Source organism: Lutra lutra, chromosome 10, assembly GCF_902655055.1.
Source record: "Lutra lutra chromosome 10, mLutLut1.2, whole genome shotgun sequence".
Classification (NCBI taxonomy): Eukaryota; Metazoa; Chordata; class Mammalia; order Carnivora; family Mustelidae; genus Lutra; species Lutra lutra.
The window spans coordinates 26,078,928-26,151,016 of record NC_062287.1 but is presented as its reverse complement, the minus strand read 5'-3'; the positions used below and the strand labels follow the sequence as shown (position 1 = coordinate 26,151,016).

The window sequence follows — 72,089 nt, the reverse complement described above, 5'->3', positions numbered from 1 at the left end:
AAATTATGCAGCCTTAAAAAATGAAATCTTGCCATTTGCAATGACATGGATGGAACTAGAGGGTATTATTTTAAGTGAAATAAATCAATCAGAGAAAGACAATTATCATATAACCTCTCTGATATGAGTAATTTGAGAAACAAGACAGAGGATCATAGGGGAATGGAGAGGCAAATGACACAAGATGAAACCAGAGAGGGAGACGAACCATAAGAGACTCTTAATCTCAGGAAACAAACTGAGGGTTGCTGGGGGGGCGGGGTGGGAGGGATAAAGTGGCTGAGTGATGGACATTGGGGAGGGTATGTGCTATGGTGAGTGCTGTGAATTGTGTAAGACTGATGAATCACAGACCTGTACTCCTGAAACAAATAATACATTATATGTTAATTAAAAAATTAAATTAAATTAAAAAGAGAAAGAATGGTGCCTCCCTACACCAGTCTTTGCAAATGGCCTCAATACTAAATCACTAAATTGACTGAGTTATGAGCTGAGCACAAAAGCTAAAACCTAAAAGAGTTTTGGAAGATATAAAAACTAAAATCTGAAGAGATCATTGGGTGTGTTAACTTTTAATGGAATTGATTAGAAACTCAAAAATTGAAAGCTATTTAGTTTGTGGGACATTATATTAACACAAAAACAAAAGTCTTGCCTGTAGAAGTGTAAAACTGTTCAATCCTTAGAGCCACAATTGGACCCCAAACTTGGACTAATAGGAATTGGACTGCAAAGGTTTTGCAGTTCCAAAAAAGGCACATTTTCTGATACTGACTCTAGATATGTGTATAGAGACCCATGGGAAGTGGGGGGAAAACACCCAGAGGGCAAAACAAGGAAAAATGAACAATGAACTTACTTCCAGAAGGCAGAAGCAAGGGCAGCCAACTATGCTAAACCAGGAACCTGCTCTGCTCCCAGGACAGTAGTCTCATAATTCATGCCCACCAAGATTTGATGACCTTTAGTATTTTCCATTCTTTGCTTTCCAAGTGGGAGTTTTCATTCTAATTGTATTTTTCTTACTTGTATTAGTAAAGCTATAGGCTGAGCTGTTATAGAAAAAAATACCAAAATAGAAATTTATTTTTTTCCGAGCTAATAATCCAAATAAAGTGGACTCTAAGAAGCAACCTCAGGTCTTAAGCTGACCAGGTAGAACTGTTGTCCTTAATACATGATTGTAACCTCTTTTTCAGTGTCCAAGTTGTTATGAATTCCTTACTAGCTACACATCCAGAGTAAGCATGCTGTCTTTAAGGGCATATCACAGAAGGTACACACGTTACTTTTACATATATTTTATTGACCCAAATTCTGTCACTTGTCGGCACCAAACCCCAGGGGAATTTAGAAAATGTGGTCTCTAGCTCACCAGTTATGTCCACCCTGTAAAACTCTACTACTGAAGGAGGAAAAGGATAATGCCTTCCTTGAGACAATCAACCATCACATTAATTCATTATTTTATGTGTGTGTGATGTACTGGCATGAAGTTACTTCTCCCTTTATTTGTTCTTCAGTGAACTATAAGAAGCTAAGGCCTCATGGAGAAAAATAAGCATCATCCAGATAACCAGAATTTCGAACAAGATACATTAACTGAATGGGACTTTGGGTTATTAAAGAACAGTTTTACTCTGTGTGTGGGGAGAGAGAATACATGAAAACTTAGATGCCATAAGGTGAAAACTATGGTAGTTATCTCAAGTCTATGAGAGAAAATGTATAAGGATATTCATCATAGCATTATTCGGTGAAAGGATGTAGAAGTAAGTCTAAGTGTTAATCTCTGGGAGAATAAATACGTAAATGTGGTAGATGCATATAAAGTTCACTATTCAGCAGAGAGCAGCAGTAGACTAGATGCATACATGAGAATATTGATGCACCTTAAAGGCATAACACTAAGTTAAAAAAGTGATTTATACCTTAACACCATTTATATAAGTGTAAAATACACTTTAAAATCTAACAATACATATATTGCACAAAGTCTGACAAAAATATACAAACTAACCCTGTTAAAATGGCTACCTATGGTGAGGAAAAGAACAAATAGTAAGGATCGAAAAAGAAATGTGGAAAATTAAAATAAGAGAAGATCCTAAATATATATATATACCAAAATTATTTCCTGACATTAACTCTAAAGAAGGATTAAACCTCTGAATCTGAGTTCTGAAAAGAAAAAAAGAATGACTTATGAAAGAAGAGTAGGGAGCAAGTAGGAGTCCCACTACTGAAAAAGACCAAGTAGTGCAGCATAACATATATGGTCATTAATATTGTAATAACTCCCTCTGTCCTTCCAAAACAACTATAAACCAGAAAAAAATACACAAAACAATGCTAAGATGTTGAACGTTAGACAACAAAACAAAGGGATCCCTCAGCAACAAGAACAAACGAGGCTAATTCTACAATTGCCCTGCTAATGGCCTGAAGAGGGATTCTAGACCACACTGCAGATAAAAATAGGCAGCCTTCCTGAGTTGAAAAGATGGAACTGGAAGTCTGAAAGCTAAGATGGCTAGAGCCTACGGAACAGAGTACTGGAGACGAGAAAGTTGAACAAAGAGAGAATTCCATTATCTGCAAAGGATCCTACTGAAATCTTCAACTGAGTACTGATGAGCACATGTAAAGGAGGATACTACTAAAAGCCAGGGGGAGACATACCAGAGATTATTAGAGGAAACAGTATCCAGCACTGACAGAGGATGGGAATAGTACCAGACTAGAAAACCTAGTCTACATGAGGCAAAGTACACAGAAGGGCTTTACCTAAGCAGTAGGGCAAAATTAGTCCTAAGCAAAACATTGCTCTGATCCCACCTAGCAATGCTATAAGATTAACCCTCAAAAGAATCAATTGTTTCCAAATGACTTAACTGTGTTCTAGAACAACTTAAGGATATTTATAGGAATTAAAAATATTTAGCATACAGCAAGGTAAATTTTTTCACTTATGATATCCAATACTAATTTACACTAATTTGAAAAGGCATATACTCCCCTGTTTATTGCAGCATTATTTAAAATAGCCAAATATAGAAGCAGCCTAAGTGCCCATTGATAGATTTGATAGATGTAGGATGTGCATATATATATATACATACATATATTTATATACACACACATATATACATATATAAATATATATATGAATATTATTCAGCCATAAAAAAGAATGAGATCTTGACATTTGCAAAAACATGCATGGACCTAGAGAGTATTATGTTAACTGAAATAAGTCAGATGGAGAAAAAGAGACACCATATAATTTCACCTACACGTGGAATCTAAAAAACAAAACAAATAAACAAACAAACAAAAAACATAAATAGACACAAATACAGAGAACAAACTGTTGGTTGCCAGAAGGAAGAGAGTGGGAAGATGAGCAAAATAGGTGAAAGGGATAAAGAGGTACAAACTTCTAGTTATAAAATAAATAAGTCACAAGAATGAAAGGTGCAGCATAACATTTATAGTCAATAATATTGTAATAACTCTGTAGGATGACAGGTGGTAACGATACTTCTCATGGTGACCATTGCATGTTATACACATGAAGCTAATATAATATTTTATTATGTCAATTATAGTTAAATAAAAAATTAAAAATAAAAATTTATCAAACAAAATAGGAAAATATGCTAAATAATAAAAAATGAAATAAAAAATATTAATTGGATAAATTATAAAACTTATTTTACAAATTATAAATTTATAAAAAACTGAAAAAAAAATAACCCATACAAATCACATCAAAACCACAATGAGATACCACTTCACCCTAGTCAGAATGGCTAAAATTAACAAGTCAGGAAATAATAGATGTTGGCAAAGATACAAAGAAACGGAAACCTCTTACACTGTTGGTGGGAATGCGAGCTGGTACAGCCATTCTAGAAAACAGTATGGAGTTTCCTCAAAAACTTAAAAATACAGCTACCCTATGACCCAGCAATTACACTTCTAGGTATTTACCCAAAAGATACAAAGATAGTAATCCAAAGGGGCACCTGCACCCCAGTGTTTATAGCAGAAATGTCCACAATAGCCAAACTATGGAAAGAACCCAGATGACTATCAATAGATAATGGATAAAGAAGCTGTAATTCATACACACACACACACACACACACACAACGGAATATGACTCGGCCATTAAAAAAAAAAAGGAAATTTCGCCACTTGCAACAATGTTGATGGAATTAGAGAGTATTGTGCTAAGCCAAATAAGTCAATCAAAGACAATTATCATATGATTGGAATTTAAAAACCACAAAACAGGATCATAGGGGAAGAGAGGGAAAAATAAGATGAAATCAGAGAAGGAGACAAACCAGAAGAGACTCTTAACTATGAGAAACAAACTGGGGGTCGCTGGAGAAGGGGGTGAGAGAATGGGGTACTGAATGATGAACATTAAGGAGGGTACTTGATATAATGGGCACTGGGTGTTATATGCAACTGATGAATCACTAAACTCTACCTCTGAAACTAGTAACACATATATGTTAATTAATTGAATTTAAATAAAATTTAAGTCAAATTTAAAAAATAAAATAAAACTGATTTTGTGCCCCCCCCCACCAAAAAACCAACCCATAAATGATATGGATGATAGGATTAGTAGACAAGGACATTATCATAACTATATTCTATATGTTCCACAAACTAGAGAAAGAGTTAACATGTCAGAGATAGGGAAAACTTTTTAAAATTCCCAACCTTCAAGAGATGATAACTACAATGTCTGAGATAGAAAATATAATGGGTGGAATTAACAGTATATTAGACATTGCAAAAGAAAATATTAGTGAATTTGAAGAAATTATCCAGCATAAAACATGGAAAGGAAAAAGATTTTCAGAAGGCACATCATAATCAAATTACTTAAAGCCAGAATTTAAAGAGAAAATTTTAAAGCAGCAAGAGATAAAAGGCATATTTCATACAGAGCAACAAGATAAAGATGATAGCAAATTCCTTATCAGAAACAATGAAAGTCAAAAGAAAGTGAAGCAATATTTTTGAAGTACTGAGGGAAAGAAAAAAACCGTCAAACCTCCTTGAATTCCATACCTAGAAAATACATCTTGCAAAGGTGAAATAAAGACATTTTCAGGCATAAACAAGTTTGAAAGTTTTTATTACTAACAGAATGTCACCACGCGCATAGGGAAAGTCCTATGGGCAGAAAGAAAGTCATATCAAAAAGAAATGCATGTACACAAAGAAAGAAGAGCACCAGATTTGAAAACTACACAAGTAAATATAAAATTCATTGTTATTACTTATATGTCTTCAAAAAGCAGTTCATTCTTTAAAGCAAAAGCAAAAACACTAAAATATATGTTGGGATTTGCAAAATATGCTGAAATCAAATGTATGAAAATACTGCAATGTTCAGAAATTGAAAAATTCTATTATAATATTCTTAAATTATATATAAAGTGATATAATATTTTTAAAGATTTTATTTATTTATTTAAGAGGAAGAGAGAAAGCTTGAGTTGGGGGGAGGGGCAGAGGGAGAAGCAAACTTCTTATAGTGCAGGGACCCCAATGCAGAGCTCAATCCCAGGACCCTGAGATCATGACCTAAGCCAAAGGCAGAGGTTTAATCGACTGAGTCACCCAGGCACCCCAAGTGATATAATATTTTTAAATATTTTTAATTTTAAATCCAGTATAGTTAACATACTTTTATTTGATTCAAGTGTACAATATAGTGATTCCACAATTTTACACATTATAAAGTGGCATATTACCTGAGGATAGACTATACTGCCTTAAAGATGTGTATATAAACCTTAAATGAGAGGTTCCTGGGGGCTCAGTTGGTTAAACAGCCACCTCTTAGTTTCAGCTCATTATATACATACATAAATTTAAACGAAACCTTAAATGAAACACAAAAAATATTGCAAATGAGGCAACAAAGAAGAAAATATGGACTTTGCCTTATGGTATGCCAAGGCAGTTCTGGCATGTCAATTTCATTTAGTGTTGGCCAATTTTTGGTCCATGTTTCAGCTAACAAACCAAACAAACTATTAGGGCCCCTTTCAAGTCTTGGAGCTGTACTATTAAAATGAGAATCTCTGCAAGAGGACCATATCAATAAATTTGCTCTAATCCAATTTTATGTGCCTTCCATTATTCTTCCACACCCTTCATATCTATTCCCACACATATTCCCCAGATTTCTCTCTGTATAAATTGGAAACGCATTCAGTTATTTTAGAATGCATACATTTCCTTTTATCTCACCCTTAAGGGCCTGCTGAGACTTGAATCTTGCTGTAGATCTAGAAGCAATGAGGGGTCACATGGGGGTAGACCCTGAGAAAAATTAGTAGTATCTTGCAAGGCAACTACCTCAGGAAAGTGTATTACAGTTCCCTTAGACAAAGCAGGTTAATCTCTTCAAACAGGGGCAAGGGCAGCAAAGAAGTCTGCTGGCAGAGAAGACGCAGCAGAACTTAAGGGTTCACTATCTCCAGCTTCATCAGGGTCTGTCCACATGTCCCCATCCTAGTTTTCAGGATCCTATTCCTTCCTAGACAATGTCCTTAGTTTAACAGAATATACCCTATAAGGTTGAGAATTCAATTTGCTTTGTAATTCAGCTACTTGGAGGATGAGACTCTGAGTCTGGTTTTAAGAAAGTATCCAAAAGCTTAGGGAGATTATAATGTTATAGTGATTTTACCAGAAAGATCTACTAGGGCTCTATGGGAGGATCCAAGTGACATCCCTTTCACCACAACAATGAGAAATAAATAATGAGGTGAGCCCTAGCATTCTTATGTCGGGTAATTCTCTGTAGGCCAGGGACTACAATGGGATTTGTTGCCTCTGAATGAGGATACTTAAATGAAGGGATATAATTGGATCCCAAGGTAGCAGGGTGTTCAGCAGTGGCACTTAATCATCACAGACCAGGTGGGTGGACAGCATGTTCAAGGCAGTAATCAGAATAATCTGACACAGAGACTACACCTTTGGTTCTTTGATCATTGTCCCTAGAAGAGAAATAGATGCGCAATCTACTAAAGCAAGCAGAAGAATTTTAGGCCAAGTGAGCAGAAGTCTAACTTGAATCACCAAAACAGAAAATATTGCCCCTTCAATCAATTTTCAGACTTAATCAAGTTTTACCAGGGTGACTGTACATTGGAGAAAAGGAAAATAATTAGACTTTGGGGGATTATTGAAACATTGACTCTGAACTGTCACTGATTTTAGAAGACCCAAAATGTCACTGTGGCCCACAAGTCATAGTAGGAGCAATGCAGGTCAGATTATCAATAAGGTTCTAATTCAAGTCTATCCAACAGTGGGTACAGTGGATCACCAAATACAACCCATGGTTATTTTCACAGTTCCAGAATGCATAATTGGAGTAGACATACTGCACAACTGGCAGAATCCCCACAGTTTCCCTAATCTGTATAAGAAGGGCTAACTATGGTGGGAAAGACCAAGTGAAAGCCACTAAAACTGATTCTACCTGGGGAAAGAGTAAACCAAAAACAATACCACATTCCTACATGGATTTTGGAGACTGAGGCCATCATCAAAGAGTTGAAGGTTATCGGGGCAGTGGTAATTCCACATATTTCCATTCAAATCCCTAGTTGGTCTGTGCAGAGAACAGATGGATCTTGGAGATTGACAGTGGATTATCATAAATTTAATCAGGTAATGATTCCAATTACACCTGCTGTTCCAGATGTGATTTCATTGCTTGAACAAATTAACACATCCCTGATACCTAGTATGTAGCTATTGATCTGGAAAAATGTACCTTTTCTTGATACCTGTTAATAAAGCCCACCAGAAGCAATTTATGTTCAGCTGGAAATAAACCTTCACTGTCCTAATTTAGGAGTATATCGATGCTCCAGCCTTACGTGATAATTCAGTCCACAGAAACTTGATTGCCTTTCCTTTCCACAAAGTATCACTCTGCCCCATTACACTGATGACATTGATGTGCTAGTAAGCTAAAACTGGCCACTATTCTAGACTTACTGGTAAGAAATTTGCATGTCAGAGGTTGGGGAATAAATATAAAAAAAATTCAGATGCCTTCCACCTCAGTGAAATTTCTAGAAGTCCAGTATTGACATCTATGTCAAGATATTCCTATATCTTCTAGGTACCTAGATATATATTCCTATATCTTCTAGGTACCTAGTGACCCTCTAGATTTTAGAGGCAACATATTCCTCATTTGGGCATATTACTCTGGCCCATATACCAAGTGACCAAAACAGCTGTTGTGAGTAGGACCCAGAACAAGAAAAGTCTCCCTAACAAATCCAGGCTGACATGCAAACTACTCTGCTGGTTGAACTGTGTGATCCATCAGATCAACGGTGCCTGAAGGATCAGTGGCAGACGGGAATGCTGCTTAGAGCCTTTGGCAGACACAGGTATTTTCTTAATAGAAATAAAACGATATCTCCATACAAAGAATTGCACACAAAAATTCACACCAGCTTTACCTGATATCGTTATAAACATTAAAAAATCCAATGTCGGGCACCTGGGTGGCTCAGTGGGTTAAGCCTCTGACTTCGGCTCAGGTCATGATCTCAGGGTCCTGGGATCGAGCTCCGCATTAGGCTATCTACTAGGCAGGGAACCTGTTTCCCACTTTCTCTCTGCCTGCCTCTCTGCCTTCTTGTGATCTCTGTCTGTCAAATAAATGAATAAAATCTTTTTAAAAATTTAAAAAATAAATAAATAAAAAATAAAAAAAACCAATGTCCATTAACTGCTAAATGAATAAAAATATTATGACATATTCATTCAATGGAACATTACTCAGCTATAAGAAGAATGGATCAATGAACAATAGATCTGTGCTACAATATGAGTGAAACTCAAAACAGTTATGCTGAGTAACAGAAGCCAGACACAAAAATGTTTACGGTATATGATTTCATTTGTATGCAATTCGAGAAAATGCAAACTAATCTAAAGTGGAAAGAAAACAGATCAGTGGTTGCCTGGGGGGAAGGGGCGAGCAATGCTGAGTGGGCAGGAGGAACGTTTTGAAGATGACAGATATGTTAGTTATTACTGTGGTAGTGGTTTCACGGGCGTATATATATGTCAAAACTTAATCAATTTGTACACTTTAGGTATGTGAAATTCATTTAATGTCAACTATACCTTAATCAACTTAAAAATATTTACATATAAGAAAATAATTGCATGGGGAAAATGGTTTTCTCTTTCCCATTCAAAATGATACTGTAGGCTAAATGTCTCTTATAATTTGTTATGAGATTTGTTTTTTCCTTTTATTTTATTTTTATCTTCTTAAGAACTTTATACAATATTATATAAATTTGGAATGACCATATTACATTTGGACTTTATTTGGGAGAATTGGCTGGTAAAACTCTCCAGTGTTTTATTTTTTACAAACTTTAAAAATATTATTTAATTTCTTAATAGATTAGATTTATCCAGACATCCTTTTTCTTCTTGAAATTATATTTTAATTTACATTTTTCTAAATTTTTTTCCATTTTGTCTCAGAGTTTGCTGTCGTAATTTTTTTATCTTTAATATCTCCTATATCTGTAATTATGTCTCCTTTTTCTGACTTAATATCATTCTTGTGTTTCTCTCTTTTAGTCCCACTTTATTTCACTGTATTTTTTTTTCCTTCTATTGTAATCAACTTTCGAATTTCTTACCATCAACTTTTGGCTTTGTTGATCTACTTTTTATTAATAATACTGCCTGAATCTGTGTATATATGTCTTCATTCCAGTTCCAGAAAATTCTCAGCCAGTAACTCTTTAAATGATTCCTCTTCTCCAGTCTATCTATATATTATCATATGTCTTATCTCCTTGCTCTCTGTGAGGCAGTCTAAGTAATTTATTTAAACATATATTCCAGATCATTAATTTTCTCTTCAACTATGTATAATCAACTATCAAAGACATCTATTAAGATTTTTATGTCAGTAGTGTGATGGAGGAAAAACTTTTCCTCTACCCTCCTGGGTTCTGTGACTGATTTAAGAATTACGTTGTAATTGGGGCACCTAGCTCAGTCGGCTAAGTGGCAGACTCTTGATTTTGACTCAGGTCATGATATCAGGGTCCTGGAATGGGGCCCCACTTCAGGCTCCACACTCAATGGGGAGTCTGTTCAAGGATTCTCTCTCTCCCTCTCTGTCTGCTTTTACCCCTGCTCACATGCTCTTGCATGCTCTCTATCTCTTTGAAATAAATAAACCTTAAAAAAAGAATTACATTGACATATAAGAGATTAACAGGGAAAAACATTTTAATTATGTGTGTGTGCATGGGAGTTTCATAAAAACATGAGATTCAAGGAGGCAGCCAGGTGATTGGGACTTACATACCATCCTGAGCTAAGGAAGAAAGAGAGGGGTTTCAGGCTTCTGCAGGTGGGGAGGCAAAATATGGGAAGGAGAGGGGAGGAAATAGAGGATAAGTCAAGTTTGCCATATTACACAGTTAACTTTATAACTACTCTGGGAGTAGCTCTCTTCCTGGTACAGGTACATTTACTAATGGAAATTTCATTTTTAAAGTATAAATTTCCTTTATAAAAGGGAAAAATTAAACTTTATTTTAGGCTTTTTTTTATTTAGCTCAAAATAATCCATATGCTGAAGTGGAATATTTTAGGGTAGCATGTTCTGAACTCCACCAGCAGTTTTTTTCATTTATAGAAATTCTCTTTGGCTATTTTTTAAAATCAGTATGGCCATATTTGATCATCTGTCATTGTTAGTATTTATGTTTCATTTCTTAGAGTTCATACACAGATAAGCATCAGTTAATTTCCATTTCTACAGTCCTGGTGGTCTAAATCTGATCTGTTATTTCTTCTGATTCTCACCCAAGGTAGCTTGCCTTCCCTTATAGCTGATGACTTTGGAATTCATATTCAGTCTATATTAAATGTGAGGTAATTTGGGGGGCTTAAAATGAGAATATTTTCTCCCAGGAAGGATTTGTATCTATGTCTTCTAGGAGCTAGGGAAAGTCACTGGTCTGGAATGTCTTCAAACTCCCCTTAAGAACTGTGGTGGCTAAGACAGGAGTCGGGGCTCTGTTCCACCTCCTTCTGCTGGAACAAGGCCCATAACATGGATTACTGTCCTGCTAAGGACATCTGTCCTTAGGACCACCCTGCCCACTACTCCCATTCTGCCCTCATCTCAGAGTTTGTTTTCTGTTCTCTCCAGTTTAGGGAGAGGAACAAGATAGTGTACTGTGAACTCACCTACCTCTCCTCTCTTTTTTTTTTTTAATAAAGATTTTACTTATTTATTTGACAGAGATTACAAGTAGGCAGGGAGGCAGGCAGAGAGAGAGAGAGGAAGGAAAGCAGGCTCCCTACTGAGCAGGGAGCCCCATGCAGGGCTGGATCCTAGGACCCTGGGATCATGACCTGAGCTGAAGGTAGAGGCTTTAATTCACTGAGCCACCTGTAAAGGCCCATTTAGCCAGGGTGATTCCATCCAGTTAAACAGTGATTTTGTTTATGCAGTGAAACTTAAACTGACCCTGCCCCAGGGGGACTTACTTAAAGCAAGTCCGGGAAACCAGTCCCAGGTAAAAAAGCCCAAATACAAGGGTGGGTCAGGTCAGGTGGAGATAACAGCCCGAATGCAGGGATGAGTCGGGTCAGGTGGAGACATCCAATCAGTGGGGCGTGCATACTGTCTCCCTAGCTACCAAGGAGTGTGGGCCCCACCTTTTGGGTGCCTTTTGGGTGCCAATTCTGACCAAGGTGATAGGCTAGTTCAAATAGCTACTATAGGGTAAATTGTAATTCAATTGGCCACCCATGTGTGACCTAGCATGACTGTGCAGCTTTCTCTGTGTGTTACAATCTCATTGGCCACCTGTGTGTGACCAGGCCCAACCACATGGCCTTTGCTCTATAAAAGTTAGTCTATGAGGCTGGGAGGGGTCGCCCTCTCTGTAAGAGGTGGCCCTGAATGGTTGGTTTGATTCTCGATGCTTGGCGAGAAATAAAGCTTTGCTTGACCTTTGCTTTGTATTAGTCTCACTCCTTTAATCATGGACCCATTATTGAGGGACTTTTCACCGCCCAGGTGCCCCCTTACCTCTCCTCTTATGAGCCTATCAATTCACCAAAAAGTGTTTCCATTCAGGATCCAGTTGTTCTACTGTGGGAGGACCTATTAGAGCACTTAGTATCATGTGTTGTCAGGTGTGAAACTTAAGTCTATGTCTCTTTGACTTGTTCAATGTTATTTTTATTTTTTATGCCATGAAAGCTAATGCTGGCAGATCATAGGACTTCTCAGCCTCACTGGCATGAGCCAGTTCCTCACAATGAATCTACATATACCTGTGTGTGTGTGTGTGTGTGTGTGTGTGTGTGTGTGTGTGCGCGCGCGCGCTCATATATACTGGTTCTGTTCCTCTGTAGGATCCTAAGAGAAATTTAAAGCTGTGATTAAAGTTAAGTGAGGTTACATTGGTGGGCCTTAATCCTATATGCGTGGTGTCTTTAAAAGAGAGAGAGACACACCAGGGAGGCACAGACAAAAAGGAAAGACCATGTGAAGACACAACAAGATGTCAGTCATCTGCAAGCCAATGAGAGAAGCTTCAGGAGAAACCAACCCTGCCAACATCTTTTTTTTTTTTTTAAGATTTTATTTATTTGACAGAGAGAGAGATCACAAGTAGAGAGAGAGAGAGAGAGAGAGAGGAGGAGGCAGGCTCCCTGCCTAGCAGAGAGCCCGATGTGGGACTTGATCCCAGAACCCCAAGATCAGGACCTGAGCTGCAGGCAGAGGCTTAACCTACTGAGCCACCCAGGCAGCCCCCTGCCAACATCTTAATCTTGGATTTTCGACCTCTAGAACTGTGAGAAAATGAGTTTCTATTTTATTAGAAATAAAATATTAGAAAATTAGACACCACCCAGTCTATGATATGTTATTATAAGAGTTTCTAGCAAACTAATACAGGAGATTTCTCGGTGTTCCTCATGTTTTCTTTATTCCTAGAATGGTGCGTTCCTCTTGTCTTCATAAGAAATTTAACCCATCCTTCAAGGCTAACTCAATTGTCGCCTCTTCTGTGAAACTTTCCCAGATTCTCTGTGTTCCCATATTTTGACATATTTCTTTTATAGCATTTTTAATATTGTGTTGGTGCCTGCCTCTTGTACAAGACTGTGAACTCTTTAAGAATAGCAGCCATACAAAGTCCGTCTTTAAATTCCCAATACCTAGTTTAAATGCCTGTTGGATGAAGATATATGAATGGATGAATGAAAGAATACAGGAGATGCAATTTCCCCTTAAGATGCCATACTCCCGAGCACCTGGGTGGCTCAGTGGGTTAAAGCCTCTGCCTTCGGCTCAGGTCATGATCTCAGGGTCCTGGGATCGAGTCCCGCTTCGGACTCTCTGCTTAGCGGGGAGCCTGCTTCCTTCTCTCTCTTTCTCTGCTTGCCTCTCTGCCTACTTGTGATCTCTCTCTCTCTCTCTCTCTCTCTCTCTCTCTCTGTGTGTGTCAAATAAATAAATAAATAAATAAAAACCTTAGAAATAGATTTTTTTAAAAAATGCCATACTCCCTACTGCCCTCTGGTGGCTATTTATTCTACAACACTGAATCTAAGGCAGTTTCCCCACAGAGCCCGTTTTCCAACTTTCGAAAAATTCTCTGCTCCTATTTTGGTATTACCACAATCTACTCTCCTCATTACATCATCCACCAACTTCCGATCATCCCCCTCATTTACTGAGAACATTTGTACCAAGATCCCAGTCCTCACTCCCCTAACATCAGTGACTTTCAATGACATGTAGATCATCCTTCTCAAAGACTGATTCAAAATTTCTTCCTCAGCCCTAGCATGTTATCTACATTCTACTTCAGTAACTCATTACTTGGCCACACCCAGACTTCACTGTCACAAAAAGATTTTCATATCTGGATATCTTGACTCTGTAGTAAGTGGAATAACGACCCCCAAAGATGTCCACATTCTAATCCCCAGAACCTGCCACTGTGTTACCTTTTATGACAAAAGAGCCTTTGCAGATGTGCTTAAGTTAAGAATGTTGACATCAGAAGATAACCTTAGATTACTGAGAGGGGGGGCTCAATATAATGACAAGGGTCTTTATATGAAATACGCAGAAGGGTCAGAGTGAGAGAAGTGACCACAGGAGCAGAAGCCTATGTAATGTAAGGCCATGACCAACAGAAGGCAGGCAGTCTCTCAAAGCAGGAAAGGGCAAGAAAGCAAGTTCTCCCTTAGAACCTCCAGAAAGAACACATCCCTGCCAAGTGGGTTTAGATTTATGACTTTCAGAACTGTGAGAGAAAAAAAAATGTATGTTGTTGTAATCACTGTTTATGGTAATCTGACAGAGCAGCAATAGGAAACTAGCACAGGCTCTAACAGACCAATCTCTAACCACAAGTTTTTAATCATCTGGTTCACTCCATTTCTTTCAGGACAACTAACCTTATTCTCACAATTGATATTCTCTCTCTGGCTACATTTTCTTTCTTAGATGCACAGACACCATGATTTTAAATATTAATATCTCTCCTCTCAAGACATCAAGGTCCTAACCCGAGCTAGGTCCTCAGTCCCTCTTTATTCTTTTTTTTTTTTTTAAAGATTTCATTTATTCATTTGACAGAGATCACAAGTAATCAGAGAGGCAGGCAGAGAGAGAGGAAGGGAAGAAAGCTCCCCGCTGAGCAGAGAGCCCAACTCGGGGCTCCATCCCAGGACCCTGAGATCATGACCTGAGCCGAAGGCAGAGGCTTTAACCCACTCAGCCACCCAGGCGCCCCCCTCTTTATTCTTTATATGAACTTCAGGAGCTCCTTCTGTTTCTCAGAGCAATAATTACAAACCAGGTCACCTGCCCCATCACACTCCTCTCTTTAGGAAGTTACTTGACTTCTGCTTTTGAAAGAAAATCGAGGTGTGGCATGAGCTGCCTCCAGCATGCCCCCTTGCTGGAGTGCCTCCCCCTTGCTCTCACTATCAGCCTCTCCTAACAGACCTTCCTGCTCTCTTCCCCTTGCTCTTTCTATCCTCCATTCACCTAAAATAACTCACTTACTTCTTTATCTTTTTCCAATGTTTTCCAACTTTCTATGAAGACTTTATTGACACCACCCAATTCCCCGGTTGACCAACCCTCCTTCATGTTCCCATTTTATTATACATTCTTCTACTGCAACTGTCATACCACCCATGATGTTTGGTTACATTGATTTATGTGTCTTTCTCTTTCAACTAAACTGCGAGTCCCTTGAGGTGAATTACTGTGTCTTATTTGTCTCATTATCTCTAATGCATCTAACACTTTGCCTATAATGTTTTAAGAAATGGTAAGAAGGAAAGTAGGAAGGACTTAGTGAGATGGTGAGTGATATAGCCAGACAACAAGCTTCCTCCCACCACATATACATACCATGACCATCACCAAACATCAGTTCTGCCTCTCACCTCCTCCCTGTGATTAATCTGTTTGGAGACTCAGGCTGGTCCCAGATCTCTAGGCAGAAACTCATTCCAGTCAAAATGACAAGTGCACTGGCATGTTCATCTGAGAGTCCTATTTCATCAAATCCACTTCAGAATCAGGAAGGCACTCTTGGCTACCTATGTACTCCAGACCATCTGGTCAGGTGGCACAGTGCCCACTTACAAGGTCAGTTTCTTACTGCCCTGAACACTCCAGATTATGCTGCAGAGTAAACTTTCTCTCTGAACCATCACAGGAAAATCTTCAGAATCACACTAGACTCCCTCTCATCCACTTCTTTTAGTTCTTGGTTAAATGGCAGGGATATTTCTCCAGAGCATCATTGCAATGTAACTGTCCCTCTGACTGAGGACAATGAAATGGTCTGGGAGGACAAAGGACCAGCACCCACTTCTTATATTCCTTTTTTGTGGGAAGGAGACACCAGTGAAGTGGTCTGTACCATGGAAACACTGGACCACATTCTGGCATCTCAGGGATGTGTCCAGTCAGCTTCGTGGACATTCTGATCCTAAATCAAACTCTTTGTATTAGAATTGATAGGCATTAACTATGCTTCATGTCTAAATGATGGTTCCTTTTGTATTCAAAAGAAACCGTTGCCCCAACAGTAGGCATGAGAGAAGCTACGATATGTTTGCCTCTTGTTGGCACAGTTTTTGGTTGGAGTTTGCCTGAAGGTTCCTTTAAACTTCTGGGAACTAATGGCTATAATGATGAACCCTGCTAACATCATAGAGAAAGCTGAAGATGAGTAATCATAAATAGCTTTATACAAATTATATGCATCCTGTGCTAAAATAAAAAGGATAGCCACATTGCTAGCAGAGCTCCTGGGGACCAAGATGGGGAAGAAAGCTGGCTTCACACGACACCGGCACATTCTAACACCGGTCAGTTCTACTGTCAGGTATTCAATCTTCCTGTAGGTAATTCTGTCTGGGTGGATTTCAAAGCAAATATATTTGAGGATTGTCTGAAAATACATCTCTACTTCTGCCTTCTTTTCCTATTTATTTGAGAAATGGGGAAGATAGCATGAAAGGGGTTAGAAACCAACTCTCACCGTTGAAGATCCAACATAAAGGCTACCTGCTCTGTGAGGTTCCCTCTAAACCACTGGAAGCCCCAGTGATCTGTCCTTTCCCTGAATACCTGTAAGATTTTGCATTTTACTATATACCATACTGACTTGCATTATTAGTTACCCATTCATGATCCAGGAACTTGTCTCCCCAATGAGCTAGCTACCAGGCCCTGTGTTGTTGTTGTTGTTGTGTTTTGTTTTGTTTTAGGATTTTATTTATTTATTTGACAAAGAAATAGAGAGCACAAGTAAGCAGAGCAGCAGGCAGAGGAAGAAGGAGAAGCAGGCTGTCCGAGGAGCAGGTAGCCGAATGCGGGGACTGGATCCCAAGACCCTGGGATCATGACCTGAGCTGAAGGCAGCTGCTCAACCCACTGAGCCACCTAGGCTCCCCTACCTGCCAGGTCCTTGAGGACAAGGACTGCTCAATTTGTCCACATTACCTATTCTCAGTGATTGAATACAGCAGATGTTCAAGGTATCTGATTGTTTGGGTAATGCTACCAGCAAATAACCCCCAAGTCCCAAATATGATTTTGTTACAGAGTATGTGAAATATAAGGAAAAAATCTAGCTCTGTATAAACTTTGTACGCCTTGTGTTCTGCAATTCCTGAGAACAAGGTACACGAGCTGTGTATTGGGGGCTGCAGGGGGGCCCCAGGAGGGAGCGGGGTAAATGTTAAAATGTATCAAGCCAATAAAAAAAATGCCCGCATGGGATTAAAACAAACTGGATTACTGAGAGTTTGCCTAAACAGTAAAAAATGCTGGCCGACTCCATTTAATAAAACTAGAAGTCTCAGTCTTCGAGGGTTACTGCCTGCAATGCCGCTCTGTGCTCCACACGGCTTTGGGAACTTAGCCCACCCTTCAGCACGGCTTCTTCAAGCAAGAGTTTGGGAGACCACTTTCCGCTGGTGTTGTCACGGCCGATCCTCACCACCAGGGGGAGCCGCGCGCAGCGCCGCTCGTCGGGGCGCGCGGCCGTTCTCCCAGCATGCCCCACTCTGCCGACGTCGACCCGGAAGTTGTCGCCGGCAGCCGCCGGCCGGCAGCCGTGACAGAAACCGGGCGGCTGATTGCAGTCGCCCGGGGAACCGAGCCTGGGGGAGAGTTCCTCCGAGGGCGGCGGCGAAGACACTGTTGTGTCCCCTACAAATCGGGGTTCGGTCCGGGCGCGCCCCCCCCAGCGGTGTATGACCCGGTGTTCGGCGTCTGTAAGTGTTGGGTGAGGGGCGCCGTAGGCCCTGCCCCGCCCTCCCCAGGCAGTGCAGAGGTTCTCCGACCTCTGCATTATGAAGGCCTCGGAGTCTCCGAGAGCGGCGTCTCGGCTGGAAGGGGCTGGAGCGAGGGGGAGAAGCTCAGCTGTCTCTGTGGCTTTGCAGTGCGTGTAGGACTCCGAGGACCCAGAGTCCTGCCCCGGTCCCTGAATAGCAACCCAGATAGCCTTGTCTCCGTACAGTTAACGCCCCATTCCCGAACTCAGGTGGAGTAGAAAGAGGGCGATCGACCGTCTGGGTAGCCATCTGCCTCTTTCAGCCATGAAGGCGGAGACAGTGTCCTCGTTACAAGAGGCTCCAGCTGGGTCGAGCTGGAACCTCAATAACCTGCTGAGTAGCCGGAAGCTGATGGCTGTGGGGATTGTGCTCTGCTGGCTCCTGGTCATCCACTTTCTGGTCAATGTGTGGCTCCTATGCCTTTTGTCCGCATTGCTAGCGGTGCTGGGAGGATGGCTGGGCTCAAACGCCATTGTGGGGGCTTCAGGTCGATTGCACCTGGAACGCTTCATCCCAGTGGCCACCTGCCCTCCAAATCCTGAGGCAGAGAGGCAACTGGAACAGGAGATCGACCGCACCATCCAGATGATTATGCGGGACTTTGTGTCATCGTGGTATCGCACTGTGAGCCAGGAGCCAGCCTTTGAGGAAGAAATGGAGGCTGCCATGAGAGGGTTGGTCCAGGAGCTCCGGAGGAGGATGGGCATGGTGGACAGTCATGCTCTTGCACAGAGGGTTCTGACTCTCTGCGGTTGTCACCTGCAGAGCTATATTCAGGCGAAGGAAGCCCTGGCTGGGAAGCAGAGTGGTACCATTGAGCCCTCCCAGCTCTGGGAGGCTTACTGCCGAGCTGCTGCCCCACATCCTGCTGTACAGAGCGTCACCACTGAGGTCACCTATACACGTGGCATTGTAAATTTGTTGCTTCAAGGACTAGTGCCAAAGCCCCACTTGGAGACCCGGACCGGTCGCCATGTCGTGGTGGAACTCATTACTTGCAATGTAATCTTACCACTGATCAGCAGGCTGTCAGATCCTGACTGGATCCACCTTGTACTTGTGGGCATCTTTTCCAAGGCCATAAATAATCCAACAGCGGTGGTTAAATCAACTTCCCCAGCCAGTGCCCTGGAAAAGCCCTCAGTGCCCACATCTCTGCCACTGATTGTTGAGGTACAGAGCCTCCCAGAAGTGAGAGCCCCTTCTCCAGCAGCAGCGCCAGTGCTACTAAACTGTAGTGAGCCAGACGGGCCTTCCCACCACTCCCCAGAAGTTGAAGAAGGCCGTGAAGCAATAGAGGGAGAACTGGGTGGCATGCCAGAAGAGAGAAAAATAGGAAACAACTCATCTCATTTCCTGCAGCCAGATATTCGAGGCCCTTTGTTTTTATGTGAAGACACAGAGCTGGAGTCTCCATTGTCCGAGCTGAGCAAGGAAACCATCATGCTCATGACCCCAGGCAACTTCCTCTCTGACAGGATCCAGGATGCCCTGTGTGCCCTGGAGGGTCCCCAGTCTCTGGAGTCTAAGGATATTGAGGGATCCGAAGGAATTGAGGGAACAGAGCCCGAGGAGGGTCCAAGAACAGAAAGAGAGACAGGGCTGCTAGTCTCCATGCTGAGTTCCTGCCCAGAGATCCACATTGACACAGCAGACAAGGAAGTGGAACAAGGAGATGTCACCTCTCTTACAGCTTTGCTGACAGATCCAGAAAGGACCTGCCTCCCACGACCCTCAGGCTTAGAGAAGGATCTCACCAATGACATGAGCTCTGTAGATCCTAGTCTGCCACAGGTTCTGCTTTCCTCTTCTCCAACTGGTCCTCTCACCTCAGCCACCTTCAGCTTTGAGCCCCTTAGCAGTCCAGATGGCCCAGTTGTCATCCAGAACCTTCGTATCACTGGTACCATTACTGCTCGAGAGCACAGTGGCACTGGATTCCACCCATACACACTCTACACAGTGAAGGTAACAGGATTAGAATTACGGTCGGTCACCCAGTCTGGGCTGGGAATGGGTTTGGAGAGCAGAGCCAATGAAGCTAGTGTTCTAAAGGAGAGAGGCTACTCTTCATTTACTATGTTCAATTCAGCAGTCTATATGTGAATGGTCTGAAGATCATTTGTAAAGCAGAGTTGGTATCTTTAGTATCTATGCAAACAATCCTAGAATCTCAGGGTTCTTGGATACTGAGGGTCATATTTTTCAGTGGTTCCAATATAGAGGCTTGTCCAGAAATTCTCTTTCCGAACCTCCCTGTTAGTTTCTTTTTTTCCTTTTTAAATTACTAGTATCTTTTGTACTTTGTTTAGGAAATATATATATACATATGTACATACAATGTCTCAGAAGGTGTAACAGCTTCCTCATTCCTAGAGGTGTTTAAGCACAGAAGTAGGAACTACTTGGCAGAGATGATACGAAGGGGTTCACGTATTAGATGGTGAATTCAGTTACAGCAGCGGCTCCCTGAAACGCGTTAGGGTAGACTGCCTCCCATTCACCAGAAGAGGGTATTTTTGTAAATTCTCATTCAGCTCTATCAGAGCCTATCGGAATCTATTTAAAAAGAAGCCCAACTGATTTTTGAGGAGTAGCCAGGTTTGGAAATATATGTGTATTGTTAGTGTCACTCAGGGAGCAGACCTTTCCACAGAAGCTCCCAGGTGCTCCAGGATTGAGAGCCCCACCCTGAATTCTGTCTGGGTCTCTTACCCAGGCCTTTCCTTTGCCGTGCTGGTCTGAGGGACTACTACTTTGCTTATGTCAGTTCATGATGAATACTTCACTCTGACTCTAGAAAATTTTAATACAGTCTTAAACCCCACCAACAAAGAGATCATTTGCTCCATCACTTGTCCCACAATATAATACCTCCTCCAAACAATAATGGTAACCTACCCCTAATGAGAACAAGTACATACATAGTTCTTGCACATCATTTCATTATATCTTAACTACTCTGTCAAAAAGTCTACCCTGCACTGAGTTGCACCTTTCATGCTGCTCAGGGTGTTTGCTCTGGGGGAACATTCAGTACAAGTTCTCTTTTCCCACATACTGGCCCTCCACACATATGAAGACAGGGAACTTTGACCCCTTACAACATCTCCAGTATTCATGTGACTTCCAATCATACAGATGATATGTGCTTAGGGAAAAAAAAAAAATAGCTCCAAGAATAATAACTAATCTGCCCAAAGCAAAACAAAAACACATGTTCCTCTAATGCATTCCAGGCAAACAAGTGATTTTATTCATCAGCTGTTTTGGATTATTTGTTCTTTCCCCTAACTAACATAAATAATCACTGGTCAAGTATAATAGCAAATGGTTATCCTTTTATAATGTCCAACCTATAATTTAGGAGTGAAAGAGGTGCTCTTGTACCTTCTGTCTTATACTCTTTAAGATTCGGAAAATATTAATATAGCCATTTTTTTAAAAGATTTATTTATTTCAGAGAGAGAAAGATAAGTGGGTGGGGCAGAGGGAGAGGGAGAGACCATCACAAGCAGAATTCACTCCAGGCGTGGAGCCTGACGCAGGACTCCATCCAATGGCTGTGAGGTCAAAACCTGAGCTGAAACCAAGAGTCGGACCCTTAACTGCCTGTGCCACCCAGGAGCCTTATAGCTGTTTTATAAGTAAAGAAAGTGTTTGTAGGAAGGGGTTTTGAGGGGGAAAGAGGGAATGGAGAATAGCAAAGCTCATTTCTCTTTCTGGGCCACATATGTTGGGGAGCACATCTCATTCCTTAATTTAGCTATCCTGGGAATTCAAGTTATTTTTTGCAACTCAGAGCAGCAGTCGGATCTAGTAGGTTCAGAAATGGGGCACTTGGGTGGCTCAGTAACAGTTAAGCTTCTGCCTTCGGATCAGGTCATGATCCCAGGGTTCTGAGATTGAGCCCCTGCCTAGTGGGATTCTGCTTCTCCCTCTCCCTCTGCCTGCCACTCTGCCTACTTGTGTATGTGTCGCTCTCTGTCAAATAAATTTTTAAAAAGAAAAGGAAGAAATAAAGAGAATAGGAACTTTTCCCTCCCTTTACCTCTACTGTGCTCTTACTTTGTGGCCATTGAGCTGATGCCCTAAACAAATGTGTTCATTCAACAGTATGAGACGGCCCTGGATGGTGAGAACAGCAGTGGCCTGCAGCAGGTGGCCTACCACACTGTGAATCGCCGCTACCGCGAGTTCCTGAATCTACAGACTCGTCTGGAGGAGAAATCAGATCTCCGAAAGTTCATCAAAAGTCAGGAGTTTCCCCAGCCCAGACTGCCTGCTTGCTTTACACATCTAGCCCCCTGATCTGAGAGGCTGGAGGCCTATTAGTTTGTGGGGAGGGATAGAGGAGGAGAACACAGCAACAAGGGGCCCGTGTTCTGCCAGTTTGCTTTCATATGTTTTGGGTTTTAGTGCTGGATAGCACTGACCACACTCTTTCTGAGGCACTTCTTTGCCATTTAATGCTTTGTTCTGTGGCCCATCTAGTTTAAGCTTAAGAAACTTTCACATTTCTACCTGTGTCCGTGAGGTAGCCTAAGGAGGTAAATCAACTTTTCCACATGCATGCAGACATGGATTGCTCTTAAATATTAAAATAGTATCCAGAAATACTTGCCATCCTTCCTTTAACAACCAGGCTTTTTGTGTGTTTGCTATTTGACACCCATAAGGCACAGAAACAGTAAGAAAATGTAATAAAATTTAACTCTAAAAATAAGCTAGTAAACCAACTACTTTGTTAAAAAAACAAAACAAAACAAACAAAAAAAACCTACAAAACTGATGATTACCCAAATAAACCTTTTAATAAATTTAGGCATAAGTTGGGAATTTCAGTAATGCATTTTATTTCTTTCTTTTTGTTTTTTTTTTTAAGATTTATTTATTTATTTTCTAGACAGAGATCAGAAGTAGGCAAAGAGGCACGCAGAGAGAGAGAGAGAGGAAGGGAAGCAGGCTCCCTGCTGAGCAGAGAGCCCGATGCAGGGCTCGATCCCAGGACCTCAGGATCATGACTGGATCCGAAGGCAGAGGCTTTAACCCATTGAGCCACCCAGGCGTCCCTGCATTTTCTTTCTTAATAATAATAGTTACCACTGAACTGAGCTTGAAAACTTTTGCCAGGTTCTCTTCTAAGTACTTTACACATATTAGCTCACTTAATTCTCTGAACAGCTTATGGGATAGATAACTGTCATTATCCCCACTTTACAGAGAGAAAAGTCAAAGAAGGATTAGGCAACTTGCTGAAGGTCATTCTCATAGTAGGGATTGGAGCTAAAATTTAAACTTGGGCAGCTGGACTTTAGGGCCCTCATTTGTAACTCCTGAGGCATAAGGCTTCCTTTACGTTATCCTGAATACTGATAACAAGAGTAGACTGTATGTACTATATCCTTGGGATATATTTGGAACTCCCTAAATAAAAAAAATAAAATAAAATATTAGGAATATATTCAACCATTCTGTTTTCTTTTGTATCTTATGTATGTATCTTATATGGAATATCTCTCAGTAAATGTTAAGTGAATGAGTTTGTGTTTTTGTTTTTTTAAGACGTGAAGGGTCCTAAAAAGCTCTTTCCGGATCTTCCATTTGGCAACATGGATAGTGACAGAGTAGAAGCCCGAAAGAGCCTCCTGGAATCCTTTCTAAAGGTCAGCATCCTTCTGTTTTGGCTGTGTTCTCATTCTCATTTCCAAGCCAACCTGGAAAGACCTGGGGACCAGAATTTCTCTTTGAAATCCTTCTTGTGTCTTTTGCAGCAACTCTGTGCCATTCCAGAGATCGCTAACACTGAGGAGATGCAGGAGTTCCTTGCTCTGAACACAGATGCTCGTATTGCCTTTGTCAAGAAACCATTCATGGTGTCCAGAATAGACAAGGTACCAGCAGGGTCACTGTGCTCAGCTTTAGTTTCTCACCAGAGTGTATGCAAGGATTAAAAAATAAAGGAGTTTGGGGGTGGGGAAAGACAGCAGAGAGGAGTCCATGGAACGTGGATGAGAATTTTTAAGACCCGTTGCATATATTGGTTGGACCATCACTTTGCTGAAATATAGTGGGCAACTATGACACTATATATGTACACACATCTCCGAGGCAATATTATGACATTGTTATTCACTGGAGGAAGGTAAGGATAGATTTGTACCTCCATAAATCGGTGGTGGCAGAAAAGTCTCCTGGAGGTAAGGATCATTCCTGGTGTTGGTCACTCAGGAAAAAGAGCCCCAAGACAGGACACTAAGCTGGATTTAGACTGGTGTGGTGACTCTCTGTTGGAGAACAGAGCATGGAAAGAATTATACTTTTTTTAAGAGGTTAGCTCAGAACCTTTGGAGATGGTAGGAGGAGGGCATGTGTACAACACATTATACCCTGTAAGCAGTGATTACCAGCTGATTTTAGAGTCTCCAGGGCACAAGTCTGAGGTTTATGTTTATCCAAAGATGGCATGTATTTAAAAAGGTTAGAAACCACTGACTCATTGCAGAAGGTGGGTCTCTCTCTAGATTTCAGGGGATAAAATGAAAAAGTGGAATATCATGGTAGGAATTAGGAGACATTCATTGCTATGAAGAAAAAGCTGCAAACTGAAAAGGGAGGGATGAAGTAGAATTCCCAGAATTCCATGAGGATGTGTCCATCCACACAGATGTGTTCACTCACTGACTTACCAGCCACTTACTGCTTCCCTGGTCAAGTATGAGCTTGACCATGAATAGGACTAACTGCTGGTGATACAAGAATGAACAGAGCAGTTAAGAACCCTCCCCACAACTACAATTTTGTGAGCCTTGAGAACAAGTTAAATTTTCTAAGCTGCATTATCTATTCATGCTGTCCTCTTGTTTTTTCCCTGGTTTGTTACCCCTGTGTTTTATCGTCATCTTACCCCACCACTTCAGCCTTGTCTCAGCTGTGCTGGCTATGTTCTTTGTAGAGGATAAACACAGGCATGAATTAAGGAAGGCGTGATGCTGCTGGAAGCCAGCAGTGTTAATTAGCAAGGAGCACTGAAGGAAAAGTAAAGATTTCTTTTTACTTCTTTGGTATTTTAGGGTTTCATTCGTGAATTTTCCTTTTTAGCACATATCTATGTGCCGTTTTTCCATTCTGAAAAATATACACAACTCTTGCTCTTCAGTGAGGATTGTTTTATTTGGTCTTTACGACTAGTTTATATCAACTCTTACCAATTATTCCTTAATTTTGACATGAGTAATTTTTGTTACTCTTTCTGTAAAGAAGAGAAATTGTGTGGATTAACTGAAAAAAACAGTTCTTTACTCTGTGAATTACTCTGAGCATGTTAATATTATATATGCTTCTAGAACGTATTTCTTATTTGATAATCTTTACTCTTTCTCTTTTCCATATATTCCTACCTATATCACTTCCATTTACTCATATCTTAGTGAAAGTATTATTGATTTGGAAACTAAAAATCATTCCTTCATATGCAAGAAAAGAAATTGAAAAATGAAAAGTATTTCACCAGCCTGCAGAACTCCCAGCTTTTTATTTATCTCATTGTTTGTTTTGGCTTCTTTTCCCATGGCATTGTTTGTCTTAACTCTGTGAGGAAGCAGATTTTTATGGCCACCGAGAAAAGGGGGGATAGTTGCCAGGAAATCTGTCTGGTATCTGACTATGCTGATGAAAAGGCTCCACTAGCTAGCCCGGCTATCTGCTCATCTTCATTGCATAAAGCACCATGAAACAACTGCTCATTTGGTGGTTTCTGTCTGACCCTGCACCTCTGACCCCTGCAGATGGTGGTAAGTGCTATCGTGGATACACTGAAGACAGCATTTCCTCGCTCCGAACCCCAGAGCCCCACAGAAGAGCTGAGTGAGGCCGAGACAGAAACCAAGCCCCAGACAGAAGGCAAGAAGCCCAGCAAGTGAGAAGCCCTTCGGTCACGCGGAGACCCTTTCCAATTCTCAGGATGATTGCCAGTCCTCAGCCAAAGTCTATCCCCACTTTCTGGCCCTAGGAGAGAGGAGATGGGTCATACATACCAGTTTTTATACAAAGCCAGACCCCACACTCCTCAGTGCTCATCCCAAAGGAGCCTGAGATCCAGCATAGGTATCCCTGCTAAATGTTTGTCTTGCCATGGGAACCCAGGGCTTAAACTGACCATGGAGTTTTGACTAGAAGGAAAACTGTAGAATATGGATATTCTCCTTTTCTATTTTCCTGGAAAATTGAGATGTTTCTCTCCTATTAAGAACTAAGACTTATAACTGATCTCTGTCATCATTTCTGGAAATCTTAGCTCAGAAGATGCACATACTAGCAATAAACAGGAAGGGCATATATAGGGCCTATTTTAGGCTATTCTGTCCTGCACTAGGGTCCCACATTTACCCTTGCAAAACCAACATGTGGAAGGGAAGGGCATCACACTTACCCCTGACTGCAGACTTCATATCTGTACCTGGACCATTATGAAGAGAAAGAGTGAGTGAGTGAGTGAGAGAAGATAATGTGTGTGTGTATATGTGCGCGCGCGCGCGCGCGCGCGTGTGTGTGTGTGTGCATGTGTTGGAGGAGGGAGAGGGAAGGGTGGAGAGTTTGTATGTCTGTTTCTGTATGTCTGCCTGACTGTCTTTATCTATGTTCATGTCTCATGGACCAGCAATAACACAGTTTTTAGCCTTTTTTAACTGAGCCCATATTTTGAAGGATGACTGTGATATCTGTGCTTATAAGAGCCTTGAAATATGAGGTTAGCACTTGTGGTTCCTTCCCTACTTTTATTTGGAACACTGGGAGAGTAAGTGGATGTATGAAAGGGGCACGAACAATGGCAACAAAAATTTTGGTTTATGCCACTTATCAATTTAATCTCCAACAAATTTTTAATGAGTAGATAGTATATGCTAGCCATTTTTTAGCTTGTGGGAATGCAACCAGGATAGCTGGCCCCTATTTTACATTAGCAAAAGCCTTTTCACAAATGCATTGTGGACTTAGCTTAGTGCAGTGGTTGCGCTATGTATTAAGAACTGCCAGAATGTATATCATTTTGGGAATTTCAGGACCAGGTCTCTCCTGGCAACTATGATCATAGTAAGCTCCCAAGAATAAGTATGGGTGTTCTTGTTTTAAGGTATTAATACTTGTCAGCCCTTTGTTTGGAGATCAAAGCCATAAATTATGTTGTTTCTGCTCTTTTGTGTCAATACCAGGTCCAGATTGAGGTTCTCCTCCAGTAAGATTGCTCCAGCACTGAATATCACTGAGGCACCTGAGAAGATTCTCTATGGTCTCCAGGAAGGCAATGTGGTAAGAAGTTCCTGGATAACTCCTGGAATTAATAGCTGGGATGTTGATCCTGCAGTTACATTCTCCAAAGTCAGGAGAGATAAAGGTGCCTTGCTAAAGGACTTAACCAGCATCTAGATCTCTAATTTTTATTCTAAACTCAAGGGTCATGGGCTTATAATAAAAGATGGCAGAATGAGAAGGAAGGCCAGTTCCTGGGAGAGAACAAAGGACTCAAATGTATTTGCAGTGAATGGGAATACAAAGGCATTGTTTTACTTGGGATTTAGGTAGAAAGTGAAAAGTTTCCAGAGGTGGCCACAGAGTTAGTTGGGTTCTATACTCATGATACTTAGTGCAGGGAAGGAATAGGAAGAAGCTGAAAGGCCGTGGTTACTCTCCTATTTTCTTCATTCTTTATGTGATATGACACTGGCACTTTCTTCAGGAGTCAGAAATCCTATCCACGTCTGTGATGGAATCCTTTATTGAAAAACAGACAAAGTTATTAGAAATGCAGCCAGCAGAAGCCCCAGGAAAAGATCCAGAACAAATCCCTAAAGGTTGTATGGATGGTTACCTGTCTGATGCAGCTGTGCCCACCCACAATCTCCGTAGTGGTGATCCAGGTACGTGACAAGATCTCTGTTCCCACAGAGAAGGGAGGCAGGGTGTGACAGTCGGGATTCATTGATGTAATTTCTTTTGTGTTCAGCTAAGCAAGCCATGTGTTAAACACCGGTGTTTGAGGGACTGTGCTGAGTCCTGGGATACAAAGAAGAATTTGACACAGTCCCCAGAGCTGAGTCAAACAGGAGCAGGGGACAAAAACAGGGAGTTCTGGTCCAGCAAAATAAGATCCAAGATTATAATATTATCTTGTTATTTTTGCCATGGTTTGGCATCTTTGGACTCCCTTGACCTACGAACTTTCTTTTGTGTCTTGGTACCCCTTCCCTGGTTTTCTTTCTACCTCTCTTGTGATCTCTTCTCAGTCCCCTTTGTTGGTTCCCTTAGTAGCCTTCCAGAACTTTATTTTTGGCTCTCTGTTCTTAATCTGTATACTCCCCCTGAGTGATCTCATTTGTACTCTTGATTTTAAGTCTAACATGTGCTGACGAGGCCGAAATACTGGATGTCATATTTCCACTTACCAGAAATCTCCACTTTGATGTACCATAGAGCAACTGAAGCTCAAGATGGAATTCTCCCTTTTCCCTGGATCTTTTCCTTCTGTTTTATTTACTACCATAACAAATGACGCCACCCGGTTCCCCAGCATAGAGCAGGAAGGGAGAAGAGGTGAGGACAGGGAGATTTGCTTCTCAAAAAAAAATGCAGGTTTTTTTTTACAGAGGAAGAATTGGGAGCCTTGGGTATTAGTATGTTTGCTGAGCTAGAACTTATAAAAAAGTTTTCAGTTCCACTAAGACAGTCTCCCACTAAAAAGAAAAGATCACAAAATCCTGCGGGGGAGAGGGGAGAAAAAAACTGTTTTCAGCATTGTTTCTCAAGTGTACTTGAACAGTCACCTGACCTCTGCTTTATGGACCTCAGCTTAACTGTGTGAAAAAACCCACATATCTCACTGGTTAAGTAAATGAAGTGTTAAAACAGCAAAAGCATCAGAGTGCTGTAGGAAGTTACAAATAAGAGAAAGTCAAGCCTGTAAATTTTGAATATCATATCTCTAAGGGTATAGTTCATGTGTGAGGTTTTCTTCTAGTCCTGAGAAACAAAATGCTCACATGATGCGAAACTTAGCGTTTTCTTCCAGAGGACTCTCTCTCTTCCCTCTGTTTCCTTTATTTTTTACTGCTATGACAGGCTGTCACCACATGGTGGCAGCTCTAGGTAAATGCTAAACCTGAGAAAATCATAAAATCCAGAAGGGTGGCTAATGCTCTGCATGGTACTGTTTCCCAAGGAACTGAATATCCTGTCTTTGAGGAAATGACTGGAAATAAACATACCAGTTCCCATGCCCCCTTGAAATGCAGTGCAGGAAAAAAAAAAATACATATATATATATATATATATATATATATATATATATATATGGAGAGAGAGAGAGAGAGATATTAGATGGGATTAAGAAAAAAGTAGGATTTGGTTCTCAAAGATTCATCCAAATCTGAAGTTATTAATGTCCTAAAGAGCCCTTTAGGGAAGAGAGCTTGGGCAAGCTGGCTGAGACAATACCCTTTGGTCCTAGACTAACAAAATTATTGTTGATGATTAATTATGATATTAATCACAGCAGTAGCACCAGATTGCTTAGATTCATTCTGGAACATTATGTATTCCAGGGGACATCTCCTAGGAAGCAAATCACAGATGACATGGGGCCCCCTGAACGGGGTTAAAGAACGGATGCTTCCATCCATAAAGTACATCTGTTCAGGAGACTTCAGCTTAGCATGGGTGTGAAGTCACTTGTGGTCTTTCCAGTCTTTGAGAGAGGAAAGAAATCAGTCATTGTTATGGCATATGTTACCAAAGGTGGAGTGTTCTTCCTCAAACCACATGTTATCTCAAAACCAAAAACTAAAGCCTTCTGGATCCCAACCCAGTAGCTCTGTGTAATGGAGATACTTTCAAAGCAACTTGTTTACAGGGGAATGAATCCCAAAACTTTCCCCAAATCTGTTGCCCACAACATTTCCATGATGCTTTGTGGAGGCCAGTGGAATATAAGAATGGAAGAGACTGGACCTTGCCAGTTTCAGTTAGTCATTATTTGGGAGCAGTTACTTGGAATAGAATGTATTCAGTTCCTGCTGGGGAAGTACAAAAGAAACAGAAGCTAGATAGGCAAAATAATTATGTGCAAAATCTTTTAGAAAGATAAATATTACTGAGTGACTAAGGAATATAAACAAAGAATTATAAAGAAATGCAGAGCCTGTCACTGAACTTCTTAGATATAAAATAAACCATCTCTTGATTTGAGTACAGAAGAATTACAGAAATACAAGATGATTGATAAAACGGTGAAGACCCGGTGCATTGAAATATGTTCCTCCAGAATGGGTCTCTTCTGAGTTACTTTTTTTGTTTTTTTTTAAGATTTTATTTATTTGAGAGACAGATCACAAGTAGGCAGACAGGCAGGCAGAGAGAAAGAGGGGGAACCAGGCTCCCTGCCGAGCAGGAGCCCGATGCGGGGCTCGATTCCAGGATTGTGGGATCATGACCCGAGCTGAAGGCAGAGTTTTTAACCCACTGAGCCACCCAAGTACCCCCTGAGTTACTTTTGATGCCTTTTCATTCCCCAGGAGCAGAGACAGAGCTAGCTGACACAGCCCTAGATCTGCTCCTCTTGCTGCTGATGGAACAGTGGAGATGGCTATGTACAGAAAACATTCAGAAAGTTCTTCATCTTGTATTTGGGACCTTAGTTCAGAGGTAAGATGGCAGAGTTCTTCATTGTATTAGAGTCTCAGATTGGACAGGGGTTGGATATGATGCTGAATTCTGCACTGGAGAGGGAAAGTGTAGAGTCCAGGAAAGCTGCAGTCATGAGGAAAGACAGAGACTCTGTCATAGGTGCAGAGGGATGAAGACTACCTGAATAGTACCAAAAGGCTTGTGTTAATCACCTCAACGTCTAAAGTATAAATGGGTCTGCTTATGTAAGACTTCTGGCATAATCCACTGAGTTACACTGTCTGTGATCTTAAAACACTTCACCTCAACTCTTCCTACTCGGGCATCAATTCTCCACCCAGTTATACCCCCTAGACTTATACCTTCCAACTTGTTGCAATGGACATTGCTCTTCACTGACAGTATATATTTACTGTGATGATAAACAATGAGACAAGGAGAAAACAGATCAGATCTCTGAAAATAAAGATTGTTTTCTCCAAAAGGTGTGTAAACATTCACAACTAAAGAAGTACTTACACAGGATGGTAAGGAGTAAAAGTATTCTTGTATATAAAACGTGGACTGTGATCCCAATATCACTTGCATCTCCTAAAAGATCTGCACATGGATGGAGTTTTTAGCTGCTGACTTCCTAACCATGAAACTGACACAACTCTGCTAAACTCAGGATGGTCAGAGACACAGTCTCAGAACCAGACAGGTATACACAATGCTTGTGTTTTGACCATTCTTGTTTTGATTTCTCCCTTTTGAGACATCCTGACAGATCCGAAAGTAAGAAGTCAAATTCTGGACGTCTTCTGTTAGCATGTGGCTCATGATAATAGGTCACTCCAAAAAGAAAAACTCTTTTTAAAAACAGAATTAATGTGTCCATTCTACGAGTAGAAAATCCATTAACAAGGAGCAAGTAAAGCTCCCCTCCCACTCTCAGAGTTACTTAAGATCAGAGAAGCTTCAGGAGCTTAATAATAAAAAGACCTAGTGAAAGAAGAAAATGCACTTTTATATTTGCTCAGTGCTCATCATATGCCAGCACCTGACTTCTATGTACATATATTTTCTTGTAGCAGCCAAGTGAGGTAGGCAGTCCCATTTTATAGAAGTAAATAGAGGTTGGCAAGGTCAGCTAGCATACATAAGGTCATAGTTAATGACACCTGGACTTTGAAGCTAGATGTGTATAACTCCAAAGCCAATGTGCTTTTCCTACATGTTATAGCTGACAACTGGTCTCCAAGCGAAACCCACATATAAAATGCTGACTAGTCGCCATGCCTTTTGACTTTCCCCCTTGTCCCTCCATATTCAGCTCTGCCACTAGAGTGCTTTTTCCAAAAAGCAAATATGAATATATAGTCTGCACTTAATATTCTTCAGTTGTGCCCTATTGCCTACAAAAGTGATTTTTCTACTATGTTTCCCAGAGTTGTAGGGGTTCCACAGAGGTGCTTTAGAAGCTAAGGGAAAACTGGGTGGACCATGATCTAATCAAAGAAATTTCATTTTGGTCAGTGTAATAGGCTGGGATCTGGGTTATATTTTGTTTGAGAAAGGGCTCCACTGTGTTTAAATATATATTTATCATATTAAGATTTCTCCTTTCCTATGTGACATGGCTTGGTCCCAGCCTTATTTCTAATTCTTCCCCATGCAAACCATTCATCATGGCCTGTACACTCTGTGGTCTCTCTTTCTTCAGGTCTTTATTCATCCTCTTATCTCTACCAGAATGGTCTTTCTCTGTTCATTCTTCTCCTCCTCATTCTATCTCTCTCATTCTTTCTCCTTCCCTATGTCCAAAACTCTCCCTTTTCTTGTCTGCTTGGCCTACTAAATATTTTTCAAAAAAATTAAGCATTAAATGTCATTTATTCTGTGAATCCTCTCCCACCTTCCTCCAGAACTAAGGAGCTCTCTTTTTTACCTCCAAAGTTCTGATGATTATACTTATTACAGTATATAGAGAAATGATTTTCTTTCCCTAAACTAGAGGTCCTCAAGTTGGGGACAGTTTTCTCCCAGGGCTCTTTGGAACATCTGGAGATATTTTTATTTGTCACAACTGAGAAGAGAGGCAGAAAGCTATTTCATCTAGTGGGTAGAGGCCAGGGATGCTGCTAAACATTCTACACTACGCAGAACAGCATTCTCCCCCTTACCCCCTGCCCCAAACAACAATGAATCATCCTACCCAAAATATCAGTAATGCAAAGGTGAGAAACTTTGCACTAGACTATCAGTTCTTTAAGGACTGGACGTGGCTATATATCCACAGCAACTTACACGGGACCCAGGACATAGAAGGTGTTCATTAAATGTTAGAGAATAGAATAAACATTTCCTTTCTCATTACCTTCATATTTGAAGTCAAGTCTCTGTATTTTATTCGGTCATCTGTGAATATTGCTAACCGACCCATCATTTCTTTCTTCCTCTATTAAGTTTCCCCTTGCTGGTCTCCCAGTTACTTTCCAAAAACTGGAAGATTCTAAAACTAGCTAGTATGTGATAATTGATTACCCTCTGTCCTTGAAGTCATTTGCTTGATGAATTGGTTTCAAAACATAAGAAATTATTCAGAGGAACAGAAAAGTATCGATGAGTCAGTAGAAATTTTATAAAAAGATTAAGATTCTTATATTAAATATATGAATGTTACTAAAGTGTGAACAACTCAGAATATTAAAGGGCTAAGCCAGTACCAGGTAAGGAGAGAGAAATATATTTGAGAATTACAGACAGATCATTGAAAAAGTAGTATCTTACATAGCTAGGGTTCTGTGGGAAATTAAATACAAGGAAATTTCTGACTGAGAATTCTAAGCCAGATTGCGTTTACCTCAGTGAGTAATGATTATAAATTCTCTAGAGATAGGGAAGAGACAGAGATAAAATGGAGCAGATGAGATGTGCAGAAGTAAATATATCGTGCCCTCTGGTATAAGCATACTGGTAGACCGTCGTCCACGCCGTTTGTAGCATTCATCCACTTTACCCTGAACTACTCTTACCTCTCTCTCCAGCTAGAAGATCGTTTTGGTCTGACTCCTTTATGCTCCAGGCTGGTCAATTAGTGAATGAAACGGACTCAGTCCCGACTTTTCACATTTTATACAGTCTCTTGGGGCTTAATACCAAGGGCCTTATCCATGATCATTAGGCTAATGCGTGGTGGAGCCAGAAATCAAAACCAGGTAGTCCAAAGCCCAGATTCTTATCTACATCTTATACTACTTCTCAGCTATGATTAATCTCTCTGAGCTTTGGTTTCCTCATCTGGAAAATAAGAATAATAATAGTATCAATCTGTTTAGGTTCATAAAAAGTGTCCAGTAGATGTTACATCTTAATATTTACACTTCAGGAAAAGGAAGGAAGGATAAAAAGTATTTTCTCTTTCAAATTTCTCCAGCTAGTGGCCCCAAATTTGCTCTACTTTTATGTCTTCAGGATGGCTTTTGTGTCTTCAGGATGCCCACTCTATACTAGTCTCCTGCCAGAGCTATGATTGTCCCCACTGTGCCTGTCTCCAAGTTAACACAGAACAGAGTACCTAACCAATAGAGACTTCGTAAGGCCTTTCAAGGTGACTTTGTGCCAAAGGGCTCATATGTTAAAGCAATAACCGGAGTGTTCCCGTGTCTTACATTGGGAAGCAGACCACCTATGTCTCTTTCCACCACAGACAAGCATAGGTTAAGTACACAGAGTTCAGTAGTATTTTTTAGGATTACTGGTTACATGGGTGGGGAGAACTGCTGGAATCAAGTAGTGCCTTTCCTCATGAAAAGAACTTTGAATCAGGCTAAGTTTTCACCTTTGTGTCCCCATCTATTGACACTTCCACTAGAACCCTGCTTCTGGTTAGCTGGGTACATAGCTGTCAGGTGAATGAAAATGAGCAAAACCCATAGATAGGTAGCTCACACCATAAACAATCAGGGAGAGGGCTTACAACTAAATTTCTCTTGATTTTCCTTTTACCATTTTTTTTTTTTAATGAGGTGGCATCTCTATTTGTTAAAGGTGGAAAATTCTGGATGTATTTGAATGAAGCCAATATGAATCTTGTGCAAGAACAGAATATTGTGTCTATTGCTTTTGGAAAACTCTGTTATAACTTTTAAAGATAACTCTGTTATCTTTTGGTCTGTTATCTTTGTTCACCATAGGTTTTTCCAGGTGATATTTTATACCTATGCAGTTGTCTAATATCCCTTCCTGTCAAAAAGTTCTTACTTATTTCTAATCAAATTTTATCTTTAAGTCCATTTTGTTTTGTGTTAACTGCAATGGAAATAAGAACACAGCCAGCTGACACCCTTCTCACCCCAAGTCTCCACAGAGTAGAACTAAGAGTCTCATCCTTCCCCAGTCAAGGTCTTTAATCTTTCCCTAGAAATCATTCCACCTTTTTTAATGATATATAAACATGCCCTCTTCTCAGATATCTTCTGCTGGGTTCACAGTGCTCTTGAAGCTTTTTTTAAGATAGGAGTCAAGAAGAAACTGGATGTCTGGAAAAAGAACCCCAATTCCCTTTCCAGAAGCTTGAAGGATCTGTGGTATGTGGTCTCGTACCAGCAAGTTCCCCTGTGCATGGTAGATACGGAAAAGACAGGATTTATTGCAGGACTCAAAGTGCTGACCTTGGTGACATTGTCACCTTCAGGATATTTAGTATCCAACAAACCTTTGTTGAGAGTTTACTTTGTGCAGACACTGTGCTAAACACACAAACTTATTGTATCACTTAATTCCCCCAAAAGCCCTACGAAAGAGGTGTTATGATCCCCATTTCAAAGATGAGGAGGCTGAAACTTACGAAGAAATGTGGCTATTTAATCCAGATCACAGAGCTATTAAGTATACCACAGGCAGAATTTGAACCCGTTTGTCTGATTTTCAGCTATAATGACTTTCTCTTTCAGGGATTGCCTTGGGATTTGAAGGGATTAAAAACCAACAAAAATATTTTCCTCAGAGTAGTCTACATTCCTCAAGAGGACAGTATCCGTCATTTTGTAAACTCTAAATCATGTTTCTGTGGGTATGCACATTCACATGTAATATAAAGGGTCCTGCAGCATCCTAAGGTCAGCCCATGTTACTTCTCCCCTGGATAGCTTACGTTTCTTTTTTATTTTTAAAAAGAGGTTTATACAGTGCTATGTTCTTGGGCTTTACTTGCTTTGGTAAGCAAATAAGCTAGAATTTGATATCCCCACAAAGCTATAGCACCTTCCCTGCCACTCCACCTACCATTGCTGCTTGGGCAAAGAGGTATGGTATGGTCCCTGCCTGCTTCCTGCTTTGGTGTTGGCCTCTCTGAGACTGTCCCCCTGACTGCTGCCCAGGGAGCAGCATGTTTGCTGTGTTTCTGAAACTACAAGGATTGGAGCTGTATCCTTTTGCAGATTACGTGGGCTCTCCTTTGAGCACTGTACTTTAAAGAGAAAGAGAGTCGGTATTGGGGCCACTGATAGTTACTGCCGCTTTTCTAGTCCTTGTGAGCTCACTGCAGCTGGGAGATCAGGGACAGTACAGCTATCTAGATTTACGTTCATCTTTAAAATGTTCTAATTTTCCAACCTCCTGCATTATCATCTCTAAGAAGGTAAGTTCTGCCCTCAGCTTTGTTTACTCTCCTTGCTCCCTTAAAAGGCCTATATATGCGTAACTGTCTTGGACGCCAGGGACTCTTGGCAAATCACGAGCGTGTGCTGCCTCACTCTAGAGTTCTCTCTCTAGCCTGCAAAAAAAAAAAAAAAAAAGGAGAGTAAATTCAACCTCATGACCCCGCCTTCTAAGCCAAGGTTGGAAGCATTCTGAGCTGAGCCAGGCTTCATAAATCTCCCTTGATTGTTGATGGTGTGGAGAGAGTGGGGGAAGGGAGCTGAAGAGAAGTTAGATGCCCAAAAAAGGCATTTTTAAGTCAAAGGGAAGTCTTGCACGCATGCGCGCCTGACCTCATGTGTCAGCTTCTGTGCTGGGAACATCCAATTATGTAAGAAGGAGCACTCCTTGTTTGGAGCTAGAGACAAAGGGAGGGGCAGAGGAGTGGGGGTAGCAGACTTAGCCAAGAAGTGAATCTAGCTTGTGCAGACTGTTCATGTCCGAAAACAGAAGAAACTTACCAGTATCCCTGCATGCATCAGAATCAGGGTTGGGAAATTGGACAAATACTCAGACATGACTAGGTTGGAGGGAAAGAGGAGAGATATACCGTGCTTCATTGATGGTAGAAGGTTTGGGGCAGGAAGATCCAGCCAAGGTAAGGGGTGAGATTATTATGGAGTCCTGATGTGGAGCAAAGGAATGAGAAGAAGCTGGATTGGTTCCCTGCCTGGATGCCCAGAGCAATGCCATGATAAAAATATGAAGCAGGCTAGCGGTAGAGTACACGAATGCCACGTCCTGTGGCTCTGCCCTCCCCATGGCCCCAAAGATGGCATCAGACGCTGTGTCAAAAGGGCAGCAGACACATTCCTGGCATCTACATCATGATTTCTTAAAGAGTGAGCGAGTGAGTGAGTGTGTTTGTGTGCGTATGTGTGTGTGGGTTGGGCACGTGAGAATGGAATAGAGTGGTAAAAAGAAGGAAAAAAAGGAGAAGGTTCTGTAACCTGTGGGCAAAGGAGAGTAGAAAAGTATGTGGAGTCAGGAATTCTATAGAGATGAAGGAGAAAAGAAAGGATGTGTCAGGTTTAAGGAATCCAACAAGCATTGGGTCCAGGAGAAAATGAGATGGGCAAGCTCTTGGCTTTATGCCAGGCCATGGACTTGTTTTCTTAGAAATGCTGTCTCTACAAACCATCTCTCAGGAAAGGTCAGGAGCAGGCATGTAGAAAGAGAGGAGGGGACCCTCGCAGAGGGCTGCACTGCCAGGCACACTTGTTCATCTTCCTGAAAGACAATTATGAATGATTGACCACATACTCTGCTTGCACCGATTCTTATAGGTCACTCCAGAATCTTTCGTGTTCCTTAAGTGGAGTTCATTCAAGGGCCTCTTTCTCAGTGGGCATGTCTAAGTAGCAAATGGTTAAAGGGTCTTTCTGACCTCAACTAGATCTTAAGGGAAACTCCAGGCCTCCCACCAAAGGGTACAGGCAAGTGGCACAGGAAAGGAGCTGACATTTATTTAGTACTAACTATACCAACTAAGCAGCTCTGTGCTTCATGGACTGATGTGCAGTGCAGTTCTGTGAGATAGACCTGTATTTACACATATTACAAGTAAGGAAAAGGATATTCAGATAAAGCTTCCCAGAATCATAGAGCTAGTAAGTACCAGCCCTGAGATTCCACTGTAGTCCTCCTGGCCTCAAAGCCTGTGCAATTTCTGCTACTCTCACGGCCTCCCCACTCTGCAGGGTTTCTGCCCAAGCCATGGCCACTAGAGCTGTCCTCACGTGCAAGTCCCTCTGCCTTATTTACATCTAGTCTCTCTTGCTTTCATCTGCGTGGACTCAGGAAAACATGCATACAATGGTAGTATATAAATTGATTTCCATCAGCATATTTCTGATTTTTATTCTTAAAACACTCTTGGATCAGAGATAATCTCCCTTAGATATCCGTATTCTGCATCCTGTTCTCAGAAAAAGATTTTCAGAGTTAAGACTCAGTGTTTCTCAAGGAACATAGATGACATAAACTTCTCCTTTGCTCCATAAACTTCTCTTTCTTGTAATTCAGTTCTGGCGCCTTGTGGTTTCTTATACCTGATCTCTTTCTTTGAAGTTCCTGTAGGAAAGTAGCATACTTTTCAAAAGCCTCAGATACAAGCTAAATCTCAAAATTACCTCAGACTAAGTCTCTAGATTTTCCTCTCAGATTATTTTCTTGCCCTCTCATTATTGACTCAAGTAGTTTTTAGAGGTCCTGAAAATAATTTTTTGTTCTTGTTGTATTGTGCTTCCTTGAAGGAAAAGGGGCACTGCTTGTCTCATGCCTCTCCCACTAGATCTTGACAAAAGGGAGGTTCTCAGTCAAGAGGTTCTCAACTTCTGTAGACCTTCTACAGAACTTCTGGGCCTGGGTGGGCCTCAGGAGTCCTATTATGAGTGGCCTCCCTGTCATTTTTCTTAGGCGTTACTTATTCTACACCCACCTTCAGATGAAAATACCATGTCTTTTTTATCATATACTGACAGTTTCTACTTGAGTACATCTTTAAGGACATAACAGATAGGTGCCTGTGTGTTTTTGCAGTTCTGCCTGTAAGTTCTCATACACTCAGAGAGGCAGAATTGGTCATTGCATCAGTTAAAAATAAAACAGAATCTCATGAGGTATTTAAACCTCAGCATCTTTCTTCAAGTCAAGTTACTGGTATCTCTCCCATCTGTAACTAAACAAATAGGAACCCAGGACAGTTTGAGACTGTCAGGATCCTGAGTTGGGGTCCTTGTCTTATTCATCATTCTGTCGTAAGCACCTAATCATATACATGGAAGGCACGTAACAAATTTGGTCCAATGAACATCACATGCCATTCCAATCAAATCAGTCCCTCTGTTTATGACTAGTGAGGATCCCAGGATTCCTCAATCATGGGGAGACAAGAAACACCAATGTAAACTGAGTTTCTGTTATATCCCTCCCCAACAGCTCTTTAAGTGAGTGCCTCAAATTCGCAGAGCCATAGTTCAGCCTGAGAGGAGGTTTTTCCTTTGCACCCCTCAGGCCCTCTCCTATCCTAGTGGCACTCTTCTTTCCAAAAGAACATAGTGTCTCTCTGCCATGGGCCTCCCACTGTGAGACCCATCTAAGCTGGCCCTCTCTGGAAGCATGTTTTGCTAGTGTGCTTCTCAGCCTCTTTCCTTCCACACAGGGAAATAAGAATATGGACTTTGAAGTCAGACAAATCTGAATTCAGATTATACTTTGCATTTTACTATCTGTGTGACTTAAAACAAGTCTCTTAACCTCCCTCTGCCTCAGTTACTCTCTAAATGGGAATTACAGTGCCTAGCTCATAAAGTTAGTTGGAAGATAAGCGATGATAATGAAAGCCTCCTGATGCATGCCTGGTACATGGAAGCACTCAGTATCTTTGGTGAGTTACTGACATATGACACATCCATATGGATAAGTTCTCATCCCATCTTTACAGGCTCCATGTTCATGTTCCATTTCCTTGGGGATTCTAAATTGCCAGGGCAGTAACATACCTGATGTAATGAACATGTTTACATTTTAATGTGTTTTTTTGGAAAAGTCTTTATAATGTTCTTGCTTTTGGGATCTTTTAGTAGCAAAATACCCTGGAAGACAGAAATTCTTTTCTGCACCCTTCAAGTCAGGATCCCTTTCTTCATATGATCTCTATCTCTACATTCTTCCATCCTGTCTTACATACTTAAAGTCTTCCCTGGTCATATCCAGAGCAGAACCTCAGAGTTTCTTCAGAACCAGGGAACTGCCCCTAATCCAGGTGCTCCTAACCCTCTTCATTTGCTTCCTAGGAAACTAACTTTATGCAGTTCTTGTTATGGTGACCTTTTTACAAATAATTTTTGAAAAGTCTGTGTAATATTTGATGCCTGTGTGTACTTACTAAGTAGCAGCTGCCTGCTAGCTCTTCAGATCTAATGTGTGACTGTTTGTATTTCAGGGGACTTGCAGCCTAAGAGAATAGAGAACCCTTATGAATCAATTAGAAGTATTGAACAATGTGAGGTTAAATGACATGGTATAGGCTGTAAATGCAGTAAAAAAAAAATTGGGATTCTTGTTTTCATAAACGTTAGGGAGGCTTTATAGAGGAAATTAAGTATTTAGAGCTATATGTAAGATAGGTATCATTTAGACAGGTTTAGTGTAAATATTCCAGACACTAAGCATTTTAAAGAGGGGGGGGGCATTATTTCTGCTTTTAAATAAAAAGTAATCTTTAAAAAAAATTTTAATATCTTCATCCAGTCCCCCCTCTGAGAGAGACAGAGGCAGAGTGTGCGTATGTGAGAGACAGTGTTCATGAGCACAGAAGACAGAGGGAGAACATTTTGTTAAATACATCTTGGAAAGTGCTGCAAGGTTTTGCTCCTTGAGGGGAGTTAAGAGCAGGAATTCTCCCTTTGGGCACCAGGTGGCGCTGCAGGTTAAACTATACCCATTTGCCTTCTTTGAGGGAGTATTCTTTTTGCGATTACAGGCCTTGTCTCTGTGGGGATAGTAATGAAACCATTCTCTCTTATTCCATGATTCAGAAGCTACTTATCTGCCCTCTGCTCTGGGCCAGTGACTTTTAGATGAGCCCAATTTCTTTATCTTTCACCCTCCTCCCCTCTGTTCTGATCAGTCTTCAGTGGACACTTGCTTCTTTGAGCAGTATGTACTGCCAGAAGTTGCCCCTTTGAGTGCATTCCACCCCTCAAGGAGTCAGTGCTGGAGCTGATTCATTTAAGAACATTTTTGACTCAGAAACCCGGAGTAAACCAGAGAGTCTATGGTGATTAAACCAGCTGAACATCCAGAAAAAAATTGTTGGTATTCTCTGTAAGCTGCTTGGTCCTATACTCAAGTCCTTTTTGGATACCAGAATCTTAGATCTCCATCTCACTGAGGTGGACACTGTCAGGGCTAGATTGCACTGGTGTTGGGAATCTTACCTACCTCTCAGATGATCAAGGGTGTTTCCATCGCTTTCAGCCATGGGTGGAGATCATTTGGCTCTTTCCTGTTAAGTCGGTGCTGGCAACACAGCCATTTGTTAATTCTTGAGGTTCTATCTTTACCTCTGTCCTTATATATAGATTCAGCAAGTACCCTGTGGAGGAGTAGGCCTGTATGGTACTAGCACAGGGAGGGAGTAGGGGGTGAACTAGTAGGAAATACACCTTAATCTAGTGCTGATGTAATTATGATGCCACAGATTTTCTTGGGGGGAATTTAGCCCTTCCCCAATAAATATATAATCTCTGTAAACATGGTATGCTTGCTATACAAATGCAGTTTCAAGATAAGTCCCATGTCCACCTCCTCCCCTGCCCCCCTTGTTTTCTAACCACAGGTGGTGCCCCCAAAATCCCTCCTACTATGTGGAGATTCTGGAGTTGTTGCCACAGCTGTGTTCCATATCCTTACTATCAGTGGATAACCTTCTTTGGAAAGGTTTTAAAATTCAGGCTATAGACAAGAAATGGGAAACAAATACTTTTAGGTACCTCTTCTTCCCCAAGGTGCTTCTGTCCATTATATTTCCTTTTCCCCATGCTCCTTCCAGATTTTTCCCTGTTTCCTTAACTTTGACATCTGCTTCTGTCTAAACCTTGTTCTCTTTGAGGATGGTCTGTTCCAGCTTCCTCTAGCCATTTTCACAGCATAATTTGGAACACTACCATGTCTGCTTATTTAAACCCAGTCCCTAATTCTCTTCCAGATCATGGCTGAGCATACTCTAACCTGTAATCTAGTAGAAGTTGGGAGCCAGTCCCATCATGTACAGCAGAGTTACCACCTTTCCATCCTGCACTTCTCCCTCCTCCCTCTTTTGTAGTGGTGGGGTTTGCCCAGAGCAGAGTCTAGACATCTCGCTGTGAAGTAAACTCACCAGGAACAATAGGGGTTTGGTTGTCAAGACAACAGTGAAATCCCTGCCTTCTGCCCTCCTTTGTGTCTTGTCTTTCTTTCCAGTGCCCCAGTTCTAAGTGTTTCTCTCCCTCTCCCTGCCATTTCCCCCTCCATGGACTCAATATTCCTCTGAATGAGTGGCCATTTTAATCAGTCTTGCCCCTCTTCCCCTGCCTTCCAGCCCTCGGTGCTGAGAAAGAAAGGCTCAGGATAGCTGCCTGATGACTGAGAATGACCCAAGCTTGCTGTTCACATGGGAGTGAGGAAAGAAGGGGAAAGAGAGATTATGGATCCTGAAGTCCAGTCCTTGCAGTAAAAGTCTCATTGTTATAGTATATAGAGGGCTTGCTTTAGGAAGGATTCCAAAATATAATCTTCACATTACCCGTAATCCCTGCGGTTTCTCCCTAATATTCCTAAACATATAAGACAGAAATGGTTCACTGTTCTAATATTTATACCCCTAAGCCTGCCAGGAGGGGACTCCGTTTTGCAAAAGGGGCAACTCAGGCATGAAATGCAAAGCTCACTTGGGATCTTTTCATCATTTCTAGGACATGGTACAGTTTTTTAAAGAGGATCCAAAGGAGTCTTCAATTCGGCCACAAACACACAAGCACTTTCAAAAATGCTTTCGTTTTTCTCGTTTGATCTTGATATAACTTTGTTAAGAAGGCAAGGCAGGAATTAGTCCATTTTATTAAGAAGGAAGCCAGACCTCAGTTCATTCAAGCGGTCAAGCCAGGCTCAAAACTGTGGCTTTACAGTGTTATTTCCATTCATTGCCAGACACTGCCTGTGTGAGGCCTTTCTGGCCTTTCTGACCACTGAGTCTGCCTTTCCCTAGAAGAGTATGAACTATTATACTCAGTCTTGCCTTGAAAAGTGTGGTGACAAAGGAATCTCTTGGCCTTGGAGCAGAAACATGGACTGTTCCAGAGACTCTAAGGGTTTTTCTGGTTGTGAGACAGATGTCCTACTGCTTCTTTTGCATGGATCAAACAAGGAGCACAGGCAGTCATCCAAGAAACATGACTTTGATTTTGCCTAGCTTTCATGTCCATCAGCTGTGATGTTTCAGAGCTGGATTATGGTGCATTAGCAACATAGTAAGGGGCCGAAAAAGTTATTCTGAAGGTCTTCAGAGGTACACTACATTTGTGTAAGAAGCTTTTGAATTGGAATCCTAAGGGTATCCCAATACTCAAATTCAGAACAAATTTCTTGAGCTTCTCCCTTTGCAGCTAGTCTCATTTATCCCATGAATACAGAGCTTCTCAAATGTGTTTCTCTCCTTCTGTGTTTGTTAGAAAGGTAACCTGGCCCTTGCTTTTGGTCACTTTTTACCCAAACATTCTGCTACCTTCTTTTCTTCTTACTAGTTTCAAGTAATGGGCTGGAATCAGTTTGATGCTGTTCCATCCATCAGGGGCACTTCCCAAAATACAAGTGTGACTCACAGTTCTCATAACCCCTTTGCTTTTCCTTGACTTTCAGTTTCTTCTGTCCTCTGGGCCTATTTGCCAGGAAAAGTGACAAAAACATAGACTGCTGGCAGGTGTCTCTCTTCTCTAGGATTTAAAGAATGTGCCAGAAACAGAGGATGGCTGACCCACTCCCTTCCTTCGACCTCCCTTGCTTTCCAGGGGAATGCATAACCAGGTGTGAATTGCATGGATTATTCATGATGTATTCTTACTTGTAGCTCAGCTGATTTAATGCCCACAATACTGACAACATTTACCCTACAGCTTCTGTGTTGGCACACAGTTTAGTTTTAATGGTATCCAAACAAAAGGTTATTAGGAAAATAAGTCTGCCAGTTGTTTGCATAAAGACTTACAAAATGCCCAATACAAAGGATTTCTAGATTGTCCACTATTTTTTTAAATCTCTTACTGCCTTCTTCCATAAGCATGAATAACGAAGAGCTTACTGTTCTTTTGCTGCTTGAAGTATTGAGATGTTTGCCTTTTGTAAAGCTTATTTTGAGCTGCATGTCATCCATTAAGACCATTGTTTGTCCCACAGAGAGCATTAATTCCCTTAGTAACTAATATTTATTGATTTCCCATTTTGTGCCAGACACTATGTTGAGTGATCAAAATACAGAACAAGACCCCAAATTCCTACCCAAGGAATTTAATATCCAGTTGGAGGGGCAATCTTATAAAGAGTTAGAATATAAAGTTTTGTATTTTTAAAAAGACTCTATAGGTAATGAATAAGAGGAATGAAGTAATGGATGATGAGAGGCCCAGAAAAGGATCACAGGAGAGATGACTTCTGAGACAGAAGGATGAAGGATGAAGGGAAGTTGTGAGCAGACGTTGGAGAGTTGAAAGGATGGAAAGTTGTGAGTTGAAAGGATGAAGGGAAGTTGTGAGCAGACGTTGGAGAAAAGAGTGCTGGTGGCAGAGCAGTAAACAGCCTGGCAGATTTGTGCTACTCGAAGATGACAGGTATGATTAGAAATAGAAGATGTGCAACAGGAGGGACCAGGTTACCCTGGAGAAGGTGCTGACTCATAAAGAGCCTGTGAGCCATTCAGAGATCAAGTTAGCCCCCGTTTGCAGGGAAGCCTTTTACAAAATTCAAACAGGTGGTGACAGGACCACCTTTGTAACTTAGAAAATCACTTAAATAATGCACTGGAGGACTAATAGAAGGAGGCAAAGTTAGAACCAGGGAGACAAGTTAGGGGAAGGGTTGTCCCGGTAGAAATGAAAGGTAATGAGGAATTGCTATAAAAATGGGAAAGGGTGAGGAGTGCCTGAGATGGAGGAGGTAGCATCACCTAAATTTAGTTTTTAGATATTTTTCAGTAATTCTGTGGTGTTACAGGGGGGTAGGTAGATTTGGAATGGGGAAAAGGAGGAACCAAGGATGACTCCCATTTTCTACCATGTAGCTTGAGACGCATAGCTAAGAGGATGATAGAGCATCTTTCTGCCCAGCATATCTGACATGTGATTAAAAGTCTGTGGCTGCTTATCAGATCAGTACATTATAATCTCCTTTTGTGTAAAAATAAATGACAACACATGAGGAAGCAGGGACTGTAGTCCTAGTAATTTTGAGATTTATTGATATAAGGCTTAAGGACCCATGAGCCCAGATTGTATTTTTCATCTTTTCTTTTATCTGCAAGTTCTTTTGTCTTTGGAAGCAAAAGGAAAATGTAAAATGGTATAAGCTGGTACAAAGGGAAATTTTTCAGAGTTTCTGTTCTTTGGCACGTGAAACTCACAAGGCAGATTCCCAACTCAAATAGAGCATACTCAAGGATAGTAGAATATACATGGCAGAAGACCATTCAATTCAGTGAAGAGCAAGAAGCCTAAAAAAAGAAAAAAAAACTTTTTTTGAGATAAAGCTAACTCTGGATATTATGGAAAACAGCTGACAGGAAAGTGGAGGTAGATGAAAGGTTAATAAAATTCACAGAACAGAACAGAGCATGAGAAAAAATAATACCATTTTGTAGGCTATAATAATAATGAGTTAACTTCAAATTCTAACACTCAAAGTTATCACTGGGAATTGTGGAATAAGATTGATTCATTCAGTACTGGATAGCTTATTGTATGACTCGCACTATTATAGTAAATGCTGAGGAAAATATCAAAATGAATTAAGTAAGATCCCCTCCCACAAAACCTTAGAATCTTAGTCTTTTGGCACTTACATGAAGCTCCACCTATATGTGTGGAGTAAATGAAATAAACTAATTAAACACAGAATTCCAGTGAGGAAAGGAAAGAATCAAGATCAGATGAAACCAGTGTATACTTTTAAAAAGAGACAGAGGAGAGGACACATACTGAATAATGCAAAATAGTAGTGATAAAACTAATGAGAATGGTGTTCAGTAAGCTTAAACTCAGAGTTGAAGTTGTGAATAAATGTTAGGAAAAAAGACTTAAAAAACAGCAAAGAAAATACAGGTAAATCTTTTGAAACAGGTGCTGTAGTAGTCACTGGCTACATTGAGAAATCATTTATTCATTTATTCAACTTAAGTGAATTAGTCTCTTTGCTAAGCTGCCTAATTTCTAGGTTTTTTTCTGTCAAGGAAAATGGTTTGACAAGAATTGGACAGATACGATTAAACTAGAAGACTAAAATAGGAATGCAAATAAGAGAACACTTAGCCTATTTTAAGGTTCCAATACCTGATCCAGATGAATTATGTTCTACAGAACTTAAAATTTTTATTTATCATTGAAGACCTAAGATCATTGAAAAAGTTGGAGATGGACAAATATCTTGCCTTTTAAAAAATGGATACAGGTCATTGACCCTGACATTTATCTCTAGAAATTTCTGAAGCAGATCATTAAATAGATGTTTTGTGAACATGTGCAGAGAGGGAAATGGCGAGCCCCAGAAATCAGTATGTATTCAGTGAGAATGTGCCCAACCTGATTAGCATAGTTTCTTTCTTTCTTTAGCAGGATTATTAAGCCACTAAAGTAAAGGAATGCATTGGTTATTAAATTGTAGGTGGATTTCAACAAACTTTTGCCATATTCTCATAAAATCCATGTGGACAAAATGGACATACATGGCCTGGACTGTAGTACTTTAAAAAAAAAAAAAAAAGGTTTTATTTATTGAGAGAGAGAGAGCATGTGTGGGACAGGGGGCAGAAGGAGACAGAGAATTCCAAGCAGACTCTGCGCTGAGCACGGAGTCCAGCACGGGGTTTGCTCCCACAACCCTGAGGTCATGACCTGCGCCAAAATCAAGAGTTCAACTTTCAACTGACTGAGCCACCCAGGTGCCCCAACAGACTGTATATAGGACTTTTAAGTGATCCATGGTTAGTTGAGTTTCTTTAGCCCAAGAGTATCTGTCTAACAAATTTGTGTCATCTTGGAGGGAGATTTCTAGTGATAGAGCATTTTTCTTGTTCTTATTTTTTCATCAGTAAATTTGCAAGTAACAATAACATCAGAGGTATGATTAATACTCTGGGTGACAAAAATCAGGATTTGAAAGGTTAGAATAATAGGTGAAAACCAACATGATGGAGTTAATAGAAAGAACTGTAGTCAGAATTTAGATTTTTTAAAAAATTGCACAAGTGCAGAAGGACAAGACCAGGCTTAACAGAGGAGCATGTGATTTTCTTGTTAAAGTACATATGTGGAACTAGGGTCCTAGTTGACTGCAAAACTCAGTATGAGTCAGTGCTTTGAAGTGTGTGCCCAAAAAGCCAACACTGTATTAATAGAAGTATAGTGTATGGAACAAGGAAGGCACTAATCCTCTGCATTCTTTCATCTTTTGCTGGTCAGGGCACATCTGGAGGTTATGTTTGGTTCTGGGTACTCCATTTTAAGAGAGAATAAAAAGTAGCACACACCCAGGGGATGGAACCAGGATGAGGAATGGTTCATTTCTCTTCAGTACTTTATTGAGTGCATTCTGTGTGTTCAACTCTGATGTTGCCAGAATCAAGGATGTATATCTTATAAAAGAGACTTAGGGGAGAAATAACAGTTGAATTTAAAAATGCAAAATGTTTTTTCAGGAACTCTGCCCATTTTTAGTTGGGTTATTTAGGGTTTTTTGGTGTTGGGTTGTGTGAGTTCTTTATATATTCTGGATATTAACCACTTATCAGGTATATCATTTGCAAATACCTTCTCTCGTTCAGTAGGTATCCTTGTCCTTTTATTGATTGTTTCCTTCTCTGTGCAAAAGGGCTTTTTTCAGTGTGTTACTGATAGGTTAATTTGCTTTCATTTCCCTTGCCTGAGGAGACATATATAGAAAAAGTTTTCTATGGCCAACATCAAAGAAATAACTGACTGTTTTCTTCTAGGGTTTTATAGAATCAGGTCTCACATTTAGGTCTTTGGTCCATTTTGAAAGAGATTTGACCTAGTAACTTTAGTACTTCCCATTAACTCCAGAGGGTAGAAGTAAGAACAATGACCAGAAGTTACAATGAGGCTGATTTTGGTTGTCAGTATTTAAGGAGCATCTCTCATAAATTGTAGTTATCCTTTTCAGGAATTTAAGCAACATCCCCAGAGTCACATTCCTAATTGGTGGCAGAGCTAAGATAAAAGCCCAACTTTTTCTGCATTCATGGACCAGAACCCTTGACTCTGCCATGATGCTACTCAGGAGATTTAGACTCTGGGAGGAGGTGAGGTAGGGATCACCTGTTTCCTTCCAGCTGTGAAGTTGTATGTTCCTATAAGCCTTTTGCTAAGCAGTGCTTGTTTTTGGTTCTCTGTTTTCATGTGTTAATAGGTGAGATTATTGGAATAAATAACCTCTAAAATTAGACAGATGATTTCTTTAATTTCCTTCCTCGATTCAGAATGCTTCAATTCTTAATGCTTATTAATTTTGTAGCTGTAACTTGTACGTTACTAATCAAAAACAAAAACTGTGGCTAGATATAGAAGTGTGGAACTCAGATTCTTAAAGCATGGTTTTTAGGCAGTATGTAGTCTTCCCTTGAAGCACATGTTTTAAAGATGTGGATCTATGTTTTAAAACATGAAAGCAAAAATCAAAGAAGAAATTGTGTAGTCTCTGAGCCATTTTAGATTTCACAATAGTTATTGGGAAAAAGAAGCAGGAGTTTCTTGCCCTTGAAGTTCATTTCCTCCTCATTCTTCTCCCCACACAAGGCAGGAAAGGATGGTGACCTAGATACACAGTCAGAGGGCAACAATGCTGAACTTTCTCAGACACAGCTGAGTAACCTGGGCCTGGCCAGTTCTAGGACTGAGAAGGCTAGAGCTGAGAGCTGACAAGGAGGAACTGTCTGTAAACATGAGAAGGGGCCATGGCAGGAAGGCAGAGGCCTGGGAAAGGAATCAGAGGGACTGGAAGTGTTACTTTTATCAGGTGTGACATTGGCAAAAACAGCTTGTTTAATGGGAAATGCCCTGGATCCACAACATCACCCTCAAGATCTCCTCTCTCTCCACCCTATGCATTGGGGTTACTGATTTAATGAGCAAATACTTGTAGTACTGTGTTAGGACTGTGGTACAGAACACAATGTTCACGATCTATGGCATTGTAAACATTTTACAGGGTACTTGGGGGTGGGTGGAGGTGGGGAGTGTTTCCAGGAGGCTAAAAATGTAGCTTGGGCTTTTCCCCCCTTTTCTGGGAACTCCTAATTCCTTATACTATATCAGTGTTTTTCTTGCTATTTTTAAACTTCAACCCACAGTAGGAAATACATTTACATCATGATCCACTGTGACCACATAGTACATGCAAGCACACACAAATATATCTGCTAGAACCATATAAACATCCATATATTAAACAGAGGGTCCCGAAACATGAGATACACATTCATGTTTTCTCATCTATTTCTGCTTAGCTGTTTTTAAATGTCACAAACTACAGTGTTGAGTGCATGGCCGCCTCTAATGCTGTTGAGCCCACAGTTTGAGAAATGATGTGCTACAGCCACCAGAGTTGAAGTGACTGGAAATGGCCCAGCACATGGCTTCCAACATCCTAAGTCTAAGGCAGTGAGTCCCAACTGGGGATGATTTTGCCTCACAGAGGATGCGCAGCAACGTCTGAAAACGTTTTTGACTGTTACACAAGAGGTACCTGGGAGGGCAGGAATTCTGCTAAACATTTGACAGTGCACAGGACAGCCCCCCACAACAAGGAATTAGCAGTCCAAAATGTCAGTAGTTCCAGGGTTGGAAGACTCTACTCTAAAGGTAATAAAATGAGTTGACACTTCTACTGTAAAACTGTTTAGAATGGTAGGAGCTTTAACCTGATCTTCTTTTACCCTCTCTTTTTTCTTTGAACCATATTTCATACATGAAAATGAGGTGGAAGTGTAATTGCCCTTGGGTTGCCTACAGAGGTAGCCAGATGGATAAAAAGGGTACAAGGAATAAGTCTGTTGTTTTCTTTCGTTTGGACTGCACCAGGCATTTTTGTTAGAAGATTGTTACTGCTGTTAGGAATATTTTCTGTGTTATGACTTCACGATCCTCCCCGTGGACCCCTCATCACTCAGCCACAGCAGCTCTTAGCAAAGAAGTGAAGGGACAATGGGTAATTAGATTAAACATGGTCCCTATTAAGCTTTTTCTCCTTAATCGTGAGATTTGATTCTGTTGTTTTGATGGGAAATGACCTTCTTCTAACCTTGAGGTGCCATCTTTTTTTTTTTTTTTTAAAGATTTTATTTATTTATTTGACAGAGAGAGATCACAAGTAGGCAGAGAGAGAGAGAGGAGGAAGCAGGCTTCCTGCAGAGCAGAGAGCCAGATGCGGGGCTCGATCCCAGGACCCTGGGATCATGACCTGAGCCGAAGGCAGAGGCTTTAACCCACTGAGCCACCCAGGCGCCCCTTGAGGTGCCATCTTAAGCCCTGCATTAAACTGTCTCCTTTTTAGCTATTGCTTCATTCCTCCATCTGTAGCTATTTCAGACCAGGTTCCTGTGAACACGGACTGGACATGCACTCCCAGTGTAGTGGAAAGCCCTCATCTCCACATCCTCCCTCCTTCCATGTCTGGCATCAGAGAAGATCTTGAATATCTCTGTGTCAGTCTGTTGTTGCTTTTTTCTCATTTTATTGGCTATCTCTAGGCCCACTAGGAAGGCTGCCTTGTGCTCAGAATCATCCAGGGACATCCTGACAGAACAGACCTGGTTTGGCTTTTTTTTCTTCTTCTTTTAATGGTGAAAAAAGGTAGGATGGTAGGCGGAGAGATAGCTATAAATCTAATATCAGAACTGGAATAGTAGTAGAAACTAAAACCAATGCTATTTGTGGCTAGTCTCTACCATATTTATTTTAGCGTATTTATCTCATGAGTCTTGAATTACATAAACAATAACATTTGTATTTAGTAAATGAATTCTTATAAATAATTTATAATAAATAAACCAAGGGATATGTGTGTCTATCCACCTTGAAACTTTAGATTTCTGTGAGCAGTACCAACAGATTCCAGAAACTGATACTGGAAAAGCTTCTGTGGTACGTTGGACCTCAGACACACGCATTCCATTCCTTTTGCTTCAAGAGAGGCTATAGGGACACAGATTTCTTTTTAACTTTCCCACTTGTAGGTTAAGAATAGAAAGACAACATGTGGAATAGAGAGATGAAGGGAATTAATAAGAAGCTAAGGCGTCAGTCTGTTTTTTAATTTTCCAGTGTTAATCTCTTCACCTTATCTGCTCTAACCCGTTTTCAGAATGAACTGAGCAGGATGAAGGGAATTAATAAGGCTAGATAAAGCACTGTGGTAGGATGTGTGGCACTACACTCTGGAGAAGGATGATAGAATAAGAGGAAAGGAAATGGGGATGGAAGAGGTAGAAGAGCTCATTGGATGAAGAAAGCCCTGCCCTCTTCACTGTTATCAGTTGTTGGTTCTATGCTAGGTGTTAGGCAAGGCAAATAATACCGGATCCCCGAATCTGGCCATTTACCACTTAAAAAAGGCATTTTGTGGAATAATAAAACATGCCTTGGAAATTGCTCTAAAGTTCACAGACTTGTTTCTGTTTTGTCTGAGGGGCAGGGCAGTTTGGTTTGTAGAAGTAGTCGGCAATGGTCATTTTCTTGGTTTCGGCTGTATCCTTTTTTCCTTCCACTTTGGGATGCTCATCACCCATGACGAGAGAGTATACCTCAGAAGTTCTGTGAGCGAGAAAGCTTTGCTGCCCTGCCTCTTTTCCATAGGCTGCCTGAGGCTAGGAAATAAAACCTGGCTAACCCCAGATATCCAGGAGAAAGCCTCCTGTTCTTGGAGGAGGAGGGGTGGGAGGAACCTGGGCAAGAGGAGAATCCTGAAAAGGGTGAATGTTTAAATCTTCACAGTACCAGGGTGTGTGGTTGACGTCTTTCGCCTTCGGGGTATGGAGAAGAGTAAGACTAACAGAAACCATAGTACTTCATAGGTAGAAGCCACATTCTACATTATGTGCCTCTTTCTAGACGTGCATTTTGTTTCTTTTCTGCCAGTTTGCACAAGTCTTATATTTTCTTATGTTCATTACATTCCTGGGACAGACTCTTCTAGAGCCTTCTGTTGATCAGTTCTGTGCCTCAGGGTTTTATAGTGCTTGACAGTTTCTTTATCAGCAGCTGACATTCACTTGGAGACTTGAGTTCTCTCTGTCAGTTCTGCTTAATGCCCGCAACTTGTCTTGACTCACTGACTCATCCTCATCATCAAAGGGTTTATTTTTACTTTTTCCTACTTTGGTTCTTCTTCCCAACATTCCCATTTAGAGTTTAATAAGCTTTTGTTCTGTAGATTTATATACATTTATACATTCATATTTTGCCACATGCTAAAATTTGTTTTGCACCCCGCTGGTGTGCTTGAGTCACTGAGTTACAATGGAAGAAAACAAAGAGGACAGACATCCTTGCCATGGTGCAGCACAGGGGCCTGTTCCTGTCAGGTGAATTAACAGTAGTTCAAAACAGTCAGTCTCCTCTCTTGTAAGACAAGCCCAGAAGATGACTGAGGTACCCAGATTTACTGGTGAATATTCTGTTCTGAGAAGGATTGAGTGGATGTTGAGGTGCCTCTGTAGAGTGGGGTCACAGGCATCAGTGGCCCCATAGGACAAGAGTCAGGGCACACTGTGCAAATGTGAATGAGAACTGAGCTAGAACTAATTCCAGCTGAAGGCCTCTGGCTTAAGACTCTCCTGACTTTTCGAAGGACTTCAAGATTTTGGTTTCCAGGTGTTCGCCCCCGCCCTCCAGTCACTCAGATGATACCCTGGTGCGTGTCATTCACCTTAGCAGAAGTCATACAAGCATTTGTGGCTCAAGGTGAAGAACGAGAGTTGGGTCACCTGATCCCCTGCAGAGAATCTGATCAGGGCATCGTATCCATCTCCCTTTGCTGACCCTCTTCTATAAACAGGAACAGAAATTCTTGCTACTGGATCCCTTTCATCAAGCGTCTTAGGCTCGCTGAATGAAAAGCCCTATAAAAAGGAGATGAAGCCCTAATAATAACAAATACGATCGTGATGGCTATTTTGGGCAAGAGCAGCTTTGTGCCGCTCTTGATCTCCATCAGTGTCTGCCTTCCTGCCCTGCCATTACCTTTCAGACTTCCTATTCTTAGAATCATTTGTGAGCCCTCGGCCTGGGGGATTGCAGCCCCCAAGGCTGGAATGCCTAGCTTGAGAGGAATGCAGACTGTCTGGCAGAGTGGAGGTTAAATAAAGTTTGCCTTGGCAGCCCCCTCTGCTCTTGGACGGGTGACAAGTAACTCGGGTATAGGAGCAGTGGCATGAGCTGCCACGTGGTGTAGTACCAGACTAATGGCTGATGGTCCGTCCGTTACAGGCAGAGCCCTGCCAGTCTCAGCCCTGCTACATACTAAGGAGGCCGTGGGCAGCCATGAACCTCAGCTAGTAACCGTATTGCTCTGAAAACATGCAGGAACAAATAAAGAATGAGAGAGAAAATGCCCTGCAGGAACTGCAGATTTGATTTGCCCCCTCCAAGTTATTGCCTCATTTTTTTTAATGTGAGATAAAGGAGGAAGTTTTCATCATAACAAGAATAATTGCAATCAGTCAACAAACATCTCTTGAGCACCAAGGCACTGTGGGGAACTTTTTAAAAGTATAAGACCTAGGGCGCCTGGGTGGCTCAGTGGGTTAAGCCGCTGCCTTCGGCTCAGGTCATGATCTCAGGGTCCTGGGATCGAGTCCCACATCGGGTTCTCTGCTCGGCAGAGATCCTGCTTCCCTCTCTCTCTCTGCCTGCCTCTCCATCTACTTGTGATCTCTCTCTGTCAAATAAATAAATAAAATCTTAAAAAAAAAAAAAAGTGTAAGACCTAGAACTCTTGTGATGCTTATAATTTAGTTGGAAAAGTAGAGCTGTAAACACATGAGGAAATAATTTCTGCTCCAATGTAAAATATGAGTTCCAAACCTATGCTGTAGAACTAAGTGCCAGAGGGGGTCTGAGGGGACAAAGAGGAGCACTTCTGGCTGGAATGATCAAGAAGAATTTTGTGGAGGAGGTGGGGTTCAACAGGTCTTTCGAGAATAGCTGACTTCTGGAAAGAAGAGGGACTCGTCAGTGAGAGGACTTCCATGAGCAAAGGACAGATGAAGGGTACTCTCAGAACAGCTCATAGGGACACGAAGAGCAGCTAGAAGTGGACAGGGTGGCAAAGCAGAGAAACTTGTGTAAAATCATCAAACCCTTAACTGTGAAGGCTGTGTGTGCACATTGCTGAGAGGACAGTGCTTCCGAAGAGGACAGTTGGCAAGCTCCAGTCCTGCCCAGGGACAGGGGCCCTTCTAGTGCTCTGTTCTGTGAAACCCCTAATACAACATGGAGCTCCTAGTATACACTCAGTAAATAACAAGATTATTATTATTACTCATCTTCAAATTCTGTGGCCTCAAGTTGTTGAATTGGCTTGGTGTCACTTGTGAGAGTTGGCACTCCCTTCGCTTTGCCCTATTCTTATTGCTCACCTCCTTTGCCGTGGTGTTTCCTTCAGATTTATCTGACCTTTCTCCTCTCTTCCACCACAGGTGGCTAGAGGTGCAAGTGGCTAATCTAACATGTCCACAGCGCTGGGTGCAGTACCTCCAGCTTCTTCAGGAGTCCATTTGGCCTGGTGGGGTTTTACCGAAGTGTCCACGGCCTGTGAGGACCCAGGAGCAGAAAGTGGCTGCTGAAGAACAGGCCTTGCAGAGCCTGATGGGAATCCTGCCAGGTAATTCAACAATGAGATTGGTTATACTGATAATTATTCCTTTCCCATCCTGCCTTGCCACCATTACCCCACACCCCTCAGAAACCTAGACTCAAAAATCTGTTGACCCACCATTTCTCAGGCTAATAGGTAAATGCTCAGAGCTGTGATTCTTCTCCCCCTCATTCAAGTGATGCTGAGGGAATGGAAAGGATCACTGTGACCACACCATAAATAGTAGGTGAGAATCCTGCAGATATGAGGTAATAACAGCTCTGCCTACACCACAGAGGCAGGTCTCAGAACTATTCCCAGCAGATGAAGATTTCAGGTTCTCTGCCAACTCATGGGATTTGGACCAGGGAAGAAAATGATATGTCCCACAGAAGCTCGGCCTTGATAAATTGGGGTCGTTGAATAAGGCATATGGTCTTTAGCAGTAGATAAAAACCAGCTCTGAAGAGGGTTTTTTTTCTTTACTTTCTGTAGGGTCTTAGGAGGTTGGGAAGGCAGTTTGTTACCGATGGCTGTGCTGTGGTAATGAGGGTATAGTAGTGAATGGCTAGCTCTTAGGACAATGTTATATACTTTTGTTTTTCTGTTATATTTATTTTTTATTTAAATTCAGTTAATTAACATGTAGTGTATTATTAGTTTCAAAGGTAGAGTTCAGGGCTTCATCAGTTGCATATAACACCCAGTGCTCATTATATCCCGTGTCTTCCTTAATGTGTTATCAGCCAGTTACCCCATCCCCCCATCCCTCCCCTCCAGCAACCCTCAGTTTGTTTCCTATGATTAAGAGTCTTATGGTTTGTCTCCGTGTCTGATTTTGTCTTGTTTTGTTTTTCCTTCCCTTCCCCTGTGCTCCTCTGTTCTTAAATTCTACATATGAGTGAGATCATATGATAGTTGTTTTTTTCTGATTGACTTATTTCACTTAGCATAATACCCTCTAGTTCCATCCATGTCATTACTCTTACCAACCTCTGTTCTCCACCCTTAACTGTTAAATCAGACGTACCTACAGTGACAGGTTACAGAATTATTTCTTCAGGTCCATCCTTATTTAAACACTTAAGAAACACTTTTCTTAGCTTTTCCCTGTTTTAGTTTGGCTGTGTGGTTCAGAAGTTTGCCAGAAGTTCCCAGTTTGGATAAGATAGTAGATATCAGGAGATAATCTCCTTAGAATCTCAGGTTTCAGTGTTACTGCTGAAACCACATCTGTTTTTTCCTCTTCAGATATTGTGGTAGAAATCCTTGGGGTGAACAGATGCCGGCTGAGCTGGAGTCTAGTCTTGGAGTCACTGCAGCAGCCCCTTATCAACAGGTAGGGTGGAAGGCATGTATGCAGCGTCTCTACCGCTGAAGCCATCTCTGGTCTCAGGTGTCCATGGATTCTAAGTGAGCAGCCCACATGGAGGTGGATAGAACTGCAGTCTTTCTCTGCCCTGACTGCCGGTTGTGATGTCCAGGTCCGTACACACTGCCTGCTTCTGAGCAGGTTGTCATGCTGCAGTGGGCCAGTGTTGGGCCAGCCACTGTTTCCATGTGGAAGAACTCGATGCAGGCCCCCATGTGAGCTACTGAAAATGCCCTGTCACCCTCCAGGCTTATTCAGTGTGCTTAGCAATTCTTTCAACACTTGCCTGTGAACACTATAAGAACATCCCCTAGCCTGTGTACCACAGGCTGGATGGTTATTTTCAGCTCTGTGCTCAAGGCCTCACCACAAAGCTGATTCAGTGTTAGAATCAAGAATTGTCTTTGCTTAATAGGAAGGAGACAAGATAATGAGGTTGGGCTCTGATAAAAGGACCCAGAAATACTGAGTGAACACCCCTAGAATAACCCAGAAGAGGTAGGTATTTTCCTTGCTGGTACCTTGGGATACCAATGCTTCTGAAAAGTATTCAGGACTTCCAGTCATTTCTCCAACTCTGTTCCAAAGCAGACTGTACCTATTAACTGTCACTACACAAGGGTGCTGGCTTTTGCTTCATTGCCTGTAAGGTCACTGTAGATCTATAATGATTAACTATGAGAAACAGCCATAGTCAGAAGCTCTGAAAATTCTTAATAAATTGATATCACAAGGATTTTTCCCTCCCTCACAGTCTTCAGGACAGTGCTGATGTGCTAAGGTAGCTATATAAATAAATGTGGAATTTCCTGAAATTTAGTCTCAGGTTCAGTTTCCACCTTCACTGGGGTCATAACCTTTATTCACCAAACTTTTATTTCATGGCAGAGGCTTCATCAGGCTATTGAAATTTAGAGTTCACTAAGGATATCAGTAATGGACAAGGTGGGGGGAAGGGAAAATAAATGTCATAAACAGGATCTGGTGTCTGTTGACTGAGCCGGACCCTCTAAGTTGTTCTGTCCATTTGTTTCAGGCACTTGATTTACTGCCTTTGGGACATCATCCTGGAATTCTTGGATCTCAGTGCCTCTGTTGAGGAGTCAACCATAACCACCTCTGCCTCAGATACCCCAGGCAGCCCCAAGAGAATGGGTGTCTCCCCTTAGGCGTAGGTTATTCACCCATTCTTTGAAGGCTGGGAAAGGAGGGTTGTTGTGCCACCCCGCGGCCAGTCAGGAACCTGTGCCCTCTGCAGCTGGACTGTCGCTCAGAAGGCCTAGGGTCCCAGGGGCACAGTTCTCCCCCAGCTTTATTCCACAGGGCAGGTAACATAGCAGATGATGGGGGAAATATGTACCAATCGTATGCATATCCATTTCCGTACTTTTTTGTGCTGTTCAGATTGTTGCTGGTGGGTAGATCCTGGAAAAGGAATCTGTGAGGTAGAAGAATGAGCCCCTTTTGCCTCTCCTTTGCCCTCTTCCCTAAGATTGTTGGCCAGGAGCCTGGCCCTGTGCATACATGTTCCTAATCCACCAACACACAAGCTATAGATAGACCAAGCGAAAACTGATAGCCAAATTTCTTGGAGGAACAGACAATTTTCTGGAGCTCTCTGTTTTTACCAGGAAACTGCAGTTTCTTTTAGGACCACTCCTGAAACCAGACCCCCCCCCAAGTTCTGTCTAGTTTCCCAATAATTCCAGAAGACGGAGGGAAAACATTTCTCAAGGGACTTTTTGGTGATTGACTATTCTCCAACACATCAGCCCTATGGAGGATGTCACTGAAGGCTGCTTCCCTGGGTGGCTACACTTTTTTCTGCTCAGAAGACTTCAAAGCAGACTGCCAAAGCTTCTTGGTAGATCCACCCCACTCTCCACACCCTTTCCTAAAAGAGAGTTGCATCAAAGATTTTATTTATTAGCTTTACTCCTAAGCCCTCTCCAAGAGCAGTTGAGTTTCAGTCTCTGTGACCATCTCTCTTCTTCCTTCAGCAGAATCGCATGGCAGATTGCTTATTCAGCCCAGTGCTTCCAAGAGGAAAGGAGACACTGGGAATGCCCAAAGAGTAGGAAACCCAGGGGGCTATGGGCTTCTGTCTTCACAAGTCTCCAGTGAGGGACTTTTAAACTGAGCCGATAATATTAGCCAACCTGCAGGGAATTGATTACCCACAAAAAGCTTTTTATTTCTTGTTCTTTAAGGATCTAATTAGTCTTTGAGAACACTCGAAGATGAAGGCAAAAGTGCTATATCATGCTGTAGTGTCTTAGAAGAAAGGAACAATTAGGAGAAATTGTTGGTAGGAAAGGAGGCAGACAACGTGACGTTAAATGCATGTCAGTAGCTGACAGAAAAGTTTTAAGGAGGTCACGGGAGACCTCTGCCCCCTCATCCCTTAGCTTTGCGCCTGCCTGTTAGTGTCCTGCTGTCACTGAATTATGGATCCTCCCATTTGGAGGGGGATCTTGGGATTAAATTGATGAGAATGGGATGGGTCTAGAATGGGCATCAGGTTCTCTTAGACTCTGAAGTAGATGATGTGCACACAATTAAAGTGGTTTATGGGAGAAAGTTGTGCAGTCTTATACTTTTTCCCCCCCTCTGGAGGCTTTTAACCATAAAATGTGTTCTGCTATGGTTGGAAGGCTTTAGGTCGAATATTACTGCCTAAGGACAAGGAGATGAATGAGATCATGTCTCATGGCACCTTCTAGCCTTAAAATATGATTGTTACAATGACTTTATGGCTCCAGAGCTCTCCCACCCCGGATATTCACAGGCAGAAGGAGCTCAGCATTTCCAGCTTTAGTAAGTATTTGCAGGAGTGTGGGATGGCAGGGAGTTCAGCCTCACTTACTGAAGCCGATCCTTCACCTTTTTCAGCTCAGGCCAGGTTGCCCTTCGGGAGAGATGCAGTAGCCAGCTCATGCCCACTCACCTTCTCTCCTCATACGTACTCAGCCACCTACATTGCTTTGAATCTCTGCTGTTAGTTCTGGTTCAGATGTCACACAGAGCCCCAGTATGTAAGCTGACACACCACAAAATCCCTGGGGCTGTAAATTCTAAGTAATTTTTTAACACTTCTACCCCAAAGACAACTTCCTTTTATTTCATGTTACATAAGAGATGCCACTTCTGTTGCCTGAGCCCCAAAACACACACATAAGCTGTCCTCAGGCCCTCCTGCCTAGAAGGAAAATCATGGATGTCGCCAAGGAAATAATCAAAACCCACTTGTCAAGTTTTGGTAGCAGGCACAGTCAACAAAGGAGATCAGCACTTGGGAGAGAGACACAGGTATCAAGAAAAGATGCTCCCAGCTGAGAGAGTGATAAAAGGCAATGACGAATTGGGTCTGCACTAACCAGGACATCATGATTTTTCTTTGGCTCTACCCAGCACATTCATTTCCAGTTGCTACTCTTTTCTTTGCTCATGGAACCCAGCAGCAGTTGTTAGGTCCTGGGTGGAATAAAAGTATGTGTATATGGCTGTATGAGTCAGGATGCTCTGGACTGAAGGAAAACTTGTAGGAAATTTATTTTCTTCCATAAAACGAGTACCTGAGTAGGTAAGCCTCAGGGGCTGATGGATTCAGCAACTCTGACCTCATAAAGGGCCCAGGTTCTTCCCATCTGTCCCTCTGCCATTGTAGACATGCTTGTACTGTTCTCAGAATGCCTACCTACCTTCATGGTTGCTGCAGTTCAGAGCATCACATCCATATATAACAATATGAAAGAGCAGTCATCTCTTCCTTGTTTTTTATTTTAAAGAATGAGGAAACCTTTTCCCAGAAGTCCTTCAACAGTGCTCTTCACATTGGCCAGAAATGTCACCCCTAAGCCAATCCACAGCTACTGAAAATGGCATTACTTGCAACAATATTCCCCCCCCCACCACCACAACCAGAGAGGAGGCCACCCTCCAGGAAAGTTAGATACCTAATAGATGTTAGCAAGGAAGTAGCAGAGAAAGAGTGTTAGTAGATAATGTCTATTATCATAATCATCTGTACAACATTAACAGCTCCCCCATGGTACTCTAAAAATATCTGGAACCAGCTGTAAGGGAGAACATTTGCTGAAGCCACCACATGAGGCACTTCCACTTCACCTGGAGTCACTCACTTAACCCATACACAACCCTGTAAGGTAGGTTCTATTATCTTTTCCCAGTTCATAGATGAGGAGCATAAGGCACAGAGGGATTGTGAGTTGCCCATAGTCACTTGAAAAGAAATGGCAGAGCCTGGGGCACCTGGGTGGCTCAGTGGGTTAAAGCCTCTGCCTTCAGTTTGGGTCATGATCCCAGGGCCCTGGGATCGAGCCCCACATCGGGCTCTCTGCTCAGCAAGGAGCCTGCTTTCCTTCCTCTCTCTCTGCCTGCCTCTCTGCCTACCTGTGATCTCTGTCAAATAAATTTAAAAAAAAAAAAAAAAAAGCCTCTGCCTTCAGTTTGGGTCATGATCCCAGGGCCCTGGGATCGAGCCCCACATTGGGCTCTCTGCTCAGCAGGGAGCCCACTTCCCCCCCCTCTCTGCCTGCCTCTCTGCCTACTTGTGATCTCTGTCTGTCAAATACATAAAATCTTAAAAAAGAAAAAGAAAGAAATGGCAGAGCCTAGATAACGAATCCTGCTAGTCTACCCTCAAGCCTACACGTTTAATAACCATTATACTAGTCTGTGTTTCTTCTTACAAAGCAAAATAAGACCTGGTTCTCATTTTTAAGGAGCTCATGATCTAGTGCAGAAGTTCACAGACCTTTTTGGTAAAGAGGCAGAGAGTAAATATTCCTGGCTTTGTGGTCATAGGTGGTCTCTGTTGCAACTGCTCAGCTCTTCCACTGTAGCGTGAAAGCAATCATAGACAATACAGGAAGCAATGTCAGTGGCTGTGTTCCAATAAAACTGTATTTACAGGAACAGGCTGCTGACCGGGTTTGGCCCATGAGTTGTCTGCGGGCCTCTTGTCCAACGAGTTAGAACAGTGCTTTTCAAACTTTCATGTATGTGTGATTTACTGGGACCTTCGTAAAGAGTGCGCTACATTTCTAACAAGCTCCCAGATGTATGCCAGTGAGAATGCAGATCTTCAACCCCATGTTGCGTATCAATGGGTTAAAACATGGACAACTCTCAAGTGATTAATACACTACTAAATATATAAGAAGGGCACTTCACTGAGAGTAGAGAGCCATGGAGAGCCTGAGGTGATAATATCTGAATTGACTTCTGAAAGATTCCTGAGAATTAACCAGTAAAAATATGAGGAGGGTGTCCAGAGGAACAATGAATAATGTGTGCAAAGACAAAGTCTCAACAAAAAGACAAAAACTGTAGATTCCACATATCTGAAGTACCTTGCACGGTCAGTCTCACAGAAATAGTAGAAATGTGGTTGTTAGGAATCAGGGGAATGGGGAGCATATAATGGGTACGGAGTTTGAATTTTGCCGAATGAGAAATTACGGAGATAGGTTTTATCAACCATGTAAGTAGACGTGACACTACAGAGCCATATGCTAAAAATGGTTAAGATGGTAAATTGTAGATTTTGTTTATTTTACTACAACCAAGAAATGTAAAAATGAAAAAAAAAAAAGAGCTAGGGAGAGCTGCAAGGCACAGGCTGCAGGGAGGGAGTGGTGAGAGGCAAGGCAAGGCGAGGTCCTGGAGAGGGGCCTGTCTGGGGCAGTGTGCTAAGGAAGCTGGCATTGCTCTCCCTCTATACAGTGGAAAATTGTTGAGGAATCTTCTCGAGGAGGATTCTTCACCAAAGTTAACAGTTCCTCCTCATGGGAAACATGACAGTTCCATTGCACATGTAAACAGCCCTTGGATTTGACATCTATCTCAGTCATTTTCTGATCCTCCCCCCTTAATTTCTTCAAGCCTGTTCCAATTATTTCTTAGATATGAGATGGCTTTAGGGTCTATAGAGTATAATGACCTGGAAGCAATAACAGCCTGATTGAAACCCTAGCTCTGCCACTTAATCAGCTGTGAGGAAGTGGTCAGGTAACTTAACTTCATTGGGACTTAAATTTTTCTCTTAGAAAAAGGGACAAATACATTACACCATTTTGAGAAGTGAATTATAAGAACAAGGTTTATAAAATAAGTTTTTATTTTATAGCTGTGCTATAAAAATGTCAATGGCATCATCTCCTGCTCATTTGGAGATGCCTTGCTTCGGGAACCATGCAGCTAAGCTGTCCTCTGGCGATCCCCTGTTCCCCAGGCCTCTCAGAACCTGCTGTTTGTCTTGGTCTTCCTTTGCCCTGGAGCAATATGTGTTCTCCCAGGAGGAGGAAAGGAAGGTTAGCCAGCCCTGCTGGATACAGATGGAAAAGGGAACCAACCAGGGGAGGAGCAGTAATTGGGTAGGAAAGCAAATCATGATGCTTTTGTAGTCCAAGACCCAACTGGGCAAGCACTTCCATAACTTGGCATCTCCATTTCCTTTCCACTGCGACTGCCAGAAATCCCAGGGCAGTAGATGCTCCCACTGCCTTTGTGGATAAGAGAATGAAACCACTGCAGGGTCAGTTTCTGCTCACAAGCCTCCATCACTCCTCTGTGGTGTAAGGCATGAGAGAGGTGGCTGCGCCCAGAATTGTTTCTCAGAAAAGAGCCAGTGAGGGGAGACTATAACAAATATTGCTTCCATATCCTAAGACTCGCCCAGTATTTATTACACAAAGACATCACTGGCTCATTTGAAAAAGAAAGACAAAACCCCAGAAGAATGTGTCAAGCGAGTGAAAATCATCAGAGCCCATTTTCTGCTGTGACCCAGCAGCAACAGGGTATGAAGCCAAGGCAGCTCTGAAGCGGTGGAGAAAATGTGGGCACCCGCAGCCTCCTTGGCAGATATGCTGTGCTATTCTCAGGTTTGCTGAGCCTTCTTGCCGCCTCCCTACACCTCTCACCTGTCTCTGGTCTGTAAGTGCACTTGAACTCTGCTTTCTTGGAAGTGCAAACAAGCATGTGACAGAATCCCAAGAACTCCTGTCTCTGATGTCTCTTCAACACGACAAAAGCTGGTTTCTCTCCATATCTTGACTCTTCAAAATTCACCTGCAAGTCCTTCTGTAGAAGTCACTAGCACAGTTTCTGAGATGTGGAAGTTTGGGAGGAAAAAAAAATGAAAGGGAAAAATTAATAGTACCAAGATCCAAACTTAGATAACCTATCTTGAAGTGACATTATCTACTCTGTTCAACTCAAAATAGACGTCTTTGTCCCCAGAGTTTGTTTAGGAAATGCAAGATAATATTAGAGTGTTGTAATGATTAAGAAGGTAGGTCTGCCGTCCTTTATCTAAATCCATATTTTGGCTTTTTTTTTCCCCTTCACCCTTTTTCCCTGTCACTGTTGCAGCCTGTCACAAGCAATGGAGAGCTGGCTATAATTACTTTCAGACACTTGGGCTAATCAATGAGGAAAAAAGCCAATCTAGATAAACCAAAAGTCTGTGATTGCAGAAAAGGTTCTGGTATGTCTGTAGAAGCCATGACTTCGCTGTTCTGGGTTGAATTGGATTTAGTGACCTTCACCTCAGGTCATTGGCCCTTTTGCCTGTGCTCCTTAAAGAATCATTCTGCCCCAGTAGCAATGAAAAGATTAACAAAGATTGAGCAAAGTGTCTGCATTTGTATCTTGCCATTTCATATCAATCCTCTAGAGAGGATTGACCTTAAGAAAAAAAATTTTTAAAGCCCTTTTGGAGTTTACATTCTTTACCTGTACTAACATGGAATCCAAATTCAAAGCAATGGCAAGCCAGTTCCTTTCCACCTTTGTGTCCTTGTGTTGGAAGTTTGCTTGTAAACGCAAATGATTCAAGAATACTTAGGGCACATTGCATCTAACTCTGGGAGAGTCACATAGGCTTGGTGGGCAGTATGGATTATGAAGATGGTTGAGCAGAGTTCAATGAGATGGTTTCCTAGAAATGTATGGGCCTGCATCCTGCTTTTTCCTACTTCTGTCCTTTGACCCATGCTCTTCCAGCTGTGCACACGTGGGCACCCTCTGTCAGGGCCAGTTCAAGTTTCACCGTCTCCATGGAGCTTTATCTGATGGTGCCAGCCAAAATTCTCTCTCCTTCCTCTGTGTGACTTTACACTGCCTGTCAGTGTGATCAAAATACATGTGCATTTTATGGGGTCCTCAATAAGAGATTCTAATTCGTCAAGAACAAGGAACGTACATCTGTTTTATTCCCATTATATCCCTATGACTCAACCTTCCCATAGATACACCTAATGCATAGCAGGTACAAAATAAATGCTGAAGCTCATTTAGTTAAAGGAGATTATGCTTATTAACTTTTAGAAGGTAAAATATGTTAATAAGTTCACTGAATTTACTGGGGGCAGATGTGAGAGAGGGATAAGAGGGAAGCACACTTTCGTTTTTCTGACCTTATGTCTTTGTTCAACAGCAAATATCAAATGAAAGAAGTTGGTTTTTGTATTTCCTGTGCCAAAATCCACACATTTTATAACAATACTGTTTGCAGTCTAAGTATGTGGGCCATAAGGTGCTAAAACTGTAAGCTTTTTAAAGAAAATTAGTCCTGATTGAAGGATTTTTTTTCTAAATCCTCCAGTCACAAAAATATACAACATACCCTGTCTACTCTCTACTCCTCACCTTCACCTACTGGATCAGAAAACAAAACAAAAGTCTGCAGGAAATATTCTCAGCTCTTGCCTACCACAGACACAAATTTGTAAGAAAGCAATTACCATGAAGAGAAAGACTTGCTATCTGACTTCTTTACAATCATCTTGAAAATCCTTTGGTCCCAGATTAAAGATTCTTTATTTCAGACCTTCTCTAACAGCTTATCTAAGCCATGTCTAAAATCCCACAAGGAAAACTCTTCGAAGACAAAGTAATAATCTTGAAGAAAAGAAAGGATAGCAGAAATTCCCCCATCACTCTTACAGGTGTTTGCTATCTTCCCCGACGTTTCCTACTGCAACTCTTTGCCCAAACACAACAGATCAAAACTAGGCAGCTGCCATAAGATGAAAACTAATGAATCAAAGACATTTGGATTCACTACAGGTCAACATGTTGGCCCTGGGGGAATAAAATCACCTGCTGTTTTGGAGCCCCAGAACGAGCCTCCAGACCATGATTTGAAAGAGGGCAAGAGCAGGTAAAGGAGCACAGGAGGAGGAAGTTCAGTCTGAGAATTAAACCAATGATGCATTTTATGGAAAGAAGGAAACTCTAGACAATATAGTGCTTGGGTCATATATTATCTTAGAGTAGGTCTGCATAAGAAGGATCCCATCTGCTGTGGAATGAAGTCCACTCTGGTGCCAGTGAACATTTGCACAACACATGATGTGGAATAGTCTCTGGAGCCAAGATTGGTTCTGAATCCACCCCCGGGCAGGTTGGTCAGTCTCCAGTGTAAACCTCCTTGGGATTAACCACTTATTCCAGTGTTGTGCACTGGATAATTAATGCCAGATCTGTTCCAGACAGCTTTGTACATCCTGCATATTGATGAAGATCCAAAGAAAGGGTTTTTGGTGATCTGTTTGGTGGGGTAGAGAAAGCTGAAGCAGAAGTCATCCCCATGTACAGGTGTGTTACCTTGCAGATGTGGGCAAATGGCATTTACCAGGCAGAAGCTTGCCTGGACAGGTAAGGGGGGGAGAAAAGTGTGCCTGTGTGGATACAGAAACAATATCTGCAGCCTTAAGGCAGGAAGAGCAGAGCTATGTACCTTATAGCAGTCTGAAGAGGATTGAGGTAAGAGTTTGTGATTCAGCAAGGTTTGGAAATGAAAGAATGCCTGCTCTTGGGGTAGAATGACCCCAGTTCTTTACAAGATTAGGGTTTCTATGGATTTTTTTTCCCACATGATAGAAATTTTCCTCTTCCAGTCTCGTTCATAGCAGGCACTGTTGGACTAATAATTTGCCTAAGCCAATTCCTTCTCCCCCCACCCCGATTCCTCAATTCCTTCTCTATATTATTTCTGAAACTCCTCCTTTTTAAAAAAAATTTTTAAGAGAAAGAGAGCATGAGTGGAGGGGTGGGGCAGAAGTAGAGGGAGAAGCAGACTCCCCGCTGAGCAGGGAACCTGACTCAGGGCTCTATCCCTGAACCCCAGGGAACATGACCTGAGCTTACAGCAGACGCTTGACTGACTGAACCACCCAAACACCCCCTGTGAAACCCTTTCCTTAAACACTAAGTAAATAAGAAAAAAAAAAAAACTTTTCAAAAAACTGCATATTTCTGGGTCTTTCTCTTTTTAGTGTGTGCAGCACCAAAACTGCTTTTCTTCATCCCTAAATTTTTCTCCTATATCAGCTTACCAATCTTCATGGGTTGACTTGGCTGCCCCACTAGTTGAATTGCCTTTTTGATAAATTAACATGGACAGCAACTTAACTTTACATGTAAATCTTAAACATGATGTTTCTTTTTTTTTTTTTAAGATTTTATTTATTTATTTGACAGAGATCACAGGCAGGCAGAGAGGCAGGCAGAGAGAGGAAGGGAAGCAGGCTCCCTGCTGAGCAGAGAGCCTGATGTGGGGCTCGATCCCAGGACCCTGAGATCATGACCTGAGCTGAAGGCAGAGGCTTTAACCCGCTGAGCCACCCAGGCGCCCCAAACATGATGTTTCTTGTACTTGACTCACATTTGGTGTTCTGTGAGGAAGATTGCCCTGTCTCCTCCTATGAAATCAGAATAACCACCAATCCTAAAATTAAACATTTTGATAAATTCTTTCCACGTCCCAAGCTGTTCACACAATGTTACAGACTAAATGTTTGTGTCTCCAAAATTCATATGTTGGAGCCCTAGCCCCCAGTGGGATGGTATGTAGGAGATGGGGTCTTTGAGAGGTAATGAGATTTAGATGAGGTCAGGAGGGCAGTGCTCCGATGGTGGGATTAGTGCCTTTCTATGAAGAAGAAAAGACAACAGAGCTTCCTCTTTCCTCATGCATGTGAAGAACAGACCATGTGAGCAATAGTGAGAAGATGGCCACCTACAAGCTAGGAGCAGAGGCTGTAGAAGGAGAACCACCTTCCAGCACCTTGAATTTGGACTTCCAGCCTCCAGAACTGTGAGATATAGTTACTGTTTAAACCACCACTCTGGTATTTTGTTACAGCAGCCGGAGCTAAGATACACAACTATAAAGTTTAGACACGTAAATCTCTTCCTTCCATCCGTTTTTATGTAGTAGTCTTCCAAGATTAATTGTTTCAATATAACACCCAGTCCTCTATGGGTTTATCTTAAATGGTCTGGACTTAACACAACTTGCTTGAAACATACCAGCTGTCTTCATTAAGAAGCACCTAAGGTAGTCAAGTGTCCCTCCTAACCTGCGCCTTCCATGATGTCTGCCTGTCTTCCTCACTGGACTATAAACCCCTTGAATCCAGACTGTCTTGTTTACTACAGTCCCTCCAGCATTAAGCATTACACCATGATATCTCACTCTTTTCTCCCTATGCTGTCATCTCACAATTTCTCAGAAAGCTTGTCTAGTTCCTTTGTCCTCTCCACATAGGCCTGTGGCAGACTTATCTGTCCGTAAATGGACTTGGCAACCTTTTTGTGTCAACGAGTAACAATTTTCTTTCTTCTGGTAGTCTTGGAATCCTCACTGACATCGGGCAATTTTCTTTCCAAACACACATCTTCCTAAACACACATCTCAAAACCCCCTTGACTAGCCAGATGACGAGAACACCAATTTCCATGTAAGCAAAGGTGGACCCTGACCTTTTGTCTGTCCCTGCCCTCCCCTCTGCTGTGAGAGTATACTGACTTCTCAGTTTGATACTGGAGGAGGGTATACGGTGCAAATTTCAAAGCAGCAGCAGGCTTCATCTGAAACTTGGGGACCTCCTATGATCCTGTTGCTGTGGTCACCACCACCTGACTCTAATGCCCTTTGAGACTGTCTGATTAAGGTGGAAATGTCCCCAAAAAGCAGACCCCGGACTGGCAGCTTCTAACTATGACCCCTCTCATAAGCACATAGCCAGCTGGGACTCTTTGTTGCTGGGGTGAGAGGGGCCTCTATATTACCACAGGAGGAATCAGATGAATCCTGGTCTCAAAAAAGGGTTTGCTCCCCCCCCCCCCAAGAGACATAATCTTCAGTCCCCAACCTACTTCTGTGACACGGTTTTCTCCCTTTCTTATTACATTCTGTGTTCAAAATACTGAGCTAAAGTAGGAAGGAGCAATAACACAAAAGGATTTGAGTTATCATCCTGTCAGCAGAGGACATCTCTGCCCCCAGTGTGGGATCAGAGAAGGCAGGAGGGGAGCAGAAAGTCAGCCCCCTGAGATGTATTATTGTAACTGATCATTTCAACTCACAGGAACACAGCACCATAAATGGGAGCAGATTTCAATCTTAAAAGGCAGCATTCCTTCCCACAGGAACACAGGTGATTTAATAGTATCCATGAGACCCATATAAATGATGCCTGTTTAACTCTTTAGGCATGTAAAGGCAGAGAAGGAAACATTTCAAATATGAGCTTTAAAAAAGTGACCACTTCATTCTTTGGAATTGTCACATGATACAGATTTTGAACAAATTCCCATTCACTCCAAACCCAGGCCGAAGGGAAGCATCTAACAGGAGGAGTATATTTGCCTGAGCACTGGAAGGACTAGCTTCTAGTCATGGGTCATAGTGATCCTGGGCAAATCTCTACTTGCCTAGAGTGAGGTTTCTTTCCGCCATGCAGAGAGGTTGGGCTGGATAATAGGTAAGACCCTGTCCAGCTCTGTAACATCAGAGCTGTGTCTTCCAGTTCTTGGCCAGTTTCTGGAACAATGATAATGCTCTCTCAATGTGTGTCATGGAAATGAATGTATTATTATAATTCATCTTGACTTTGGGTCTTGATTTCAGGAAGGAAAGGAGAAGCAGGCAGGCAGAAAGGAAGGAAGGAAGAAAGGGAGAAGGGAAAAGGAAGGGAAGGAAGGGAGGAAGGAAGGAAGGAAGGAAGGAAGAAAAGAAGCTTTGAGAAATTCTTTCTGAGAGGAATGTCTTGCCTCTCTCTGAGCCCCTAGTACATGAAGTTCCTATCCTACATTTTCCCTCTTTAAGCCTGCCAAAATCAAATTGATTTAAGTATGCCATATAGATTTAAGGAATAAACTACATCCCCAAATTTTCATGGAGTCTGAAGACCTGTTCATCTCCAATCACTCTAGGACAATGGCAGTATTGATAATAAAAGTACCCACTTTATTTTTCATTTTCCAAATTATTTTCCATGAACCATCTCATTTTAGCTTTTTACTATTTCTCTAAGGAATGTAATACCTGGCACATACATAGGACTTTCAAAATTACAAACTATATCATATCCAATATCCTTTTTAGATTTTGACACTTTTTAAGTTAATTTGAAAAGTTATTTGCATCCTCATTTTCCTGAAAGAGGAAGCTGAAATACAGAGAGTTTTTCTCTTGCCCAAGACCAGTTGCCCATTTTCTCAAGAGGCAAAAGAACCAGGATTAAGAAATCGGCTCTGACAATAGCTCCCTAGCTCTCCCACTGATGATTAGCTCTGTGTCCTTGGATAAATTGTTTAAAATCTCTGTGTCTTAGTTTCCTCATCCATTAAATTGGAATAATAATGGCAATTTCCTCACAGAGACTGGGTAGGGGCATGGTCTAAATCAGCTAATATGTTTAGGATCCTTAAAAAAACATCTAACAGGGGCGCCTGGGTGGCTCAGTGGGTTAAAGCCTCTGCCTTCGGCTCTGGTCATGATCCCAGGGTTCTGGGATTGAGTCCCACATCAGGCTCTCTGCTCAGCAGGGAGCCTGCTTCTTCCTCTCTCTCTGCCTGACTCTCTGCCTACTTGTGATCTCTCTCTGTCAAATAAATAGATAAAATCTTTAAAAAAAAAAAAACTAACATACATTGTATTATAATTGCCATTATCATTGGCAAAACCTAGACTAGAACCTGGGTCTTCCAACTTCTAGCTCCATGGTGTTTCTGCTGCCTTACATTAATATTATCCTTACTATACAGATGAGCACCTACATCCTACAGCGTGTAAGCACAAAGCCATCCAAAGCCTCTCTTGAATAGAGAAGTCTAGAACTGATGTGTTCTGGACTCCATTTAGTCCTTCCACCATTACACCATGCTGCTCTTAAGGGTTTAAAAGTTTATAAACCAAGCAATCTCATGAAATACTACCAACAGGCTGAAGGTAGACTCTCCCACTCTTCTGGGGAAAGGATCTTCTACCTTCAGTCTTAAGAGAACAAAAGTTTTCAGATGACTCATTGTAATGGGCACGTGCTTACTGCCATCTCCAGGCCTTTCCTTAATGTTGTCTGTCCACCGGGATAGCCTCTGTTCTTTTCCTTCCAACTGCAATTATCATTAGTGCCAGGTGATTCAATATTATGACTATTTTTGGCTCTTTGAGCACAAGTCTTGCTTTTTGTGCTTTTATTATGTACTCCTTGAGAGTACTGACTATGTGTGTGTAGGTGTGTATTCTCCACTGCACATGGCAAAATGCTCAGTCAATAGCGGGTATATAAATAGTTCTTGATTCATGAATTGATTAATTGCTTGATGGGCCGATAGTTGATTCTCCCATTGATTGACAATTGTTCAAGATGCTCGAAGAACTTGCCTAGATGGCATTTAACACCACAGTGACTGAACAAGGTAGAGGTTTCAGGAGTTGTCTGTGGGGGGAAGAGCAGGGGCTGGGGAGGGGAGAGAGGTCCGCTTGCTCTCATCCGGGCTGGCTGCCACAAAGCCTCAGAACCTGGCCCATGCGACTGTCTGAGTGCACACTGTGTGCATGGAAGACTCAGACCTGAACCGGACCCGCCCTCTTGTCCACAATCCGTACCCCTCACAGCATATCCAGACCAGACGTGACCTTGCTCTACAATTAAAAACAAGTGAAAGTCATCTGCCAGGGTCACTTGGCACCAAAGTCCTGTGACAGAAGGGGCTCCACTTAAAGGGCAACACAAATCCAGGGCATTAAAATAACCTGAATGGTGTTGTTTTCTGATCAAATACCTTTCCCTGTCGGGTTTGTGATTTTTGAGCCTGAGAATGTCCCCTCAAGGCTCAGGTTTCTCTGTTGTCACACTGGTCTCAGGCCTGGAATGTGAGCACCGGCCACGGAGGTCTGAGGTAGCTATGTCACAGTCCCAAAATGGAGAGACATTATCTCATAGACAGTGGCAGCAGGCAGGCACCAGGGTGCTGCTGGCGGGCGCAGTCAGAATCTGGCCCGCGGTTCCCAGCAGACAGCAGACAGAGGGTCTCAGGCCCCAGATGCCAATCTGTGTCCTAGTAAACTGGGGTCTCACAAAGCTTCCTACCCAGCAGTTGACATAGGAAAACAGAAGCCAGGATACAGACAGGCTCCTCTTTGCAACAGGTCATGTTGGTTTGCAGGAGGGTGATCCCCGATGCATCTGAGGGGCTTGGTTGGAATGCAGAGAACAGCCATCCACGTGGAGAAAGATGGGGTGCTAAAGGCAGGGCTAGGCTACCATCCGTCCTTCCCTTGGCCCCTGAGGCCAGGATTGCTTTCCACAGGGCAGGTGGGGCCTAGTGGCCTATGAGGTAACCATCCCTTTCAGCTCTTGGAGACGATGAGGCCCCCAGGGGAAACCAGCAGCCCTCTCCTAGAGTAATAGAGGCCATCAGAGTCCTAACTAACCACTTTGATCATGAACTATCTTGG

The 72,089-nt window shown here is 41.8% G+C and overlaps 1 protein-coding gene across 5 annotated transcripts; it reads left to right on the top strand.

The window, feature by feature from the left end:
• The first annotated feature begins 17,709 nt into the window (after nt 1-17,709).
• SNX19 (sorting nexin 19) lies at nt 17,710-59,437 on the top strand. 5 transcript variants are annotated; one of them, XM_047691723.1, is made up of 11 exons: nt 17,710-19,926; nt 22,075-22,213; nt 23,524-23,624; nt 23,733-23,852; nt 25,746-25,876; nt 27,171-27,267; nt 27,695-27,875; nt 30,525-30,654; nt 54,779-54,963; nt 56,188-56,275; nt 57,345-59,437. In XM_047691723.1, exons 1-11 carry the CDS (start codon nt 18,223-18,225, stop codon nt 57,475-57,477), a joined length of 3,009 nt encoding a protein of 1,002 aa, XP_047547679.1. In that variant the 5' UTR covers nt 17,710-18,222; the 3' UTR covers nt 57,478-59,437. The 5 variants fall into 5 exon arrangements, 4 of the variants coding, with proteins under 4 accessions (XP_047547679.1, XP_047547683.1, XP_047547682.1 ...); XR_007120958.1 differs by lacking the exons at nt 54,779-54,963; nt 56,188-56,275; nt 57,345-59,437 and adding exons at nt 34,093-34,228; nt 34,669-34,798; XM_047691727.1 differs by lacking the exon at nt 54,779-54,963 and having other exon boundaries at nt 57,345-57,407.
• Nucleotides 59,438-72,089: the final 12,652 nt, after the last annotated feature.

What these genes read in the sequence shown, in the direction of transcription:
- SNX19 (XM_047691723.1), top strand. Translation starts at nt 18,223, where the DNA reads ATGAAGGCGGAGACAGTGTCCTCGTTACAAGAGGCTCCAGCTGGGTCG. An exon ending in ACACACTCTACACAGTGAAG is followed by an intron (nt 19,927 to 22,074) that starts GTAACAGGATTA and finishes TTCATTCAACAG; the next exon opens with TATGAGACGGCCCTGGATGG. An exon ending in GTCTCCAGGAAGGCAATGTG is followed by an intron (nt 27,268 to 27,694) that starts GTAAGAAGTTCC and finishes CACTTTCTTCAG; the next exon opens with GAGTCAGAAATCCTATCCAC.